Here is a 72,089-nt window from a genome sequence, read left to right as displayed (position 1 = left end):
GCCGATCCAACATCCTTCTGCAATCAACGGGCAGGGGGTAAAGCCTGCCAAAACCTCAGGTAGCAGCTACCCGGCACCATTTTGAGCAACATCCTGTGTTCACAGCTTTCCAGTTCAGCTCCAAATGCCAATTTTGGTTTGTGAAATTTTCCATGGCCTGCTGCTGGGCTGGTGTTTACATATCCCAGCCCATAGGCTGAGTGACCTTGGCCAGATTATACTCTTCTTACGCTGGGCCCCATCTCCAGTCTGTGCTTTGTGCCATTAGTACCTACACAGGACACATCTGATGTTGGCATGTGCTCTGACTTCTGAAGCATCCCAACAACCCCACTTGGGGGGCAGGGCATATATTAGGAACCCAGAGAGGTTTAAGTCATACAGTGTGACTGTGGTAGAACCAGTTTTGAAAACCGAGGCTTTCAGTCCATGGTCCCAGATGTCTTCATTAATAAAAATGCCAAATCAGGTCCGTGAGAGGCTTGCAGTTCTGCTACAATACACCCAGAGAGCCCACAGTTCTATATTTACAACAAAGCCCCGAATTTTCTGTGGAAGTAATTGGCCCAGAATTTTCCTTTAGCAAGTACCCACTATGTTGTCAGGCTCTGGGCTAAGCACTTGATGTATATTATCTACAATGTTCACAACTGCCTTGGTATTTACTATTAGCCCAACTTCACAATGGCTCCGAGCAGTTAAGTAATTTGTCTCAAATTCATACAGATAGTAGGTGCTAGAACCAAGAGGCAGGCCCAGCAGCCTGATTCCAGAGCCTCGTTTTTTCCACGGCACTTAAATTCATAACTGCCTCCCACAGGTGTTTTCTCTCTTCCTGTGATTTCTCCTTCTCCTCCTCCTCCTCCTCCTCCTCCTCCCCCTCCTCCTCCCCCTCCTCCTCCCCCTCCTCCTCCCCCTCCCCCTCCCTTCCCCTCCCCCTCCCCTCCCCCTCCCCCCCTTCTTTCTCTCTCTCTCCTCTCTCTCTCTCTCTCTCTCTCTCTCCCTAAAGACCTTTCTAGGAGTCTCCCTGTCCTTTGTTTTAGCAGCCTTGTTGACGTATAATTGACATACTACCAAATTCACCCATCATATGTGTACAGTTTGATCATTTAAATAACTTTATACAGTTGTACAATCACCGAAATTACCTTAATAATCCAGTTTTAGAACACTTCCATCTGTGGATATAAGAAATGTCCAAACTAATAGAGCATTTCTATAATGTCAACATAAGAAACGTCCAAACCTGTAAGAATTTTTATGAGTTTATTTGAGCCAAACTGATAACAATTGCTGGGAAGTAAAATCTTAACGAATTGAGAAAATGCTCCAGAGAATGGCAGATTTGCACCTTATTTTACTATATATTACAATCAAAGGAGGAGGCATAAGGGCATTACATAAAATCCATTGGTGATAGATTAGGAAGGTAGGAGAAAGCAAAGCAGAGAAATCTCTGGGATTGGATAAAAAGTAAAATGAATAGACACATACTTCTTGCACACAGGTAGGTTTAGGATAGTTAACAGTCAACAATGAGCCCCTAACAATAACAATGAGGGGACTGGTGGTTTCTGCTCTGGTTGTGCCCTGAAGGGTTGGGGGGGGGGGGGGGGGGACAGGAAAGAAAATACCCTGACTTTTTTTTGTTATCTTAGATGCAAAAGGACAATAGACAGGCTCAGATAAGATAAAGAATTGACCTTTGTCAGGGAAGATATTGGACGTGACTACCTGGCATGGCCTGCTTTCAGCCAGAAGGTTTTAACTTCAGCCCATCCTATGTGGTTGCTTTAGGTGTCTGAGTTTGTAAAGGCCACTGTGCAGGCCTCCCCTGAGCTTGTCAGGGTTAGGCTGTGTCCCCTTTTCCTCCATAATTTACACCTGCTACTTGAATCTCATCTCTGCCCCACATACCTTCTTTTCTGCCACACTTTCTCAACCCCTCCATTTTGTAAGTCCCGATATCATGCCAGTAAATTCTGTTTTGATTAAATTAGCTGTAGTCCATGTCTGTTTCAAAGAACAGACAGAGAACACAGCGGTGGCACCCTTGCTCGGGCAGTTTTCACAGATGCAGCGGGAGTAGAAAGAGCCCAACTTTAGCCCCCCCCCCCCCGCCCCCCCCCCCCACTCAGTAATCTGACTCCCGAACTTTCGAACCACCTGACCACAGACAGGCCAGTCACTAAATCCCCCTGAGCCTCAACCTCTTCTGTAAAAGGGAAATTATCTTACTTTGCAGAGCTATTAGGATTAAATGTATATATGCATTGGTTCATTCAATATTTACCCTGCAGCCATCATTTTCCAGGCGCTCTGTGAGGAGCCAGAATAGAGGAGTGAACAGACAGACGTGGTAAGCCCCTGTCCGCATGGAGCACACACTCTGATGGAAAGAGAGACATTGCACATCCATCTGTAGCCCCGCAATGCACTCTTACCAGCATTGGCTTGGATCACTGGTGATTTCAAGATGAGAGTGCGAGGTTCAGGGCGGTTTGTGACTTGTACTGTGTCACACAGCAGGTGCCAGGCAATGTCAGGCCTCAAAGCCCAGGAGGCTGTCCGTGTGCCCTTTGATTCCTTGTATTGGCCCGGGTCCCTTGTGCATGTACGACAGAAACGGACCCTCACCAGCTTAAGCACAAAAAGGGCTTTTTTGGAAGGAATGTGGGGCAGCTCAGCTAATTGAGGGAACTGAAGGACCAGATCCCCAGGTGAAGAGGGAACAAGGGTCACTTCAGCGATATGTCTTTGATCTTCCTTCAGCTCAAGGACTCAGCGCTAGCTCATCCCCTTAAAGTTGTAAATACCTGGAAGTGAAAATTTGAGCGCCCCTCCGGGTCAGGTGTAAGCCCTGGATCGATCAGGATCAGCCGTGGTGGGGTGGGTTTGGGAGGGGGCAGGGTAACAGAACGCTGATGTGATCGCTGAGGCCCACGCCTGTGTATTAGAGAGTTTCCCAAAGGAAAAAGAAACTGTTGAGATCTGGGCATACACCCCTACTTGAGTCTCCTGCAACCATCTTTCTAATATTTTAAATACTAAGTTCCCCAAATAAAACTGGGTTGGGGGAAAACAGCTCCAAAGCAACTTTAACATTTTAACAATTAGTCATTGAACACTTAGTCTGTGCTGGACGCTGGGCGGGGAAAGAGACACGGATGGGATGTGGAAATCAGCAAGACCTGGCTCCGGGTAGGAGAGGCCTATAAATCATGACGACGCAAGGCAGGGCAAAGAGGCGGGGCTCCTAAAGAGGTGCAGAGAGCTGTGAGGTCCTACAGTATGGAGAGATTTCCTACAATTTATCTCCCGAGGGGGACCAAGAAACTAAAGTCCAGATTTTCCTCCTTATTATCACTTCATCATTTGCTGGAGAAGCTACACGACACCACGCGGAGAGGAACACAATGTTCCTGTTTCCACCTGCTGCGGCCCCGCTGCCAGTTCCAGCATCTGCAGCCTGTAAATGTGCATTGCGGGAAGCGTCGCGTTCAGGGGGCTCCTGTGCCCCTGCCAGGCCTCCACTCAGATGGACTGTGAAAGCACAGCATCTGGGAAGGACACAGGGAATGGCCGAGGACTCCGGCGACATTTCAGATGCTTGCTCCCTCAGGGAGGCCTTCTGAAAAGCTGTGAGCACAGAAGGAGAAAGCCCTCTAGAATTCTGAGGGAGCCGGTTCAGGACAGAGCCCTTTGCTGATAACAAGCTGTACCAGGGGAGTTTGCTGCAACATTTCCTAACTCAAGAGCTGCAGGCCCAAGGCCTCGGTGTCGCAACAGATTTGGCTCCATCTCACACTGTGGTGGTGAGAGAGTGAGAAGAGTTTAAACATCTTGGTCCCATTGGGGTTATCAAAACAGCCTTACTTTATTGAGAGCTCCAGGTGCATCTCGTGACCCCGCCAGGTCAGGGAAGAGGAGCTGAGGAGCTGATATGGGGGTGGGAATGCAAGGGCTTCTTCACGTTCTGCCAGTCCTTTTGGCTTGTTTTCAGTGGGTGGTTACAGGAGGAGGCAGGGCAAAGGGGATCCAGAGGAAGGGAGGGAAGCAGGGAGCTGGGAGGAGAAGGAGGGAGGAGGGTGCATGTGTGGGAACAGGGAGGAAAGGAAAGACTGGAGTTGCTTAGCATGGGTTTCACTACTGAAGTGAGAAAGCGAAACAAAGCAGAATCAGTCTCACCCTTAGCAGAAGAGAGGGAGGAAGTGATTGAGGTGAAAACTGAGCCAGTCAATCATTTTTTCTATAGAGCAAGCCTGTCAAACTCAAAGGCTAACACGGGCCAAATAAACAAGCTTAAGTTTATGTGGGCGGCAAAAAAAAAAAAAAAAAGCTTTAATTTTCAGAGAAACGTAGGTTTATTTCGATAAAGACATGCTGAACACAAAGGGCTGAAATAAATGAGTAATCGTTAACATAAAATAATAGAACATTTTAATAAAAATTAATATTTTTCTTGAACATTAACTTACCAGACACTGAATAACTGTACAAATTAATAAGCGTAACACAAATAAACCTATTTTTATTCTTCTCCGAAAGCGAACTATTTCCTGTTGCGCACACCAAACAAGTCAGTACAAGACTGACGTGGCAATTGGCTGTTAAAACATTCGCTGCTAGTATTAGTGGAGAGAAATGGTGCTCCTGAGCATAAGGCTTGTAAGGGAAATGAATGCAACACGATTACAGTAATCAGTCATTAGCAAATGTTGTAGTTCGTTATTAATAATTATTATAACAAAATATTGTAAAAATTAAGTTACAATACTTTTATTAAAATGTTTTTACATACCGTTATATTGGCTGGGCCACAAAAAATGTTCATTGTGGGCCACATGCGGCCCGCGAGTCGCGAGTTTGACATGCTTGCTGTCGACCTGCTGTGAGTCAGGCATCGCTGCATTTTCTTTGACTTGGAAACTTAGGAACAGAGAAACCTCCGGTATTTGTACCTGAAGACTTACAAACAGATAGCAGACATCTCCTCACCCTTAATACCTTAGTAGGTTTTATCTCTAGAATGCAGCTTTCTCTAAGCCAGGTATCCAGCCTCCACCCTGGGTCTGAATGCTTAGAATGCTTTTGTTCAGAGGTTGGGAGTTCACACTCACACACAGATGAGACACCCTCAACCTTAGTCAGTATGAGGGGAGTCAAGGTGGGCTGGGGTCCCTTAGGTCAGTCCTCATAGTCATGACAAGGAAGGGCAGGGCCTCAGATTCAGACTTCTGACATTTATTTCCAGTTGAAGTTGTATTAGGCTGAATTACATAAAATAATTGTTTTTCTAGGTAAAAAAAAAATGATTGAATACTGACAATTCCATGTGGCTTAACTTGGTATATAATATACATTATAAATTATATGTATTAAGATGTTAATTCATTAGATGGAATATTTAAAAATTATCATGTTTGTAAACCTTTGTCATCTGTCATTCTTTTTAAAATAATATATTGGGATCTTTAAAAAATGAAGTGACCTAGGCCCTTCTTGACTCTGGCTAAAGTCGGGTTCTACCTTTATCTTGGGACCCTCACCCGGGAGGCCGATGACACATGTATATGAGCGCCATGTGCTGCTCAAGACCCAGAGCATGTCCTAGGAAGTGCTTCTCATGTTCAAGTGTGTCTTTTTCCTTTTCTGAATGTTGCATCTTAGCCTCGTCTCTCACAGCTAACTGTCTAAACCCACGTGGTTCTTCTCCTGTTGCATATATTCATATCACCATATCTGTTTGGTCACCAGATGATTGCTCACAAATATTTTCTTTGTCTCTTTAAATCTTCTGTGGCCTCCCAAATTCTTGCTCTGCAAACTATGTTTAATTGCCTACAAAGTTTGACGTTAATTCTAAATTCATTCAAAAATTCAGGCCAACATAAAACCTGTTTATTTAGTGCAGCTGCTATTAAAAGTCCACCTGGCTAACTCTGAATGTATAGATCAGTGATGGCGAAGCTTTTGAGCTCGGCGTGCCAGCATTTTGAAAAACCCTAACTTAACCCTGGTGCTGTGTCACATAGAAATTTTTTGATATTTGCAACCATAGTAAAACAAAGACTTATATTTTTGATATTGATTTTATATATTTAAATGCCATTTAACAAAGAAAAATCAACCCAAAAAATAGTTCGCGTGTCACCTCTGACACGCGTGTCATAAGTTCGCCATCTCTGGTATAGATGATATTATAGCAACAACAACAACAAAAAAGTCGAGTATAAGTCCCTGCTACCATTTCTCCTTGAATTCACTGAGCTCCTCAAAAACAACAAAGGAAACAAGATTATTTGCTGCACTGTAGTCTTGTTGTGTGTATGTGTCTATTACTATGTGTGCTCATTTTTAACTAATATTTGAGGCCTGATTATGTGTCAGACCCTGAAGATACAATGGTGGGTAAAATAGACATGATTCTTCTTATCACGAAGTTTCCAATCTAGTAGGTGACACAGATGAGGTATATGCATAGGAGACTGCAGAGTGCTTTGAGAATAGTCATTCTTTACCGTAGGGGTTTGAGTGCCTAGCACTGCTCTAGATTCTAGTCCAGTGGTTCTCAACCTTCCTAATGCCGCGACCCTTTAATACAGTTCCTCATGTTGTGGTGACCCCCAACCATAAAATTATTTCCATTGCTACTTCATAACTGTAATTTTGCTACTGTTATGAATCGTAATGTAAATATCTGATATGCAGGATATATTTTCATTGTTACAAATCAAAGCATAGTGATTAATCACAAGAACAATATGTAATTATGTATGTGTTTTCCGATGGTCTTAGGCGACCCCTGTGAAAGGGCCGTTTGACCCCCAAAGGGGTGGCGACCCACAGGTTGAGAACCGCTGTTCCAGATGAAGAGATGATAACAAATAAACCGGGAGGCCTGTTTGAGGAAGCAACATGTGAGCAGGGTACCGAATGGTGAGCAAGATTGGGGGATCTGGGAGGAAGGGTGTGGTGCATTGAACTCAAAATGAGCGGTCAAAGACGTCTTCCTAAAAGCAGTGATGTCTGAACTGAGCCCTGAAGGATGGACAGGAGTCATCCAGGTGACAGAGGCTGGGCTCGATGAAGAAGTGTCCTAGGCAATGGAAGCAGGATACGCAAAATCTCAGGGGCGAAGGAACAGGACGTATACGTTTGTGGCTGGAAAAGATGAGGGTGTGGTAGATGAGCACTAGCTTCCCCTTTGCCTGGTAAAATTGTTTTAGTTGTGTCAGGGCCAGGATTATTGTGTGCCTTCTTTTCTGTGTTAGTAGCCTTCTTTCCAATGTACCGGTCGAAACATGTAGACAGCTGACAGGACATGCCAAAGGAACTCCTGCCATCTGGTGGACAGACAGAGCTTCACAATGCATAGAAAATTAGCATTACTAGTATCAGGACCACAGCATCCCAGATTATGGCAATTTTCCACTCAGTGGTTTAAAAGCCCTAATGTGCTTTTAAAAAAAGAAAAGAAAGAGGTTAAAGAATAAGAACATTCTCCGGCAATACTTCCTTGTAGGGGGTAAATGAAGGGAAAGTAGGAGAAGAAAGGAAGAAAAACGTGTCCATGTTATACTTAGGGAGCATGTTCTCACTTATTTCTCAAGACAATGAGGCAGGCATACAAACCCCATCATACAGCTGAGCCTGACAAGGCTCACAGTACAGGGAAGAGCCCGACTTACGGGGTTTATGTTATGCTGCCTGTAGTCGGGGTTCATTTTTAATCAACAGAGGGCAAGTAAGGGGTGTTATTTCTCCTGTTGTTACATCTATACTTTCAAGTGTGAGAACCTCAACGAAAAGACTATGGCCCCATGCAGCTCAAAAGACACTGGAAGACTCTCCACTTTACTCAGTAATATACACATTAGCTGGTTCCCAAGCAGAGACAGCCTCCAGTGCCACTTTACAATGGACACATTCTCAAAGCTGAAAAACTGGAACCGATTTCTAACAATTTCACACTACTTCTGGCTGAGAGAGACATGCTTAGACATGCAACTTGGGTGCAGAAATGTTGAAATTCTCAGAACACAATGAGGACTGACATTTTGGGAATTAAAACTGTCTCAGAAAAAGTCAAGATGAATTGGGTCCTGCATGTCTGAAACTGAATCCCAGTAGCAAAGCATAATCAAGTGTGTATGAAATGCTTTCCCACAGTAATTTATAAACACTTATAAATCCTTAAAACAAGTTGATTTGATTTTTACGGTGCTTAGCACACAGTAGGAATTACAAACATGATTATAATAATTATGAAATTTTTGCTCACTTGCCTCTTATGCAAGGATGTGAAGGGTTATTACAGACAAAATTTTCACCAGCTGTTCTGTCTCCTGAGGCAAAGCATTGGAAAAAGAGTACGAGCAAATTGAAGCAGAGAGAAATTAGAACTGATATGGCTGGGATGGGGGTGGGGAGCTGGGAAATCTTAAAACAGACTACCAAGGGGAAACAGTATAATCCTGTAGATGTTTAAGAGTAAAAGGGGCTGTCCTTGGGCAAGGATTATTCTGGTGAGGTTTGGAAACTCCCCCTGGCTTTAGGTTCCTGGTCAAACTAAAGTCTTGACCAAGTACTTGAGTCTCTAATGTGGTGATAAGAAGTGTGTGTGTGTGTGTTGGGGGTGGGCATGAAAGTGTCTACCTTTCAGAAGTTTATAATCTGGGTATAGAAAATCAAGGACATAATCACTTCGGTTGGAATGATCAGGGATACACAGATTGGAGGGAAAGGCATTGTAGGCAATGGCTAAAGTCCAAACTAAAAGTCCAAAGAAAGACCCCCATTGGGGCTATTCTGAATCTAAAGCTTGGCATTAAAATTTTCCCTTCATTTAAGTTACATATTTATTGGGAGGAGGGGGGAGAAGGAGATGGTCTACTGGAAAGAGATTATATAAGGTTTTGGACATGATCCCTGGTAGGGGGCATGCAGGAGGCAGCAGATTCATGTTTCACTCTCCCCCTCTCCCTTCCTCTATTTCTAAAAATCAATAAACTATTCTTTTTTTAAAAAAAATAATGAGTTTTCTTTTTCATGAGGAGTATACATTTTTATGGACATCATTTATATGGAGTTTTAAAATAAGAAATTACAAGGACACTCAGAATACTAGGCATTCATATCACAAACCTTGGGGAAAAGTGTGAAGGAGCATTCTAATACTTGTCTAACGATTACTCACATACACACAAATATGGAGGGACTGGTTTGTTTTCAATCAGAACATTTGAGTGTAGGAAGACCAGCAACATGCCAGGAGAAATAAACTTCTACTGGGTAAAAACATTAAGAGGAGTGTCTAGAAAAATTCAGAGGTGGCTGGATTCCCCAGCCTCCTGCTCCCTTTGCTTATGGACAGAGTTAAAATAACAATGTGAGGCTACAGAGCCCTACATCTGTTTCTGATTTACTGTCTTGGTCTTGTCTTAGTTGGAGTAATTTCTAGGTCATATGCTACATCCTTCAGAGAAGTTACAGAGGGAATTTACACAACAGGCAAATACATAATTAAATAAACACACATAAAAACCCATCGAATGTAGATAAGAAACATATGCAAAAATTCTGATTACAAAGAAATTACTAAATGGCTCTTTTATTTTCTGATTTGTACTACTTACCCTCTCTCCCCAGCTGACAAAGCCCATCATCCCTGGTTCCCAAATAGAGTGAATGATATTGGCCTCCTCTAAATTTGCATCTAGAGGTAAATCTAGAACAGTGGTTCTCAACCTTGGCTGCACATTAGAATCCCCTGGGAATCTTTTTGAAATCCTGATTTCTAGGCCTCATCCTCCGGAAATTCTGTTTCTTTGTTATGGGGTGGGGCCTCAACATTAGTACAAAGAAACAGAATTTCCGGAGGATGAGGCCCAGAAATCAGGATTTCAAAAAGATTCCCAGGGGATTCTAATGTGCAGCCAAGGTTGAGAACCACTGATCTAGAAGCTATTTATTCTCAATTTGCCTTCATAAGATAGCGTTAAATTTTCTTGTGCTATGAACCTGTTATTCTCCTCAAAGAACTGCTTCAGTAGGGTCCAAGATGGAATCTGCTTAAGGGCTCGGACAGCATAATTCGTTAAATTTATTGTTTTAAAAGCTTTAAAAAATAGTTTTTATTGATTTCAGAGAGGGAGAGGGCGAGGAAGAGGGAGAGAGATAGAAACACCAATGATGAGAATCATTGTTCGGCTGCCTCCTGCACGCCCCCTACTGGGGATCAAGCCTGAAATCCAGGCATGTGCCCTGACTGGGAATGAAAACCATGACCTCCTGGTTCATGGATCAACACTCAACCACTGAGACACACTGGCCTGGACGTAATAATGTGTTAATTTAAAAGGACATTTAACACATGGTGCATGCTTAAATTACAATTCTAAACCACTGACATGTTTTCTAGTCATCTTTCTTGCCTTATAAAAGCTATGTACACACTTGCCAAATAAGTTTTTGCTTATCCTCTTGAATTCTTTTCCATATATTATTTTGTTAAAATTTTAAAGCATTCAAATTAGACATCAAAGACAGCATATTATTTTAGTTCACTTTCTTCTATTGAGGAAAAAAATGAGCATTTCAAACTGAGTTCAAACTATTTTGCAATTGCTTTTCTGAACTTCATCTTTATAATTTTCTCACCCAATTGCTTTCCTAAGATCATGCCTTTTAACTTTAGATATCTAAAACGTACTAAATACTTGCCTTAGCACTGACCTTTGTGGTTACTCTGTTGAAAATCTTGCTGTAATTTGACACAGCATTAACTACTTCTGATTACTTATCTGGTACATGGGTGATAATAACCACCTTTCAAGAAAGGCAGACAGTTCAAACACAATTTGACAAAATTACGAGGCAGCTACATCAGTTCTAAAAACATAGGAAACAATGTGAACAGAGTTGATGTTTCTGCCTAGGATTGGTGTTCTTTAGACCACAGACAGCACACACAGATGTAAGTGGAAACAATATATCTGCAGACACTGGCAGACAGCATTACCTGCCAAATTTGGCCACAGTTTAAAATACATAACTTTTCAGTGACAAGTAGGGCTGAAATTACATAAACAGCAGAAATTACGAAGATATGAGCCTATGAGTTTTGTAGGTTTCAAGATTTTATGTAATCGGTATGCTGACATCTGTAACACCATTTTATTCCCCAAATGAAGATGCCAGAAACATAAAAGATTAACATCACTTGATGACTTTTGTTCTTTTTTTTTTATGACTTTTGTTCTGATTTTGAAATAAACTAAGTTTATTTGGAATAACCATTCATGAGCCACATTTTTATTCAGGTCATTAAGACAACTATAATCAACTCCTTAAAAGGAAACGTTTCATTAAGAATGGAAAATGAGGAACTGGAAATATTGAGGGGAACACTATAAAAAGTATATGATTGTCTAACCACTAAGCTGTACACCCGAAACCAATTAATAATAATAATAGTTAATAAATAAGTGGGGGGAAAGCTAGAGCTGCAGTCCATTTTGAAAACCAATACCTGTTTTTTATTTTTTAAATATATTTTTATTGATTTCAGAGGGGGGAGGGAGATATAGAAATATCAGTGATGAGGATCATTGATCGGCAGCCTTCTGCACGCCCTACACTGAGGATCGAGCCCGCAACCTTGGGTATGTGCCTTGACTGGAATCGAACCATGACCTCCTAGTTCATAGGTCAAAGCTCAATCATTGAGCCACAGCAGCCAGGCTAAATGTCTAAGGTTTTTTAAATGAAAACACCCTTAATGGTTTTATCTTAAGTTTGAGCAATAAGAATTTTAAAAAGCTAAAAATGAAAAATAGCTGGATATTCTGGTAACTTCCATATTAGTAGGTAATGGCATTAACTACTTAGATTCTTAATCTTTCCCTAAAAATGGCTATTTTACCTAATCAAAATATTTTAGAGCAATCTCTGTCATTATTATAAAATGGTGTTCAAGAGGCTGAAAAAAACCTGAATAATATGCATATGGAAGCTCCTAATTTTTATCTATATAGCACCCCAAATTGAAGCAACATTCTCTAGTGAGACTGAAATTCCCCAAGAACCAATTTACAACACTGGATATCTTTTAAAGCACTAGATCCCTTTACCTCCCCTTGCACATGAACCAAGTTCTATTCTAAAAGTGAAATTAAAAAAAAGTTGAAACAACCCTGAATATTCAACTTTCTTAAAGAATGTCTCCATCCCTGCCCTTCTGGTAGTTAAATTTTTCTTGTTAATTTTCTGAGGATATGTTAACTTTAATCACATTAAGACTTTTTTTTAGCTAAGACTTCATTTTAGTTATTGAGATGCTTTACAACTTGTGACAAATCTATATATATAAAAGCCTGACACCGGGGAGCAGACGCTCAATGCAGGAGCTGCCCCCTGGTCAGGTCAGTGAGCTCCCACAGCCAACCTCCCGTGGCCGGCCAGTGGTGGCAGCCAGTGGCTGTTCCTTCCGCGCCTGGCCTGGCGACCATTGCCTCCTCTCCCAATCAGCCTGGGGCTTTCAGGCTCCGGGCTGGGATGGGGAACCGGGGGTGGGTGATGGCAAACATTGCCCCTTTCCCAGAGGGGCCGAGGGCTGGCTCCCTCCTTGGGGTCGGCAGCCAACCTCCTGCACCCTATCTCTCTCCCCACAGCTGGCAGGCCCTGATGATCGGCCCGCCACCCACCCACCGAGGGGAGGAGGGAAACTGTGTAGTGGTGGCGCACTGGCGTTGGCATGTTCCTTCCACTCCTGGCCCAGCAACTGTTGCCTCCTCTTCCAACTCCCTGGGGCCTTTTGGGCCCTGGGCTGGGATGGGGAACCGGGGGTAGGTGGTGGATACAGCCCCTTTCCCAGGGGGGCCCAGGACCCGCTCCCTCCTTGGGGCTAGCAGCCAATCTCCCATGCCCCATCCCTCCCCTCTGCTGGCAGACCTGATTGGCCCGGCCCCAATTGGCCCTAATCGACAGCTAGCTTAGAGACCCACCCGTGCACAAATTCATGCACTGGGCCTCTAGTATCCTAAAAATGAAGTCAATGATCACTTTTCTATTAAAGAAATAAACCCTCCTTCTATCTTTCATATAGTATTACTTGAGCCAGGGACTTTTTTTTTTTAATCTACTATTTACTATTGGCTGAAGAGAGAGCATTCATAGATCTCAGACAGAAAATACTCTCAGTGGTCAATACTGGGTTTTTTTTTAGGCATTTTTTCAAATGAGTAGATTGACATACAATTTGTAAAAGGATAACTTTATTAAACATACCAAAAAAAAACAAGTTTTTTTTTAAGATTACAGCGTAAGACAGAGCGGATCAATGATAATGGTTTATATACACACTATACTTACCAAATAGAGTAGGTAGATGTACTACTAACTTCAATGTTCAAAATAAAATGAATGTCATATGTCCCTAAGCTGGTTCTATACTCTGACTTCTAATGACGGGAAACTTCTTCTTAACACATCTGCATCCTGACTTATTTCCCATACAAAGTTTGATATACAGTCATTGATAGATATCAGTTTAGAATGTAATACATAAACCTCTCTCTTTGGCCCTTTTTTGCTTTGCCTACTGCATTATCTCTCTTCCCATCTGTCAAGAATCAGTAAGCAACCTTCTCTGAGCAGGACCAATTTAGTTAAAACAGGATATATAGATTGGGACGGATCTAGGCAGATGAAAAATTTCCATAATAGTCTCTGTGTTCACTCTTCCTTTTAGCACCTATCTAATTATACCTAAGATGGTGAAAAAGGGAACACTGAGAGAAAAAGAAAATACTTTTGCCTGAGGCAGGTGGCGGGTGTGGGCTAGAAGGGGAAGTTGGGGAAAAAAGGAGGACATATATAATACTTTCTACAATATTTAATTTAAAAAAAAGAAAAGCATGTTGGATTATCAGTCTTCACCTTGGTCCTGTAGCCTCCATTTATCAACCAGTATATGCATTATTTTAAGCTTCTAACTGTAAACATATACAATATTTAACAATGCACCCAGAAACTTTGTGGAAAGCACCATATAATTTTCAAGAAGAATGTGTAAGGTGGGTATAGAGAAGGCAAAAAAATCAAGGGAGAAAACTTTTTTTTAAAAGGCAATTCATACAATAAATGCTTCCACAGAATACTTTTTTAACAGATAAATTCAATTGTAAGTGATATCTCCCTTAAACATTTTCTCATTATTTCTTTTAGTGTTCATAAAAGGCATAATATATGCCTCGAGGAGGAAATTGTCTTAACCTACAGAATGGAGAGAGCACCAGTACCAGGTTGAGTTTTCCAAAAGGACACATAGCTCATAGTACGAAGAAGCCCATTTAATGCCTAACACACCCACCAATTTTCAGACTTGCACCTTGAACTGCCAAGTACTATGCTCCTTCAGCATATGTCAATGACAAGTAATTAGGGAAATTAAAAAACTGATTCTCCTGGGGGTAGATCCAACTCAAAGATCATGCTGTTTGTCAAAAAAAAGTACCCCAGGCACCTTAAAGAATCTTAATCCTTATTTTAGAATCTTCCAAGAGAGGAAATACTAAAATTTTTAAATAAATTATTTATCCTGCCCTGGTCTCTAATCAAGAACTTATGGCTCTACAAAGAACTCTTTTGCCCCCCTCCCCCCACCCTTACAATCCACAACAGCAAACAGTAAGTGAAGAACTAAGTAATCATAAACTCAGATCTTTAAAAAAAGGATGCAACAAAGCTTCTTCTGCTGTTATCCTTGAAGCTGGGTTTAGATCCAGAAGTCTATCAAGCAGGTCGTAAGCTTCATCAGGTACCGCGTCCCAGCCTTCTAGATCGGTAGTGTGCACATCCAAACACCCCCAACAGCCACTTCTGTTCCCTTTACACAACAAGTTCCCCGAGTGCTGTGCTTGAGGTGTTTGTATGAGGCGAGCAGCTTTATGGTCAGTCTTCTCTGAAAAAGCTGGGTCATGGGAAGCAGGCCCTTGTATATCACTTGCTAATTTGGGAGTGTTAGCCTCTGAGCTTCTGAGCTTCTCACAGAGTTTTCTCAAGTCTTGTGCTGGGACTTCTTTGCTACACAATATTGATTTGCCTGGAAGAGAAAAATGACACATATTTTATATTATCTGAGTAAACCAGAAGCCTCTCACAAGGAACATGCAGGTCCAACCATTGCTACGTGGATATATTTACACTGAGCATGACCCAGAGTGTAATTCCTTGTCATTGGCATTTTTAAGTTGTGTTTTGCACTACAGAGCTGAAGGTGAAATCATAAAGTGGGGGATCGTAAGTAGAAAGCAGTGACTTACTAAGCTAAGGACTCACTTGACTCTGCCAACATCTCCAGCTTCATCGTATCCTTCTGTAATCGTTAATCAGCTGCAGCACCTATATGAACTTGACTATGTGGTCCTGTCTTGGCCAGGATGCCCTGCACTCCCCTACATGCCCAGATAGTCCATTCAGCTCAAGAATTACCTCTGCGAAGCCTGACACTCTCAGAGTTGATCATTCTAAACTCTTATAGCATCCTGTGAAGATTTCTACTATTACTTTGCTATCTTGTGCTGTAACTGATAAAATATGTATATCTTACCTATCAGATAAGCTCGTTGAAAATAGGGACTATCTTATTTATCTGAATTCCCCAAATTCTAGACAATGTTTGGTACATACCAGATTCTCAATTAATAACTGCTGGACTGGACAAAAGGCATTATTCAGCCTTTCATATCACTGTTCCTTACAGAGGCTGTCCTTGACCAACAGACCTAAAACAGCTGAGCCCTCTTTACTCCCCTTCCCCTTTTACCTTTCTCAATACTACTGACCTGTATGGCAGAATATATTTATTTTGTCTTCCCCTCTAGAATTTAAACTCTATGAGAACAGAGACTCAACAATAGTAGCTGGCACACATAAAGTAGCAATAAATGTTCCTGAATGAATGAATGATCTTGTTGGTGATCTCAGTTTTTAAAAATATGTCTTTAAAACAAATTCCCAAAAGGATTATTATCAGCAAGGCCTGCACCCTCTCGCAGTCTGGGACCCCTTGGGGGATGTCTGCCTGCCAACTTAGGCTCGATCTGGCAGTCAGACATCCCTCTTGCAATCCAGGGCTCTCACAGTCCAGGACCCCTCGCTCCTTGCCGCCTACAGAAGAGGCAGGAGAGGTTCCCGCCACCGCCACAGCATTTGCCGTGAGCCCAGCTTCAGGGAGCACACTGACCACCAGGGGGCAGCTCCTGCATTGAGCGTCTGCCCCCTGGTGGTCAGTGTGCATCAGAGTGACCAGTTGTTCTGCTGTTCAGTCGATTTGCATATTATGCTTTTATTATATAGAACAGGCAAAAAAAAATTAAGCCTACAAATGGGCAATAATTTATTCTTTTTGCTTTATAGTTCCTTATTAAATAGAAATGCGATTAAACAATGAGTAGCACAGTATATAGATTGCTTTCTGGGGTATTTGTTAACAATGTAGATTACTAAAGCAATTAATTAATCTAGCTTTGGATAATACAAAGTTATTTTTACATATTCTGATCTAACCTAGTCAGGAAAAAAGTAGGGTTGGCATGGCAGACAGGGAGAAGAAAAAGAAAACAAATTACTAAAAGCTAAGTTGGTTGAGAATACCACATGCCAATCTCTTTTTACTTTTAATTCTATTTTATCACTCCTATTCTCTCTAGAAAATTATAGCCAGATGAGAATAGTCATATAATTTTATTCCTTAATCTACAGGCTACTCTGAAGTTACGAAATAATGCTATGTGCTACAGCATCTCCCCAAGCTACACAAAATGCCTAAATTATTTATATATACATATCCAAAGAGAGGACTCATTATTCAGATAAAATAATGTAAACTGATACATTCAGTAAGAAAATATTTTGTTGCTCTAGCTGTTTTATCTCAGTGGATAGAGCACTGGCCCACGGACTGAAGTGTCCCAGGTTCGATTCCAGTCAAGGGCATGTACCTAAGTTGCAAGCTCAATCCCTGGCCATGGTCGGGTGTGTGCAAGAGGCAACCAACTCTTTCACATAGATGTTTGTCTCTCTGTGTCTCCCCCTCCCTCCCACTCTTTCTAAAATATCAATGGAAAAGTATCCTCGGGTGAAGATTAACAAAATAATTTTTTTTTGTCTTTTGAATTTATTTGACACAACTCAACAGGTACTTAAATGAAAACTTATCATGGGGCCTGATCTAATGGTTGAGGACAGTGGGGCAGGTTACACACAAGGCAAGAGAATTAGAAGTATTCTCACTGATAATCTTAGGAAAGTCATTTCTTCGAATCATAAAGAATAACACAGCCATGGCTGCTTAAGTTTTGAGTACTGTATTCAAGTTACAGTAAGATTTGACTGACATATCTATAGAACTCATATTAACAAAACTGAGACAAGTGCTATCTATATAACACTATTTTTTTAGTAGTAAAATAAGCATTACAATAATAAACCTCTAAAAGCTCTTGCCTGCTATATGACATTTGCCCTGGAATGTTTTTGTGTCAGATGTTGTATTTCCATTGTTGGGCCTCATTATAACTGCAATTACAGATGGGGGAGATTTAACTCTTCAACAAAATGTTTTGGTTTTCTCTGATAAACACCATGTTCAAAAACTTCTCATAAAGTTGTTCAATAGTAGATAAAGTTTTCTTAATCAGTTGAGAATAAACATACTTATGTAAGAATACAATTTTCAAGATATCAACCTTGTTTTCCATTCATGGTCACTCTTCCCTCGTATGTATGTATTACGTCACCCTATTTTCCTTAGATAAAATTTTCTTTAACAATCCAATTAAAAAATGAACAGACACTTCTCCAAAGAAGATATACAGAGAACCCTGGCTGGTGTGGCTAAGTGGTTGGAGGATCAGCCCAAGCACCAAAGGTTCTCGGGTTTAATTCCTGGTCAAGGGCATATACCTTGGTTACAGTTTCCATCTTCGGTGGGGGCACGTGCGGGAGGCAACCAATCGATGTATCTCTCACACATTGATGTTTCTCTTCTCTCTCCTTCCCTCCTACTCTAAAAATCAATGAGAAAAAATATCTTCGAGTGAGGATTAACCAGCAAAAATAAGATATACAGAAGGCCAACAGACATATGAAAAGATGCTCAACATCACAATCATCAGAGAAATGCAAATTAAAGCCACGAGATATCACCTCACACTTGTCAGAATGGCTATCATCAATAAATCAACAAACAATAAGTCTTGGTGAGAACGTGGAGAAAAGGAAACCCTCATGCACTGTTGGTGGCTGTATATTGGTGCAGCCACTGTGAAAAGCAGTATGGAGTCACCTCAAAAAGTAAAAATCGAACAGCAATTCTACTTCTGGTATATATCCAAAGAAAACTGAAATGCTAATCCAAAAGAATATATGCATTTCTATTTCATTGCACCATTATTTACACAAGAGCCAAGATTTGGAAGCAGCCCAAGTGTCCATCAGTAGGTGAGTACATAAAAAGGCTGTGGTACATTCACACAATGGAATACTACTTAAAAAAGGAAATCTATCCTTTGCAACAGCATGGATGAACCTGGATAGTAGTATGCTAAGTGAAATAAGCCAGTCAGAGAAAGACAAGTACCATATGATTTCACTCATATGTGGAATGTAATGACCAAAATAAACTAAAAAACAAAATAGAAACCAACTCATAGATACAGAGAACAGACTGACAACTGTCAGAGGGGAGGGAGTTGAGGAGCTGGGTAAAAAAGGTGAAGGGACTAAAAACAAAACAAAACAAAACTCATAGACAACAATATGGTGATACTAGAGGGAAAAGGGGGTAGGGGAAGATAGAAGAGGAAAGAGGAAAATATTTTTTTATTTTGATAGATGCAAGAAAGGTACACATTGTGGATTGGATGGACTTTGCTACAAAAAACAATGTTGATAAGCCTCTATTATGAGGCTTTCTTTATAACCACCACCAAGTTTTTCTGGTGAATCAGACCATGGCACTGGTGCCTAAGCAAGGGACAATTATTTTCTTAAAAAGAAGTAGGTCTTGGTCCAAATTACTTGTTGTTGTTGTTTTTAACTAACAAGCCTGGACCCTTCCTATGAATATTTATCTGAATCATACTTTCCAGGAAGGGATGGGGTGAGATAAGCATATGTATTTCTTGAAGTTCCTCAGATAATTCTGATTGCACCCCTGATTAAGACCCAATTTATAAATTGCTCTTTAATGAAAATAAAGTGGCAGTTTATTAAAATTCTGGTGTATTTTCATAGTAGCCATTGATAGATGTGACGAATATTAATAGATGTGGTTGAAATAAAAGTCTTCAGAGACATATCTGAGATACTATAGACAACTCATCACTGATTGAATAAAATTACTGTACATCCATGTTTACTAAATAATTAGCTTCCATTCTGAAAACCAAAACAGTGCAACTTTCAGATAATTATATCAGAAGAACAGGAATACTTCTTGAATGTCTGTCATGTGTATTTTGACAAATGGTCACATAGTGGGCTTGTCATGCTTTATTTAGGCTATGTTTGAACTTATTATTTTCATTAATAAAGCTGAATGAATTTGAATGCCCAAAACAAAACAAAAACCCCCCAAAAACAAAAGACCCATTGACCCTTGGGCTGGGCACAAGGCAGCTAAGTGATTCTTCTTCTTTTTTTTTTTTTTTTAAATATATTTTTATTGATTTCAGAGAGAAAGGGAGAATGAGAGATAGAAACATCAATGAGAGAGAATCATTGATTGGCTGCCTCCTGCACGCCCCCTACTGGGGATTGAGCCCACAACCCGGGCATGTGCCCTTGGCTGGAATCGAACCCGGGACCCTTCAGTCTACAGGCTGACCCTCTATCCACTGAGCCAAACCAGCTAGAGCAGCTAAGTGATTCTTGAAGTAGTCTGACTGAAATTCTGTCACAAAGGGGTGTTTCATTGTGTGGTAATAAACAGACTCAATCACACCCACCCACTTTGGAAAGTACTAACATAATTGTGCATGAAGAGCAAACACAAAGTAGGCATTGAGTTTGTGTTTGGCCAGAGCAAAGCTGAGATAATTCTCAGGTGGCGTATGATGTACAGTGTATCTCCCAGTCTAGAACTACAAGAACTAAGAACTTTGTGTAGCTAAAGAGATGATTTCCCATGTCCAATATATGCTTACAATAATACTACATCAGTAAAGGTGTTTGTTCATTTTCTTCTCTGCTACAATAACCCTAAAAAACTTGACAATACACATTCTATTCTCGTCCCTTCTGTTGTCCTTATTATCCCGTATTATAATTAAATGATTACCTGTTAGTATAGACTAAGACAGGGGTCCTCAAACTACGGCCTGCGGGCCACATGCAAATACAAATATTGTATTTGTACCCGTTTTGTTTTTTTACTTCAAAATAAGATGTGCAGTGTGCATAGGAATTTGTTCATAGTTTTTTTTTAAACTATAGTCCGGCCCTCCAATGGTCTGAGGGACAGTGAACTGGCCCCCTGTTTAAAAAGTTTGAGGACCCCTGGACTAAGATCGTTTAAAGAAGACCCAAATGCACAATAAACAAAATTTTTAAATATTATTAAAAATATTTATGAAATAAAGTCAAACCACAACTATAGGGAATTCAATTTTGTTCCTTATTCTTTTGTTTAATATTATAGAGTTAAACTTTAAATATTGGAGAAGTGTAGCATTTTGTGCTTGACAAGATTAAATAATATGTATAGAAGAGAAGTGATGAAACTTTTTCTTATACAATGCAATTAATTTTTAAGCATCTGAGAATATTTCTAACATGAGAGAACTTTATGAATACAGAATGTTTATATGCAAAGAGAATTTCATAATAATTTATAGAGTAATTTGTGGAAGAAAATCAAAGGCATTTGTTTTGTTCTATAACATAAAACTGCTTACCAAAAGTTTTAGCAGCCTGGATAGTTTCTCTGGATCCACGAATTGTCATAATTTGAGCCAAAGCAGTTAAATCATCACTTGCTTTATAAAATGGATATCGTCCACTGAGCAAAGAAATAAATATGACACCTGCAGACCACATGTCAATAGCTGTAACAGAAAACAAACGTTAAAAAAAAATTCCCAAATCAATAATTTTATCATCTACACCAGTAATTCTCAACCTTTACTTACATTTAAATCATCTTGAGAGCTTTAAACATTCTGATGCCCAGGCCCAATCCCTCAGATATCCTGATTTAATTGTTCTGGAGTAGGGCTCACGCATCAATGTTTTTAAATGGTCCCCAGATGCTTTTAATGTAATTTCAGATTGAGAATCTTTTGTCTAATATCTTTAATACACAATGCAATGTTATTTTTTTCTTTAGCAGCATTCTTGGTAAATTTAAAAGGAATTTCAACATTAGAAAACACTAAGTAAATGCACATTTTAGGTCAAAATAAATCCAAAAATAGCTGTGTGGGGAAAAAATCTAGATGTTCCTCAAAAATTATACACCACCGTAGTAAAAGTGGTCCACTTTAGTGAAAAGTATCGAACAGCCAGGTGCTAACCCTAACTTTCATTATAGAAACTTTATTCTCCAGAATTCTGGCAGTTAAAATTAAGACAAGCTCAGCCTCATGTCCAGAAACTTTTTTTTCTTTTAGGGACATCTCCTAATTGTTGACCCCTTAGTATCACCAAATTAGTTCTCTATTCCCTTGGCCGCTGTATCATCTGCCTTTCTTGGTTCCCTTTGTACCTCTGCCTACTCCATCAGTTTTCTCCAAGCCCTAAGTGCTAAGGTTCCCCACAGCTCCAACCACTTCCCCGTTACACTTTCCCTTATTGGCCCATCCATTTCATGATTTCAACTACCATTTATATAACAATGACACGCAACTGAATTTCCGAACCAGACTTCCCCGAGCTTAAGGATGTACTTTTATTCTGTTAGCCATTTCTACCTGAATGTCCTAAAAATATCTCAAACCAATTAACACCCTTAACCTTATCCTTCCCTGTAAATCAGCTTCTTCATTCTCCACCTTGGTTACTGGTGCCCATCCAAATCCCCCAAGCTAGGAATCTGATAAACATCTTAGAGGCCTTCTCCACTTATCCACCAAGCTTTGCCTTTCCAATCCTTCACTTTTCCTTTCATGCCTATTACTAATGCCCTCATTCAGGTTTTCATCCTCTCTCACTTGTAGGCCACCACACTCCAAAATTTATCTTTTCTGCACACATGCCAGAATATTTATCTAGAAAAAAATTAATACCATCTCTCTCTTCATAACTTTCTAATACCTACAGTCCAAGTTATTTAACAAGTGTGATCTGACCTTGTCCCTCTTCACATGTTGATTTCTCATCACTCCTCAGCTTCCATCTTATATTCCAGCTACACTATATTTTTGTTCCCTGTACGACTAGATGATGCTGTTTGTTGAGCTCCTCTGTTCATGCCTCAATGTCAACCCTCACTCCAATTTACGATAAACCCTCTTAGAAGTTTTCTCTTCATAAAATTTCTTCTAAAATCCCTTCATGTAGGATAGTTTGGTATCCCTAAAATACCTTGTATAAAGTTTTATAACCATACTTACTGGGTTATTTTGTAATTATTTGAGAGTGTGTCCTAACTGGAGTATAAGCAAATAGTTTCATTTCTTTTTTGTATCATTAGCAAGCACAGAATACACACAATAAAAGAATGCATTTAACATGCATAATCCAAGTGTATGGCAGGATTCATCTATTCAAAAAGATGTTTCCAGGTTCTAGCTCCATAACAAGTTTCTTATTTCTCAAAAAATCTTTTTAATGCTATTACATTGTTTTCGCAATAACAAAATATAATATTAATGAAACACTCACATGTGCATCACAGAAACCTTTTGAGGTGTTCGGCAAACAGATAAAATTCTGCAAGTCTTAAGTTACCAAAGACTACTAAGCACAATTTATTCCCCACAAAGATGATGTTAACAAAATTCCTGGCAGACCACCTGCAATCACAGGTGAAAAAATAAGCAAAATGTGATCTATTAAAAAAAATTGTGTATCAGCCAGTATGGCTCAGTGGTTGAGCATTGAGCATCAACCTATGAACCAGGAGGTCATAGTTTGATTCCCAGTCAGGGCACATGCCCAGGTTGTGGGCTCAATCCCTAGTGCGGGAGGTAGCCGATCAATGATTCTCATCATTGATGTTTCTCTCTCTCTCTCTCCCTTTCTCAAATCAATTTTTAAAAAAAATGGGAATACCACACTGCTAGAACTATTTACATAATTTAATTAAAAGCAAGAGCTCAAAAAGAGTCAGAAATAGATAAGATCACAAAATAAAAGATACCCGGGATGAATTTTTAATTGGGTTCTATATTTCTAGTGCAACATACCTGTAGTTTGATTGGGGCACTTTGTCAAGACCTCTGGCGCTCTGAATCCTGGTGTACCTGCCCTAGGGGCAACCTGTTGCCGCCTTATGATGACAAAATAAGATTTTTCTAGTTAAAGTTTAATTACTGAAGACCAAAAAAATAACACTTATCAATTTAGTGCACAATAAATTCCACCTTGACATCTATATAAATAAAAGTCATTATAAAGCAAATGATAATCCAATTGATGAAAATTCTAAATTTACTTCTATAGATCCTTCTCCACCATCTCTACTAGTTCCCAGGCCTTATTCCAGAAAGGTTTTAGGGTAACTTCCAGGTATAAAAAGAGGTAGTAGATGATAAGAGCCATAACAGAAAAATAGAATTCAATATGAATTCCTTATTCCAAATTTCCTTATTCACTAATAAATTAATTATTTGATTCTGGTTATTCTACATTGGCAAGAATAAAGAACGAACACAAAAGATTAAATCAGCAAGCAAAAGGTGCAATTCTAAGATTCTGGAAAGGCTATTCCCCCACCAAAATTATTTGCAAATAAGAGCAAGTGTGTTTTCCAAAGTGCACATGATGTCAAATGAACAATATATGACAATAGTTATCATTTGCTCTTCAAGATGTCACTCTGCATCAGTGCCCATGTAGTTCACAGAACTGTGTTGCTCTCTTTCGCTCACTAAATCAATTGACTCACAGAATTGATGCAATTTCTAATCTTGTCTAGCAGCATGCTGGTGATTTTATAACACTGTCAAAACACATTACCTTGAAAGGCAAATACTGCAAACTTTATCTGTTGCATAACAGTCACAGGTCAGGCTAACTGGGCAAGAACTGGTAGTTTTCTTCATCACACCACTATTCATAACTTTGGCAGAAACAGCCTTCTTTTTTGGTGCTAACTTTCTGTAGAATACATCCACAGCCTTTGACTGCTTCACAGGCTGTAAAAGAAAAGTCAAACTTTCTATTTTCATGACATTTAACATGATGCTTCAAATGCTAGTATGGCAAAATGCATAACTTTTAAAACTGCTGAATGTACTACTGGATTATAAGCAAATAGTTGTCTATTAAAACATGTAAGGTCTTTTAGATTTTTCTGTTGAATAAACTTATTAAAATTTACTAATTAGTCCTAGTTTGGTAAATAGTTAACTTCTACTTTATTTGAACTTTTTCTGATGTTACAAAAATATAAAAGGTATGTTCTAGTGTCTAACTCCATTTCAGAACTGTAAACTGCACCATTACACTGGCTAAAATCAGAGTTTTAATTTGTTGCTCACTCTAGCTAGCTGTGGCAGGATAGCTTAAGTCACTTTAAAACCTTTTAACATTGGTGACAGTTTATAAACTTTACAAACATCTTTACGTTATCAACTGTGTCAGAAATGTGTTAGCTGCTGCAAGCTCACATTCTAGCCAGAGAGAGAAAAGGTCTTAATGATCCAAATGTTCCTTTAGAGAAAGAACAGTCAGCTAATGAAAAATTCCACCAGAAAAGTTCAGAAAAAAAATGGAAAAAATAAAAGTGCTGACAAGATACTCAAAGTAATACCTTCTGCCAAAGCAAAATTCTGCTTTTAAAAAGTTCCTGACAATAAATGCTAATCTAACCATTCCCTAAATTCTCTTCAATGTACGACTGATTGCACTAATAAGCTACATTACTTACTTTCACTGTAGGGCTCTCATGTGAAATGGAGCTGTGTATATTGAAATTTCTTTCTCCAAAAACAGAGCGCTGGACAGAAAGGCCTACAGAGCCATCCTACAATACCAACAAAAACAAGGAAAACAAGGATTATATCTGTAACACTTTCTGCCAGCTGTCCTCTGCCATAGTTTTGAAAGAGTTAAGTGACATGAAACAAAAACAGCTGCATCCAAGTCATTCTCAGGCACCAAAACACTTCTGTGAAAGGAGAAAATAGTCTAGACAGAACTCTGAACACCCATACAATGTTATCATAGTCCACAAATATACGTAACAAAAAATTCAAAAACCACCTGCATGGTTGTTACATTTGGCATTGCAGCTAAAATGGAGATAGACACTTCAGAATTTTCCTCCTGTAACTAATGCTTTCTTGTAAAAAGGCTAATTAATCTGAACTTTAAAACATGCAGGAAAAATTTATTATTTTCCATTTTTGTTATATAGTGTAATTGTAATGACAGACACCGTAAGTCTACCACATAAACTTCAGTTTCAAAATGGGAAAACAAGTCATTACAAATCTTAGTAAAAATCTAATCAATTTGATATATAACAACTGTAAAAATTATTTTAAATTGCAAGTTATTATTCTAGTACTATATCTCCCTCTGTTGGATGAAGAAATACATTTCTAAAACTGTGTTAGTACTTAAGAAATAAAAGAGGTAGAACCTTTCCATCTTTTCCTTGTTTAATCTGAACCTGCGCATGTGTGTAGGGCCTTTTAACAGAAGTTTTTGTGGTAGGCTGCTGATCCAGCTCCCTAGGTGCTGCGGAGCCACCTAATGAAATCTTGTTTCCGGTGATTACATGGACTTTATTTTCTGAATGGCTTTCCTGCTGAGCTTCAGACTGGACAAATTTGAGAAGTTCTATTTTTGTATCATGGGTTCCTTGGGCCAAACCAAAGTCTACCAAGGCATACCTAAGAAACAAAAGCAGGTTTTTAGTTCTCTGTAACAATTAAAGCTCATTAACATCATAACTATAGTCATACAGAAACTGCAATTCTTTTGGTGACAAATTAAGAATTTATAACATTCTTGAAAAAAGAAACACAAGTTTTACAGACAAGGCAAGGATTTAATAGCTAACTAGGATTGAAAACTAAGGAAAGATGTATCACACACACACCCCCACACACAAATCTTTTATCCTCTTTTCCCAATGGCTTATACTGGCAAGAAAGACTAGGAATAAAGTGTATAAAAACAATTCTTTCTTCTCTAATGGTACCAGAAATGTCATAGCAAATAATTTTGTTGCTGTTGTTAACCCTCACCCAAGAATATTTTTTCCACTGATTCTTTGAGAGAGTGGAAGAGAGGGAGGGAGGGAGGAAAAGAAGAAGAGGAGAGAGGAGGAGAGAGGAGAGAGAGAAATATTCATGTGAGAGAGACACATCAATTGGTTGCCTCCTGCATATGCCCTGACCAGGGCTGGGGATCTAACCTACAACCCAGCTACATGCCCTTGACTAGGAATTGAACCCACGATCCTTCTGTGCTTGGGCTGACACTCTAACCCAGCCGTGGGCAAACTACAGCCCGCGGGCCAGATCCGGCCCATTTGAAATGAATAAAACTAAAAAAAAAAAGACCGTGCCCTTTTATGTAATGATGTTTACTTTGAATTTATATTAGTTCACACAAACACTCCATCCATGCTTTTGTTCCGGCCCTCCGGTCCAGATTAAGAACCCATTGTGGCCCTCGAGTCAAAAAGTTTGCCCACCCCTGCTCTAACCACTGGGAAACCCTGGCCAGGGCAGCAAATAATTTTTAATTGAACAAATTTAAAAGATAAAAGTCACAGTTCTATTCTTACCACACTTAATATGATCCATTGAATGAAGAGTAATATTTAAGTTTCAATGTCTCTATGTATACATATAATGAGCATAAAATTATAACACAATACTTAGTGTTGGAACAGGAAATGGCTATCATGTGGTCCAATCCCCTTATTTACTAGAAAAGAAAAATGAAGCTCAGAGATAAAAAGAAATGTGTTAAGGTCAAAAAGGACGAGACCCTTTCTAAGTTTTTTAGCTGAGTGCCATTTCCACTGAGCCATGAAACAGCTAATGATGCACATTGCTATACTAATACAAATTTACCTTCTTCACTATATTTCCCTTCTCTGATCATAATGAAAATCTGAAACAGGCAAAATCTGTGCATGGCTGTTGTAGTATGTTCTAAGTTCTAGGAGATAAGATCCCATAGCACAAATTCATTCAAGTGTAAATCTTTTCTGGTAACTTTCCATACTTACTTTTTCAGGCGCCTATTATATAAAAAATTGCTGGGCTTAACATCACGGTGAACAATACCAAACTGATGAATGCGTTTCAAAGCTTTGAACAGATTGAACATATATTCCCGTACTTCTTGAAAGGAAAGGGAATTCAAGATATCCTAAAATAAAGTTATAAATAAGGTCATAACATTTTTTAAATTAAACATTTAGTTAATAAAAATTCAAGAAATATTAAAACCTACCAAAAAGGATTCATGCTCCAGATATGGCATAGCAATAACCACATGATCATTTTTCCTAAAGCAGTATTTAACTCCCATGACATTGTCTTGCCCCCTAGTGGAAAAATGCACATTGAACTTTAGAGGAAAGGTCAAATAAACTGAAACTTTATGCCTATTTTTTTAATGCAATTTTAGTAATGCATAAATAATGCTAGAAAACTATCTTAAAACTATCATCATATAGGATAATATACACATTTAACTGACTTGTACAAGATAAAGTTTTTTTAAAAAACAAAAATAGCACCAGTTATAAAATTACTATAATTCAAACATGAGATAATTATAGTTTTAATTGGATGGCAGAATGAAAAGAAAAAGATGAATAAGAATGAATTAACAAGATTAGTAGCAGATAAGATAATAGTAATAAATAAATTAAAAATAAATAAATTCAAAATAGCTAACATTTATTCACTATATGCCAAGCTCTGATCTAAGCACTTCACAACTATTAACAAATTCACTTAATGTCCACAACCCTATGAGGACGGTGATTTTATTTCCTCCCCCTTTTCTACAGGTAAGGAAACTGAGGCACAGAGAGGTTAAGGAACTTCCCCATTAAACTAGTATGTCATGGGGCCAGGATTTGATTCCAGGCAGTCTGTCCTGATCTATGCTCTTAACCACTATGCTACCCTGCATCTCATAAAAGGGTAAAGATGATTTCCATGGCTTTGAATCTAAGTGAGTAAAACAGCATAGATGCCAATAAAATACAAACAGAAATCAGGAAAAGAAGCTTTCAAACCAAGACCTTATTATGTTGATAAAGATAATGAGATATAGGACTAAATCTTAAGTGAAAGGTCAGTAAGAGTTCTTGCAGAGAAATGATACAGACAGCAGTGAAAATTATTAGAGAGAAAAGTAAAGTTTGGAAAATTCTCAAGTTGGAGGTCAAAATAAGGAGGAAGGGGCAGAAAGCCCAGACAGAAATATCACCCAAGGGAGGAGCTTTGAAAGAAGGGGTGATCAGCACAGAGGTCAAAGAGAATAAGAACAGAGGGAAGGCTTTTAGTTTGGCAAAGAGGAATTAACTGGTAATTTTTCAGAGAGCAATTTAAATAGAGAGGAAGAGGTAAAACAGGATTTAGGGAAGGAAAATGGATGGAATTAGAACATAAAGACAATTTGCCTGAAATATATGGCAAAGAAAAGAAAAACCAGTGTGGGAAGCTAGAAGGGAACCAAGATCAGGTACTTTTTTAGCATGACTTTTGAAGTACAGGGAAAGAAAAGAAATTATCTTATTCAAGGAATAAGAATGCATATAATAAAAAAACAAAAAACAAACAAAAAGAATGTATATCATCATGCCTTGGAGAGGCCATTTCATCCTCTTATCTACACTAATAAAAGAGAAACATGGTAATTGGCGTACGACCGCTACCCTTCCCATTGGCTAATCAGCATATCCTTATGCAAATTAACTGTCACCCAAGATGGCGGCCGGCAGCCATGCACTGAAGCGAACGGGGAGGCTTGCTTCCTCCAGGAACTGCAGACTCCAACGTTCCCCGCCTCACTTGCCGGACTCTCAACTGCAACTCTAAGCAACTATTACTATGTTGCAAATAAGAAGCTAAACAAAACCGGCTGTCAGTCAGCCCCGGACTGCAACATTGTATCCATGTTTTCAGCAGCGAGGCCTCAGAGCTAAAGCTGGCCCAGAATAAAAAAATAAAACAAGGAGCTGTTGGGAGCTTTTAGTCAACTGCCAGCGGGAAAACAGCCCTCAGCCCCTCAGCCAGCCTGGCCAGGCACCCCAGTGGGGACCCCCACCCTGATCCAGGACACCCTTCAGGGCAAACCAGCCGGCCCCTACCCGTGCACCAGGCCTCTATCCTATATAGTAAAAGGGTAATATGCCTCCCGGCACTGGGATCAGCATGACAGGGGGCAGCGCCCAAACCCCCTGATCAGCCCTGCTCTGTGCCTGATAGGGGGGGAGCTCCCCTATCCCCCGATTGCCCTGAGGCTCTGTGTGTGACAGGGTGCGGCGCCCCAACTCCCCCCCCCCCCCCCACACGGGCCCTGCTCTGTGTGTGACAGGGTAGAACCATAACCTCTCCATCGGCCCTGCCCTGAGTGTGACAGTGGCGGTGCCCCAACCCCCTGATCGGCCCTGCTCTGTGGGTGATAGAGGGTGGCGCCCCAACCCCCCTCCATGGGCCTTGCTCTGTGTGTGACAGGGTAGAGCCATAACCTCCCCATTGGCCCTGCCCTGAGTGTGACAGGGTGCAGCGCCCCAACCTCCTGATCTGCCCTGCTCTGTGTGTGACAGGGGGCGGTGCCCCAACTCCCCTATCGGCCCTACTCTGTGAGTGACAGGGGGGAGCTCCTCAACCCCCTGATGGGCCCTGCTCTGTGAGTGACAGGGGGCAGTGCCCCAACCCCCCTGATCGGCCCTGCTCTGTGAGTGACAGGGGGCAGCGCCCCAACCCCCTAATTGGCCCTGCTCTGTGAGTGACAGGGGGCAGCGCCCCAACCCCCTGATCGGCCCTGCTCTGTGCATGACGGGGGTGGCACCGCAACCTCCCCATCGACCCTGCCTTGAGTGTAACAGGGGGCGGTGCCCCAACCCCCCAATCAGTCTACCCTGAGCGTGACTGAGGGTGGCATTGCAACCTCCCGATCCGCCCTGCTCTGTGCATGACGGGGCGGCACCCCAACTCCCCAATCGGCCCTGCTCTGAGCCCGACCAGGGGCTGCACTTAGGGATTGGGCCTGCCCTCTGCCACCTGGGAGCAGGCCTAAGCCAGCAGGTCGTTATCTCCCGAGGGGTCCCAGACTGTGAGAGGGCACAGGCCGGGCTGAGGGACCCCCACCCCCACCCCGAGTGCACAAATTTTTGTGCACCGGGCCTCTAGTCTTCTATAATAAACAGAAGAAGGACGAAACAAAGAAATAAGCTTGTTCATTCATTCTATAAATATTTAGTAGGCACTGTTATTTGCTAGACACTATGTTAGACGTTAGGGATGCAATGGTGAATTAAAGTTAACACCACTTCTGCCCTCATGGAGTTTATTATCAGATAATAAACAAGGTAATGCCGAAACCGGTTTGGCTCAGTGGACAGAGCGTCGGCCTGCGGACTGGAAGGTCCCAGGTTCGATTCCGGTCAAGGGCATGTACCTGGGTTGCGGGCACATCCCCAGTGGGAGATGTGCAGGAGGCGGCTGATCGATGTTTCTCTCTCATCAAGGTTTCTGACTCTCTATCTCTTTCCCTTCCTCTCTGTAAAAAATCAATAAAATATATTAAGAAATAAAAAATAAAAAAAATAAAAAAATAAACAAGGTAACAAATAGTGACAGATTATGAGTTTTTAAAGAGATAAAAGGAGCTGTGACAATAGTAAGAGAATCTAATTTAATTCAGGGAAGAATTTGAAGTGGTGCCCCTCTTGCTGAGAGGAGGAGTCAGCACTGTGAGGAGTCTCACTGAAGGAGCAAACACTATGGGTAGTGGCCCTGGTGAGGTAAGAAAGCTCTTGAGACAAATTTGAGGAACTAAAAAAACCGGAGCACAGTGAGGGAGGTGGGAAGATTGGCATGAGACAACGCTAGATTTTTTTTCAAAGTACCCTGGGAAACCACTGAAGGACTTTAAGTGGTAAAGTAACAGTACCCAATTTATAACACACACATACATATTTTTATATTTTAAAGATTACTCTGGCTGTTTTGCAACCATGGGATTAAAAGGGAAGGAGGACCGAAGTAGTGGTTGAGAAAACAGAAAGATGTTGGATGAGTTTTTAGATATATTTTGGAGGCAAAATGGCCAAGACTTGGTGATGACTGTGGTTCAGAAGAAAAATGGAGAAACTGTGGATGAGTACTAAGTTTCTGGCTTAAGCAACTGGATAGAGATGGTGGTACCATTCACTGCGATTGGTAGAGGAAAACCAGTTGTTGCAATATGATTTTTGTTTTTTGGTAGGCAAAGATGGATTAAAATTTAGTTTTTGGCATATTACGTTTGAGATGTTTATTAGGTACCCAAGTGGAAAATAAATGAATGGGGCTATATAAAACTGAGCAGCTTCTGTACAGCAAAAGAAACGGACAACAAAACAGACAGCCAACCAGATGGGAGATATTTGCAAACAGTAGCTCCGACAAAGATTTAATTTCCAAAATATGTGAACAACTCATAAAACTCAACACCAAACAAACAAATAATCCAATCAATTAGTGGACAGAGGACCTGAAAATACACCTCTCCCAAGAAGACATACAAACAGCCAATAGATATATGAAAAGATATTCAACCTCACTAGCAATTAAGGAAATGCAAATTAAAACTACAATGAGACACTACCTTACACCTATTAGAGTGGCCATTATCAACAAGACAAGCAATAACAAGTGTTGGAGAGGCTGTGGAAAAAAAGGGAACCCTCATTCAGTACTGGTGGGAATGTAGACTGGTACAACCACTATGCTAAGCGAGCGCTCTACCATTTGAGCTAATTCCCCACCCTGGTACAACCACTATGGAAAGGAGTCTGACGATTCCTCAAAAAGTTAAGAATAGAGCTACCATATGACCCAGCAACCCTACTCCTGGGGATATACCCAAAAAACTCGAAATCATTTATTCACAAAGATATATGCACCCCTATGTTCATTGCAACCAAAGTGTCCTGCTATAGAGGACCGGATAAAGAAGGTGTGGTACATATACACAATGGAATACTACTCAGCCATAAGAAAGGATGAAATAGCGTCATTTGCAACAACACAGATGGACCTTGAGAACACTATGCTAAGTAAAATAAATCAGACAGAAAAAGCTAAGAACCATATTTCACTCATATGTGGGGTATAAAACTGAAACTTAAGAACACAAACAGCAGTGTGGTGGTTGCCTAAGGGAAGAGGGGAGAGAAGGGAGTCCTTATATGAGGTGACAGAAGTGACTTTGGGTGGTGGGTACATGGTGCTATATACAGAGTTTGTAACTTAGAAATCCACACGTGAAACCTCTATGTTCATGCTGACCAATGTCACCCCAATAAAATGTAATAAAAAAAGAAAAGAAAATTACAAATAGGCAGGTGGATATATACCAATCTGCAGTTAAGAGGTCTGAGGCTAGATATATACTTAAGGAAATCATTACAATGTATTAAAGCCCAAGATCAAGCACTGAGGAACTCCACCACATGGGGTCAGGTAGAAGAGGAAGAGCTGGCAATGGACATTGAAACCGAAAGGCCAAATAAGCAGGAAGAAAAAAAGAAATATGTAGCAGTAGAGAAGTCAGAATATAGATTCAAATCAATTATGTTAAACACTGCCTAGAGTTCATGTGAACAGAAACAGGAATTGGCAAAATGAAGTCATGGGTGACTCATCTAAAGGAGTTCAGTTTAGCATAAAGAGCAGCCACACTTTATGTGTAGTGAATGGGGGTGTGGAAGTGAAAATAGCACATGTAGATTAATTTTGGGGAAGTCTGACTATGAAGGGGAGCAAAGAAATGATGGAGCAGCTAGAAGTGAGATGGCAGTACAGGGGGGATAAGTGATACTATATCACGTCCATATGCTGATATGAATAACCTAGCATAGAGAGAGAGATCAATGAGAGAGACATGCCAGGTGATTCTGTTGCTCAAAATAAAATATGAGATGAGGCTGTCTATAGCAGGGGAGATGTGAAATATAGGTTCCCCACATTTCAAAAAATATCTAGACCCTGGATGCCAAGCTTTATGATTTGGCAAGAAGGTGAGAAAAAATGTGGTAAAAGAACTGGAAGTGAAGCTTACCTCAGGGAAATCCACTGCAAAAATTAGTATAAATGTAACTAACCATTCCAAGGTTAGAGGAAAAGTACTAGCAAATTGCAAACACCTGACTGAAGAATATGTTTACTAGTAATTAATGGACAATCTCACTATCCCCATTACACAGCTACTTAGAAATCTTAAAAATTTATATAGCCAGTTCAATTAAAATGTCTTTAAACTGCCTACCCAGCCACCGTTAGGCACTGAAGTTCAGCTGCAATTCTTATAGGATGACTTGTTGGAATTAAGTGTTTTAGAGCAATTTTCTCTTCAGGTCCTACTTGTAACTGTGCTGTGGCCAAATAAACAGTGCTGAAGGTGCCTGTAAAACAATTTATTAGATTTTTCAATATTTGGTTTTTAAAAGTGTTAATAAAGCAATGCTAAAATACATCATAAAACTACTTAGAATTATCATACTCATTAATTTTTTATATTTTATTGATTTTTTACAGAGAGGAAGGGGAGGGATAGAGAGTTAGAAACATCGATGAAAGAGAACCATCGATCAGCTGCCTCCTGCACACTCCTTACTGGGGATGTGCCCGCAACCAAGGTACATGCCCTTGACCGGAATCGAACCTGGGACCCTTGAGTCCGCAGGCCAACGCTCTATCTGCTGAGCCAAACCAGTTAGGGCCTCATTAATATTTTAATAACAATGAACACAAAGAGCAGACACATCTGTGAACACAACTTATTTTCAATTTTTAATAAATTCTTAACGGTCCTCAGTTTTTTAGGGAATGCTATATTAACTTTTAGGGGACACTATAGTAAATCTGATTGACTGGGTTCACATAATGCCATAATCTATTCTAATAAGTATTTTTCTATAATACTGTCATTTTAAACTACTTTCTTAAGGCTTGGATACTGGTCTGTTAGAAGTAGAAATTATAATCATCTTAGGGAAAAAAAACACACCTGGGCTTTTAAATTTAGCATTAAACTAAAGAGAGAAAAAAAATTGGTGGCCAATTAATCTTGAGAAATACTGAGTTAAAACAAATTGATAGATTTTTTTACTAAAATGTTTTCCAGAGCTGTTAATGTATTCATCATGAACAATCAAAAGGGAACTATATACACTATATCTCTCAAACTTATTTAGTAGAAACAGCTATCAATCTGTGAGGACACTGTTGTTTTCCAGAACAAAGTTTTTGCACGCTAAGCCAGTTTTCAAAAAAGACAAGGAAAAAGATGTAAAGATCTTACATCCCAAATCATCTCATCTTCTAATTTCTCTGCCCCCAATGACCCAGACTTTTCTCTTCTGACATTTTTCCTTGTGAAAAGCAAGCAAGGAAATAGATGGAAGATTTTTAATGTTTAGGGACTTCTCTACATAATCACCAAAAAACTCCATTATCTTTTTATCCTCTCATTCCTCAATCTGTCTGCCAAATTCACCCTTCATTAAATCAAAATAATGTCAGTTTTTCCTTTTTTTAAATTTTTTATTTAATCCTCACCTGAGGATATGGTTTTCATTGATTCTAGAGAGAGAAACATCGATCCGTTGTCTCCTGTACATGCCCCGACTAGGGATCAAACCTGCAACCTGGTATATGCCCTGACCAGAAACTGAACTTGAGACCCTTCAGTGCATGGGATGATGCTCCAACCAACTGAGCCACACTGGCCAGGGCAACTGTCAGTCTTTCAATATTTATGTTAATACTGACCATCCTATAAATATTGTATCACATTATTTTCATTATTTTGCCATCTTATGTTTCATGTATGTTTCAATGTACAATTCTACCTAACTGCAATTGAGAAAGAGCATAAAGATTTGGCTTTTTGTATCAAATATCTCCATTTGAATATTAAATTTTTCATTTTTAGTAATTATCACTAGTAATATATTACTAATATAGCAATATTTTTAATAGCATTAAAGTTTTATAAAGATTAAAATAGGGCTGTTCATTTTACTGTAAATACTTATTTATTCTGTCATTCTTTCAAGGGAAAAAAGAAAAGCTGTTACCTTTATATTACTACAAATAACATATTAATATAAACATGGTCTTAATATTTTTTAAAGGAGTGTTTTTCAATAAGAGATAATAATGAACATCAAGATTAAACGAGAAAACAGAAGAGGGTAAAAAAACTTAAAAAAATAAGTATATCCCCAAATTACCTTCTCCAATTTTGTCCTTTATTTTAAACACATTACGGAGCTGTGGTACAGCTTCATAAAGCTTCTCAATATCTTTTTTAACACCTATCAAGAAAAAAACAATTTACAGTTAAGATTAATGAGAGTATATTTTACACTTCCTTTTTTGTTTTTTAAAATATGTCTTTATTATTTTCAGAGAAAGGACGGGAGAGGGAGAGAGAGAGAGAAACATCAATGATGAGAATCATCCATCAGCTGCCTCCTGCACATCCCCTACTGGGGATTGAGCCCACAACCGGGGCATGTGCCCTGAGCAGGAATCGAGCTGTGACCTCCTAGTTCACGGGTCAACACTACCACTGAGTCACACCAACTGGGCATACACTTTCTTAAGTTAAAAAACTCAAAATTCTAAAACATGAATTAAGTTATAAGTATAATAAGCCTTACAAATCATAAAAATAATTATAACCCCATCCAGTTGTTGTAAATCACATACAACTCATTAAGCTATGGTAGCTCACATACATCTCTTGAACAGACAAAATTGATAAGCCCCAAAATCACACACACAGAGTTTCTACTATTCTGGAATTACTACATACTAACAAATACATTGTCTCTGCCTACAGTACAACACAATGAAGAAGCTAAATTTAAAAAATAACAATTTTTTCTATGATCACTAGATGGCATGACAAGGATATAATGCAATCTCCTTGGAAACTACTTCCTTCCCCCAAAGATACAAAATCTTACAGACTTGGGAAAGTTTTGTGTATTGTATATTCACAGTATTGCCTTAGAGAGAAAGTCTACTAAGGCTCTGGGGAATGTTAAAAAATATTTTTTTTAAATTATCCCATTAACAACGGTATCCTCTATCCTTAACAGCAGATAAATTGTTACTTTTAAATAAATACAAGTTCTTTACAAAAATATACATGATTAAAATAAGAGAAGCTATGATACAAAATAAGATAAACTACTGGATACAAAAGAGAACTACGTACTTGAGTCATCAGATTTTATTCCAGTATCTACCAGTGATGGCAAACCTTTTGAGCTCGGCGTGTCAGCATTTTGAAAAACCCTAACTTAACTCTGGTGCCGTGTCACATATAGAAATTTTTTGATATTTGCAACCATAGTAAAACAAAGATTTATATTTTTGATATTTATTTTATATATTTAAATGCCATTTAACAAAGAAAAGTCAACCAAAAAAATGAGTTCGAGTGTCACCTCTGACAGGCGTGTCATAGGTTCGCTATCACTGAATTCTAGGCTAACCATAGGCTACTTTTTAAGTTATCATATTAATCCACAAAGTCTAACAGTTTAAGGCATTCCAAAGCACTTTCACATGTATTATCTTTTCAGATCTTCACAATAGCCTTGTGATATTGGCAGAACAGGAATTATTTATAACCCTGACTTTTCAGGTAAAGAAATGCTATTCAGGGAAGTTAAATTATATGCCCAATTTCACAGAGGTATTGCTAATAAGTCTCTAGACTCATTCATTTAACAAACACTGTGTTTTAACAAATGCTCAGCAATGGCTATATTTTTAAAAATGAACAAATTTGGTGCAGTCCATTCTCTAAGAACTTAATCCAGTGTAAGAGACAGATGTTAAAAACTCAATCTCAATACAAGATGATAATTGTAATAACAGAAGAATGCATATATTACTAAGTAGAAGGGGGGGAATAAATACTTCAGGAAGCTTAAGATGTATTTTGAATTACTTACCAAGTAGCAAAAGTGGAAGAAGGTGTTTTAGGAAGAAGGAACTACGTATGCAAAGATATGGAAAAGGAAAAAGACATAAATTATTAAAGGGGGAGGAGTAGGGTGGGGAGATAATTAAATTAAATGTGGCCCAGGGAGGGAAAGGCAGAGAGTGCAAATGAAAGACATACAGTTTTTAAGGAGGAAGCTGACAAGTGGGTAATTTGAAGGGGAGGAAGAACAATAAGAGCTGGAGAATAAATAAGAGGTTAGTTCAGCATTCTTTCCACTATATCAACCCATTTAAGGAAATAGGAAACTTACTTAAATCACCCTCACCTTCCCATCTACTTCAGTGCAATGGAGAAGCTTCATAGTTCAATACAAGAGGCAGTAGTTAAGAGTACCAGTTTTGGAGATGGGAGGTCTAAGTTAAAATCCTGGCCCCACTATTTACCAGCTGGTATGACCTTCCTTGAGCACACAGCTTATCTCTGAGCCTTAGTTTCCCCATCTATAAAAAAGGGGAGAACAACAGTACCCATGCCATTGAGATACTGTGAGGGTTAAATAAAATAGCATACATAATGTAAGAGAAGCTTTTAACACAATGCCTGGCACATAGTAAGTAAATGATAGTGGTAATTCTTATGTGTAGTTGTTATTAACATTACTTCTTTAGGGCTTTTGCTCTTATTTTATTCCTTCTGCTTGAAATCCTCTTCCCTTATAACTTCATCTGGCTGGCTCAATTGTCAGTCTCCTCAGATATCTATTTAAATTAGCACCCCTCCATTATTCACACTATCCTGTTTACTGTCTACTGTAAAATTATCCTGTTTATTATTTGTTTGCTATCTGCCTCCTCCCACTAGAATATGAGTTCCACCAATACAAGTTCCCTGTCTGTATAATTCACCACAGCACACTCAGCTCTCAGTACAGTGCCTGGCATGGTTGTTCAATGAATGAATTATTACCATCATTAGGGCCATTCAGAGGTAGCTGTAAACAAAACAAAACAAAACAAAACAAAAAGGTTTAGAAGTTACAAAAGAATGAAACCAAAGACAGAAGCAGCTACCTCACCATCAGCTACCACTCACTCTAGAAACCAAAACCAAGGCCCAGGTGGGAAGAACAGGCTTTGTAAGTCTTGTTTGCCACAGTCCATTAGAATCTTTCCTGATGAGTATCAATTCCAACCAGCTTCAAATTCGTGTCACAGGCAATTTGATAGTACATTTCTTTGATTCTAAGACATATTTTAACAACTTTGAAATTAGTATGCAACTCATGGCTTCCCATTAGTTCCACATTTTGGAATTTCCCTTTGCATAAGCATGAGCTGGCAATAAGTAGTAGAGATGCTGGTCAATTGATAGAAATCACCAGGAAGAAAATAGATATAATAAGAAAACATTGTAATGCACAAGCCATGTGAATGACTATGTAAGCTTAATGTACTTCCGTACCACTACTCACTATGAACTTACCTACCATTACAAAACTCTAAATATGTTTATATTAAGGTTTCCTGTCACAACAGAACAAATTTGACATTTTCAAACAATAGTAAAACTTCCTGACAACCAAAGTGAATGCATAATCCTCAAATTCTGAAGGGGATGAGAGCAGGCAGCAGAAGAGAATGTTCATCTCACGTTAGAAAATACTAGTAAAGGTAGAGACCTTGTTATATATAATTACATATTTACTTTGAGGATTGGGGGAAGACCCTGAAAAGTCCACAAGCTAAGAAAGTTATTTAAATGTCCGTATTTTATAATGAAGATCTCAGCTTGTTTTTCTGCCTCATAATATATCCAAGTTGGCTTTAATACAACAGCCCCCTTAACTGTACTCCCTGCTTTCACCCTTATTGGCCTATACTTGCTCTAAATAAAACCCCGAGAACTACCTCCTCTCATACTTCACTTGCATCACCCTCCCACTTCCAGTCAAAATAACCTCCTTGCTATTCCTAAAAGCTAGGCACATTCCCATCGGAGGGTCTTCCAGTTTGCTGTTTCCTCTGCCAGGAATGCTCTTGGATTATGACAAAGTTTCTTACCTAAATTGCCTTTTACTTTTTTTCTATCCTCCAGTGCATCTAATACACTGCTACTAAAATAGTCTTACAATGCCACTTCCATCCAGTTTCATGGATGCTGTCCCTCATCTTTTTCATTCTGTTGCAATTACCTGTTTTTCATGGTCCAGCTTTCCCTTGTGTCATTGGACACATAATACAGTAATGCAATTATTGTATTATTTTTCTTATAGTTTAACACTCTGTATTTTGCCTCTTCAATTACACTATGAGCTCCTTGAAGGCAGTATCTCGTATAGCTCCAAATATAGGGTGTACATTGAGTCATGAGACAGTTATATGTGTGGAACCCATCAGCTTTACTTTCCTTACTGAAGTTATATTTTTGATATAACCTTAGCCTTTATTCAGGGTCATAAAAAAAAGAACCACATGAAAAACATTTCAACATGCCCTATAAATTACCAAAGGCACTGTTTATAATGTTCAAAGTTCTGTTACATAAAAGCCACAAAACTTTAAATATTTAGAATAAAATTCGCCCTACTCTTTATTTCCCAGATTTCCAGAAGATTAAAAGATTAGCTTTCACCTGAACATAATGCTAGAACCTGGTAGTTTAAAATTCTGCTCATAATTTTTACATCCATTCTGCCTTATGTATACCATATATTATGTCACACATTCTTTAAAAAGATAAGCCCAGCCAGCGTGGCTCAGTGGTTGAGCATCAACCTATGAACCAAGTGGTCACAGTTCAATTCTTCGTCAGGGCACATGCCCAGACTGTGGGCTCGATCCCCAGTGTGGGGCACGCAGGAGGCAGCTGATCAATGATTCTCCCTCATCACTGATGTTTCTATCTCTCTATCCCTCTCCCTTCCTCTCTGAAATAAATAAAAAAAAATCTTAAAAAAAAAAAGGTAAAATATGCCCTAGCCAGTTTAGCTCAGCAGCTAGAGCTTTGGACTGCAGACTGAAGGGTCCCAGGTTCGATTCCGGTCAAGGGCACATACCTCGGTTGCAGGCTCCTCCCTGGCCAGGCCCTGGTCAGGGCACATGCAGGAGGCAACCAATCGATGTGTCTCTCTCACATAGATGTTTCTCTCTGTCTTTCCCTCTCTCTTCCACTCTCCCTAAAAATCAATGGAAAAATATCCTTGGGTGAGGATTAACAACAACAAAAAAAGGTAAAATAAAGTTGGGTGACTGGATATGGAAAGCAAATACAAAGCCTAATTTGAAGACAACTCTAAAGTTTTAAGCATAAATATATGAGATAATAGTGGCTTTTATCACCAAAAATAGGGACATCAGGAAGGGTACTCATTTTGACAGGGGAGTTTAGTTTGGGTCAGAAATTAACAGCATGGGGGGGTCCTCAAGATGGCGGCATAGGTAAACACCGGAGTTTGCTGCCTCGAACAACCACTTCAAAAATACAACTAAAAGACGGAACGGACATCACCCAGAACCACAGGAAGGCTGGCTGAGGAGAGACTCTTCAACTAGAAGGAAAAACAACAGCATTACGAGGCTTAGAGGAGGCGCAGTGTGGAAAATTTAAAGGTACGGTGGTGCGGCGGTGCGCGCGCAAAGCGGGCTGGTGGCTGAGGGCAAGGTTGTCGTTTTCAATCAGGAGTGAGTCTCAGACTCTGGGCTACAGATCAGGGCGAGTCTCTAGGGACCCAGACTCAAACGGGAGAAGCGGGACTGTCTGGCTACGGTCCCTCCGAGGTTTGCAGCGGTTGCGGGGAGAGAGAGGCAGAGCCCCTGGAGACGGACTGAGAGCAGCCATAGCTGCTCCCTCCCCCTGCCCTGTTGAGCCCGCCCCGCCCAAACCCTGCGCACAGCCATTTGCCGATCGCCTCAGGCAAAGGCTGGACTAGCACCTCCCCAGAGGACTGAAGTTTTCCACACAGCTGATTCCTACAGCCAGTCGGCCTGGTGGTCAAATCCCTCTAGTGTTAACTACAACAATTAAGGCTTGGCTAGAACAAGACTGCGCACAAAGACCACAAGGGGGTGCACCAAGAAAGCATAAAAGATGCGGAGACAAAAAAACATGACAGAAATGGAGGATATGGAGCTAAAAATCGCAATTTTGAGGGTTTGCTATAAACTTGAGCAGAGCCTCACGAAAACTAATGAGACCCTCGGTGCTACAATAAAGAAATTAGAAAGTAAGCATACACGGACTGAAATAAAGAATATTATACCCAATAGCAGACCAGAGGAGCACAAGAATCAAACCAAAGATTTGACAAAAAACACCCAACTGGAAAAGCAAAATGAAAAAAGAATCCGAAAGTGTGAAGATAGTGTAAGGAGCCTCTGGGACAGCTTTAAGCGGACTAATATCAGAGTCATTGGAGTGCCAGAAGATGAGAGACAGCAAGATATTGAAAACCTATTTGAAGAAATAATGGCAGAAAACTTCCCCCACCTGGAGAAAGAAATGGACTTACAGGTCCAAGAAGCGCAGAGAACCCCAAACAAAAGGAATCCAAAGAGGACCACACCAAGACACATCATAATTAAAATGCCAAGAGCAAAAGACAAAGAGAGAATCTTAAAAGCAGCAAGAGAAAGAGACTCAATTACCTACAAGGGTATACCCATACGACTGTCAGCTGATTTCTCAACAGAAACTTTGCAGGCCAGAAGGGAATGGCAAGAAATATTCAAAGTGCTGAATACCAAGAACCTACAACCAAGATTACTTTATCCAGCAAAGCTATCATTCAGAATTGAAGGTCAGATAAAGAGCTTCACAGACAAGGAAAAGCTAAAGGAGTTCATCACCACTAAACCAGTATTATACGAAATACTGAAAGGTATCCTTTAAGAAGAGGAAGAAGAAAAAGGTAAAGATACAAATAGTGAACAACAAACATGCATCTATCAACAAGTGAATCTAAGAATCAAGTGAATAAATAATCTGATGTACAGAATGAACTGGTGATTATAATGAATCAGGGACATAGAAAGGGAATGGACTGACTATTCTTGGGGGGGAAAGGGGAATGGGAGATTCGGGAAGAGACTGGACAAAAATCGTGCACCTATGGATGAGGACAGTGGGTGGGGAGTGAGGGCGGAGGGTGGGGCGGGAACTGGGAGGGGAGTTATGGGGGGTGGGGGAAGAGGAACAAATGTAATCTGAACAATAAAAATTTAATAAAAAAAAAAAAATAAATTAAAAAAAAAAAAAAAAGAAATTAACAGCATGTGATGTCAGCCCTGGCAGGTGGCTCAGTTGATTAGAGTGTCCTCCCAATATGCCAAGGTTGCAGGTTCTATCTCCAGTCAGGGTACATAAAAGAAGCAACCAATGAATGTATAAGTTAAAGAACAAATCGATGTTTCTCTCTCAAAATTAATAAATATATAAAATATTTTTAATTGCCCTATTTTAAATTTCTTATTTTGTTTTGTTTTTTAAAGCATGTGATGGCCCTATCTGGTTTGGGTCAGTGGATAGAGTGTTGGCCTGTGAACTGAAGGGTACCAGGTTCAATTCCAGTCAAGGGCACATGCCCGGGTATCGGGCTCAATCCCTAGTAGGGGGTGTGCAGGTGGCAGCCGATCAATGGTTCTCTCTCACCGTTGATGTTTCTCTTTTTTAATATTTCTTTTTTCCCCCCTCATTGATGTTTCTATCTCTCACTCCCTCTCCTTTCCTCTCTGAAATCAATAAAAATATATATATTTTTAAAAAGCATGTGATGACATTTTTCTAGGATGGGGTTAAAGTCTACTTTGTAGTATGTAAGTGTATATCATGGATGAATAGTCAAAACTAATATCTTTTGGACAAGTACTAAATTGCTTAAGACAAAGAAGGAAAAGAAGATTTAGCTACCTTTTAGGGAAAAAAATACAGTCCACTGGTACTCCTCTATTTAGCAAGTATTTACTAAATGTCTACTATGACCCAAGCACTGTGCTAGAGCAGGAATGAAGGTGTGCATTTGTACAAGATCAGGAATCGTTAGACCCCTCTCCTCACTTCAAGGTCTGGCTTAGGGTCAAATAACGTTTCATGATGTACACTGAGATATAGTGCTTTATTTCTGCTACAAACATTTCACTGATTTTTATCACTGAATACTAATTTTTAATACTTAACTGAAAATCCCTCCCCTGCCAATTCTGAAATCCAAGTTTAATGTAATATGGTCAGTAGACCTAAGAACACAGGCCTAGGAGAAGAGAACTTCCAGTTTGGGTATCAACAAACTTTATGTTCTTAGACAATCACTAATATTTAGAAGCAACTTCATGTGTAAAATGACACTGTTGGGACTACAGTCCTCCTTCTAAACCGCAATTCAGTCCTAAATCTAGATTTTGGGAAACTTTACTGATTCGTAAAAATGTTTTCATTTATACATATAACTCACTTTAAGATTCAAGAAGTTGTGTGTGTGTGTGTTTATAAATAATTGAAATTACAGAACGGTTGCCTGTACATCTTTAGAATTACACACATACCTGGTAGTTTAAAATTCTCCTCACATTTTTTTAAAGAGCCGTCCACCTGTAACCGGTCCCGCAGGGGAGAGAAAGCCATAGGCTCGTCCACCTGAATCCCCAAAGACGCCTCCATCACAAAACAACTGGGGTGCAAAACGCCAGCTAAGGGGTCATGTCCACAGGGGGAGCCCAGCAGCTGTGAAAAATTAGAATCCCGGAGAAGACACAAGTTTAAATTACGCACTAAAAAATGACAAAGGGACAAACGTGTACAAAACGAATCATGTGTTAACATCCCCGAAGGAAGAAAACCGTGGGCCATTTCTAAGGATCCCGTTTGCTTCTCTTTCCCTTTCCCGAAATACTGGCAGGGGGCCCGAGGGAAGTTTCCAGTCGGGAGAGCCTTGGGGCGGGGGGGGGGGGGGGGGGGGGGAGGGGGGAGGGGGGCCCACCCTGAGGGTGCTGGCCAGGCCCGCCCCGGCCCGGCTCCAGGACCCCGGCGCATAGGGGTGGGGGAGGCATCAGCGGGGGCAGCGGTTTGACCCAAGAGGACAGGAGGAGGAGGAAGAGGACAGAGGAAGTCGCTCCACTACTGAAAGGGAGCGCCAGGAACTCGGCCACGGCCCCAAGCTAGTTGGCGGAGAAATGATACCACCCCGGGCACGAGCGTCGGCAGGAGCAGGGGAAAGGGAAAGAATGGATCCCCCTGGGGGCACGGACCGCGAGCTCAGCCAGGAAGGACCTTCCTCCCTCGGCCCCGAGACCGCACGGGATGCTTGGTGCGCAGGCGCACGACTTCCCGCCGCGGGCCCGCGGGACCCCGGGGCGAGTCGGGGGTGTTGCTGCTGCGGCCGGACCGAAGTCACTTCCCGAAATTCGTTTCTAATCCTTCACAACCCCGCGCCGTGGAACAAACCGTTGGAAACTCACAGTTTAAGGGAATACGACTTCCGTGGCTCCCCAGATGCCTGGGTCGCCGTCTCCGAGAGCGCACGTCCTAGCGACTCTGCCAAACGCGCCTGCGCAACACTTCCCACTTCGGCGCTTCCAGGCGCTCCTAGTCGCGCATGCGCAATGCAAAGCCCTGGGCGCCGCGGATTCGGCTCTTGGGCGCTTGCGCGAAGGGGCTGGGTTACTGCCCCAGGCGCCGGCTGGCCCACGGCGGTTACAGAAATAAAACTCGGGAATAATCCTTTCATTAAAAAAATAGAGTGCACCATAAAGATAAGTATCCTGCACAATTTTCAGGAAGAAGATAATTCACGGGCAGAAAAGTCTCAGGCTCTGGAGTCTTAATATATCCCAATTTATTGTGGTCACACAAGACATCGGGCACTATAGACAAGACTCATTTTGGGGGGGGGGAAAAGGATACTTATGTAATACCCTTTGTAATACTTTAAGAGGAAAATAAAAAAAAAAAAAAAAAAAAAAAAAGAATTTAAAAAAAAAAAAAAAAATAAAAAAAAAAAAAAAATAAAAAAAAAAAAAAAAAAAAAAAAAAAAAAAAAAGACTCATTTTGACTCCCTGATTTTACTTCTTTTTTCGAACTGCCCTACTGTTGTAATGTACCCCGAGAATCACAGAAGGACGCCTCAAGAAGTTGAATTAAGAGTCACATTTATTGCAATCCGGGACTATGAGGGGACATTCCCAAATCTCATAGTAGCCATTTGGTCACAGTTCCAGGATTATATAGGCAAAAAATCACAAAAGTATTGATTACATCTCAGGGTTTGGAATGAGGCACCTGGCTCGAAAAAAAGCAGATTACAGAAGCAGAATTAAGCATGTTAATTACAGTTTCGGGTCTTGGGGTCACTGAATTGACAGAAATACATTATCTAGAGCCCTCGGGTCTTGAACCACTGAGTTGGCAGGAACTCATTATCTAGAGCCATCGAGGTAATTTAGAGTAATTGTGCTGTCCTGGTCTTAGGACCACTGAGTCAACTGGAACGCACTACCTGTGGCCACTAAAACAATTTAGGGTAATTGTGCTGTCCTGTTTCCCAGGTACAGAAGAATGTGCTTCAATAACCAGTAAGATAACAATCAATGGGATAGTCATTCAATCGAATGGGATGATTTATACAATTCAGAAAATCAAAGTAACTTTTCTATTGTTAAGCCAAACAGCAGGGTTAGAGTTAAACTACAGTTTCTACCTGATGGTTGCTACCATACTTCATTACTACTCCATAAGAAAACACAAAAAGTGCAACTGCTGGTGGGTTATGGTTGTATTACCAGAAAACAGCCCAGTGGCGTTCAGTCACAGTGCATTTATTGAGCCTGTGGACAAATAAGGGCCACATGCTAGCCCATAGGAGGCCTTCATAGCAGCCTTGCAAACTCAGAGACCTAAAGTAACCACAAAAGATGGTCTGAAATGAAAACTTTTAAAATTAAAATCAGTTTATGGCAGGTAGTCATGTCTTAGGCCAGGATCTTCCCTGGCAAATGTCAATTTTTACCTTAACTGAGCCTGTCTTTCGTCTCTTTGCATCAATAACAACATACTTGGAATGTCAAAGTAAATTTTCTTTTTCCAGACCCCTTAAAGCACAGGCATTGCTCTGCAGATACCACAAATGCCCTCATTGTCACTGAGTTAATTGTTGACTGTTAACTATCCTGCACCCATCTAAGTAAAAGAAGTATTTGTCTATCATTTTACTTTTTATCCAATCTCAGAGGCTTCCTGGCTTTGCTTTCTCCCACCTCCCTAATCTATCACCAGTGGATTTCACATAACCCACTTGCGTTATCTCTTTTGATTATAATGTATAAAATAAGGTGCAAAACCGCCATTCTCCAGAGCATTGTCTCAATCCGTTGAGATTTTGCTTCCTGGCAATTGTCATCAGTTTTGGCTCAAATAAACTCACAAAAATTTGTCACAGGTTTGAATGTTTCTTACGTTGACAAGCACTTGACTATGAGGTGAGTTTCTAGAGAGGCTGAGGTTACAGCAATGACCATGAGAGAAAAAATACTTTATGATTTTAAATTCCAGTGAGTCGGTGACAATAAACCAATGAATGAATGGACAGCATTCTTTCAGATATTGATTAGTGCGCCAAAGAAGGGTTGTGATAGCGAGTAGGAAGGAGGCATCATGATCAAAGCCAGGTAAAGAGATTACCAGGTAAAGAATAGAGAAAGTGCAGAGTGAGGAATGAACTTAGTATGTTTGAGGGGGACAAATTTTCATAGAACATCAACATCAGACAAGGCCACTCTGTGACCATGATGGATCAAGACAGACATGAGATCACTTTGTAATCATGTATGAACATAGATAGACAAACATTGCCCAAGCCTCCCCAAAATGAACAAACATTTCCCTGTCCTGGCTAATATGAGTGACTGCTGTGTCTTCATCAATTATAGTTTTAACCTCAGTCCTTCTAGATAATACGTATTAAAATACCAAATTATAGCCCTGGCCTGAGTGGCTCAGTTGGTTGAGCATCTCCCATGCACCAAAAGGTCTTGGGTTTAATTACTGGTTAGAGCACATGCCCAGGTTGAGGTTCCATCCCCACCATAGGGGTGCATAGGAGAGGTAATTGATTGATTTTTCTCGCTCCCTCTTTCTCACTCCCTTTACCTCTTCATCTCTCTCTCAAAAAAAATGAATAAAAAATATTTTAAAAATATTATAGGATTACCCCTGCCTCCTTACAGCTTCCAACACAGAGAAAAATCCCTCTTCCTTGAACCTTCCCCTAAATCGTCTAACACAAACCCAAATTTTTTTTAATATATATTTTTATTGATTTTAGAGAGGAAGGGAGAGGGAGAGAGAGATGGAAACATCAATGATGAGAGAGAATCATTGATCGGCTGCCTCCTGCACGCCCCCCCACGGGGGATCAAGCCTGCAACCCAGGCATGTGCCCTTGACTGGAATCGAACCCGGGATCCGTCAGTCCACAGGCCGATGCTCTATCCACTGAGCCAAGCCAGCCAGGGCATAAACCCAAATTTTTAACACCTCTTACTGAGGTGCCCCATGGTTCTCCATAGTGTGCATTCTTACTGAAACAAGTCGTAAACCCAACTTGTTCAACTATAGTTGTTTTCCTAGTGGTCTCTAACTAGAGAGCATTGACAATAATTAAGTCTGAGATGCCTATTACATACCCAAGTGCTAATGTCAAGTAAACAGATGAATATATTGGTCTGAAATGGAGTTTAGGCTGGAGACATAAATTTAGCACTTATGAATTTATACATGAAACTTAAAACCTTGGGACTATGTTAGGTCAGAGAGAGCCCAGGATCGGATACATGTAGACGTGTGATGAGATAATGGATCCTCCCTGGCATTTCTAACAGATCAGCCTGCCAGACACAGATACTGGCTTCTCCCTGAATCAACACGACCCCACACAGATACTGACTCCTTCCTGAATACCCCTGCTGGCCCCCTGCAGCGGAAACTTCCTCAGCTGAATACCTCAGCTCATGTCCTCGCCTCTCATCCAACCACAGTATAAAAAAAGCGCCCCCCTCCCTGTTGGCGCAGTAGCACAGGCCCTGTCTTTGGGGTTCCTGGGTCACCCTGGGACTCAGAATAAAGACTTTTCCTTTTCTTTCTTTTCTGATTCACTCAACTCTTTATTTCTTACGCCACCTTCTGAGCCACTAACATAACAATGGTAAAATTGTGGGGAAATATAATGGACTACTTTTTTTCTTTAATGCCTTTAAAATGGAAGAATAATAAGGTATTATGGGGTCATTAATGTAGCAATATACACCAAATATTTAACAAAAGTTGTACAGAGGAAGGAGGGAAATAAATGAACAGATACTGAAAGGGCGAGGGCTATGCCCTCCATCTTGCCCCAGGGCGAGGGCTACTGCTGGGGTCCATCCCCAGCAGGTCCAGGGGTCCCCAAAGGTGTGGACGGAGTCGGCGAAGAAGGGATGACACGGAGGCAGCGTTCAGGTGATCATCATAGCCAGGTTCCTCTGGCCAGGTTCTAGCCAAGTTCTGGTCAGGATCTCCAGCCAGGTTCTGGTCAGGATCTCAAGCAAAGTTCTGGTCAGGTTCTCTTGCCATGTTCTCTTGCTAGGTTCTCCAGGCAGGTTCGGTCGCCAGGTTCTAGTCAGGTTCTCTTGCCAGGTTCTATCCAGGATCTCCAGCCACGTTCTGTCGCCAGGTTCTGTCCAGGATCTTTTGCCATGTTCTCTCCCTAGGTTCTCTCTCTAGGTTCTGTGTCTAGGTTCTGTGTTCTGTTGTCTTGTTACATCTGTATTTATACCAGTTGATTTTAATCCTATCAATTTCTATTCCAAAGGTTAGGGTGTTTCTTATCTCCATTCCAGGGAGTAAAGATTATGTAGCTCAAGGGTGATTGTTTGTAGTTAAAGTGATTAACTACCCGCCTTAGTTAAGGAGTTACTGATTTATTCCCTTCCTTAGTCCTGTTAATCCCTAACTCCAGGGAAAAATCCCCACCTGGGGAAACAACCTTTCTCGGAGAGGCGACCTTGGTTAAAACACATAGCGCCAAGAAGGGGAGCAAACATATTAAGAACAGTATGCCATATACGCCAGGTCCCTTGAAACATATGCTGTGCAGATGTTTCTTCCCTGCATCGACTGTGTCAGGCAGCAAGGATGGACCGGCTTCCGGCAGGCTACGCCCTCCATCTTGCCCCGAATCCTCCATTTTGGGCAGCAGCCATGTGCTCAGCAAGGAGCTTCTTCCCGGAAGCCCAAACCTCTGCTAGCCACACCTAGGATTTCTTTAAACTAACCAATGATAATCAAGGGAAGTGTGCGCCATAGATACGACCACATCCTGTGTAACAAGACACCAACTTGCGCCTGGCCAATCGGCAGGGCCCACAGTCCTCTCTCCTCCCGTTACTCCAACCCCCCTATAAAACCCCTCTACCCACAAAGCTCCGTCTCTCTCTCTCTCTCTCTCTCTCTCTCTATCTTGTCTCGCCGCTGCGTCGGTAAGGAGGCTGGGGGAGCCAAGCCCGGGCTTGAATAAAGACTCTTATGCTTTTGCATCGGACACGGCTGGCTCCCTGGTGTGGTTTCTTGGGGATCCAGAAATCTGGGCATAACAATACTATTCTAAGGGTCTCACACTAAATGTGAACTAGTATGATATCAGGTTATAAAAGACTGTGAGAGGTTAGAATACATATTGTAAGGCCTTGGGCAACTACTAAAAAATAAATGAATAAAACAAATGGGCTGGCTTATTTCACTTAGCCTGATACTCTCCAAGTCCCTTCATGCTGTCTCAAAGGGTAAGAGATTATTCTTTTTTACTGCTGCATAGTATTCCATGGTATAAATGTACCACAGCTTTTTTAGCCACTCATCTACTGACGGGCACTTAAGGCCAAGGTGCTTTGTAAATACCAGGAACAGGCACTTGGCAAGTCCTGGGGCTTCACAGGATGCTTCCTGACCAAGATCATGGGCCATTAGTAGGTGAGGCCCAGAACAATGGTAGAGGTTTGGGTGGTGAGTGGAGTGGGAGAGCTGTGTAAACAGATAGAACAGCATGGGAAAAGGCTGGGAGATAGTGTAACAGGGCAACCAAAGGGTCTGGGCTGCCTGTCACTACTTGAGCCACTTCAGCAGAGACAGTGTTGAATCATATATGAGAGTTTATTCCTATAATGCCAGCAGTATGGGAGAGCAACAGGTCATCCACAAAAATCTGCTTTGCAGCCTCTATAAGCCAGCTGCTTATCTGTGGTAAAACAAAGATTACCTAGGGAAGTAGGGATTACAGGCATGGAGAAGTAGAAGGCTGGGGTGGGACTCCATTGTTTGGGCAACAAAGTTGTTCATCTTTCCATGATAATAGGCTGTTCTTGAATGAGAATGGACCACATTCCAAGGCTAACTCCCTGGTCCAAGACTGACTCCCAGGTCCCAGGGGTTTACAACTCTTAACCAGGTCAGAATGTCCTTTCTTGAACCAACACAAGGCAATCATGGTTAACAGAGCACAATTAATATTTTCCATAACCATAACTAATCCCCCAATATTCTATTCCCCCCCCCCCTCTAACCATAGCAGCAGCCTCTGTCTCTTCTTTGATCTATTGACCTGCCTTTGACCTTCCTACACAGATTTCTTCCTAGGGCAGTGGTGTCCCTGGCTCTCTCAATCCTGGGAGAGAAAAGATGATTGGATCTCTTCACTAACCGATCAAGCCCTCCTAGAGCCATACACCAGCTGCACTCACATTCCTAGGTTCTCCTTGACCCACCAGACACACATGTACCCTTGGAGACTGTCCCTCAAAACCCCATCAATACAGGATCCTAAAAGAAGAGTCTTTACACTCATTACCCGGTTACATACCAATAATAATATAGGGCTATTCTTCAAAGGAGGGATTGGGAAATTTTAGTGTTTAAATGATCGAAGTCAGTGTCTGTGGCAGATGGAATTTATACCCATCTATCAAATAAACTACCCTAAGTGTCTATTCCTGACAAAAGGCAAATCAAATTCCTCCCAGGGCACTAAGAGGACCCTCCAAAGGTGAGAGTGTTTCTCTGGTAGGAATCAACAAAAGTGGAGAGAAGGGATCTAGCTGCTCTCAACATGAGAATGGAAGGCTGTCTGAATGGGCAGTGCCAGTTCACTCAATTTTCCCATAGGAAAATTATGTTCATAGTGGGCAGACCCTGTGAACTTTTTTTTTTTTTTTTTTTTTGAGGGCATCCATTCACCCAAGGAACTAGCAAGGTTAGTCACTTGAAAGTGAAGAACTGAGGTCAACTGAAAGTGAAGAACTCGAGTCCATCCTTGCTCACATGTAGGAGCCCATTCCTAGCAGGGGCCTGAGAGATTTGGCAGAGGCTGGGTGAAGGCTGAGCATAGAAGAGATTTCCCTTATGGAGTTCAAGGTCAAGTCATCCTACAGTCAATAACTCTGCTCTAAACTATAATAAAATACCGCTCAACACTCCATAGGATGGCTATAATATATGTTTTACAAAAGCATTCATGAGAATGTTTAAAAATTGGACCCCTCGTACAATGCTGGTGGAAATGTAACATAGTGGGGCCACGTTGGAAAACGTTTTTGGCAGTTCCTCAACATGCTAAGCATAGAGTTACCAGATGACCCGGAAGTTCCACTTCTAGGTACATACCCAAAAGAAATGGAAACATGTTCACACAAAAAACTTGTACACAATGTTCATAGCGGCGTTATTCAAAAGAGCCTCAAACTGTAAACAACCCAAATATTCATCAACTGATGAATGGGTAAACAAAAAGTGGTATAGCCATATACTAGAATATAGCATACATAAAACTTTAAAATGCTATGCTCAGTGAAAGAAGCCAGTCACAAAAGACCAGATATTCTGACTGCATTTATATGAAATGTCCCCCCCCTCGCCCCCCATAGGCATATCCCTGGAGGCATATCCATACAGAATGCAGATTAGTGACTGCCTGGGGCTAGGGTGGGAGCACAGGGAGGGGGCACTGGGAAAGGGAGGAGACTGTTACTGGGTGTGGGTTTCTTTTGAAAGTGTTGCTAAGGTCCTACAATTGGCTCCTCTAAGGGGGCGTGGCTAGGCCCTGGGAGGTGTGAATCTCCGGGGCGGGACCAGCTAGCTTAAAGCCCTGCTGAGGTGCAGGGGCCCACACTGTGGTGGCTGTTACTCCTGGAGGCATGGAGGAGTGCTCTTGCCTCTGTGTCGTGGGCTCTTCGCGGGGATGTCGGTGTCGTCAGAAGCGCCAGCGCCCAGTTGAGATGGCAGCGCCCAATGGCAAGCGGTGTCGTCAGGAGTGCCAGGGCAGAGCTGAGAAGGCAGCAGCTGAAGGCAAGTGGGCCCCGGCCACCGCAGAAAAGCACATCGAGGTGGATGCGGCAGCGGGGTGTTTTGCAGGTAGTGGAGGAATCGCGAGTTCCATGCAGCTCCCGCACTGCTCACTGCAGGACCTGCCAGTGGAGGTGCTGGTGGAGATCTTCGCCTCGCTCCCCGGCACCGATCTGCCCAGCCTGGCCCTGACCTGCACCAAATTCCACCGCATCCTGCACATCGACAGCATCTGGAGACGGCGCTTCCGCGAGGAGTTTGGCGTTGGTGAAAACTTGCAGAATCTGGAGACGATAGGTCTGTCTTTTCGAGAAGTCTATGCGAAGCTGCTCCACCCATACAGACACATTTTGGGATTGTGGCAGCTAGATACTGAGGGCTGTAGAACACTGCTGAATGTCGTGGTGGACGGCTTATGCATTACTGGTTGGACGTACGGGCCTTGGCTTAACACCCATGTGGATGGCCCAATGCAATTCAAGCCCGCATTCAGAATTCACCTGTCGGAGAGGACATCAGTGACGGTGGAGTGCATGGAAGGCTGCTACAGCAGGCCCCACAACCGCCACATACAGATTCAGAAGGACAGGTTCGCCACCCAGTGCAAGAAGACAGACCACCTTAAGGATGTACCGACCCGGCTTAGGGACGAATGGGGGCGGGTGCTGGTGCAGGAGGACAGACATCAGTATGACTGCCTGACCTACCGCCGCCTCTACCTCCCGCCGAGCCACCCGGAAGACCTCATAAGGCCAGGCCTCTTCCAAGCCAACTGCAATGTCTACGGCCTATCGATTGCCATGCTCAGCTTCCATGGGAAGTATGCCAGGGTCACGAAGGTCACGGGAGACTCCAACCCAAGTTTAGAGATCCACCTCATGCACCGCATCCAGCTGCCAGATGGTGAGTTCTTCCGCAACTCCAACGAGCTCTCCCGCTTGGTCCAGGAGATTGACGAGCAGGTGATCCTGGAGCAGCAGCAGCAGCAGCAAGAAGACAGGACTGAGGAAAGCGAGGGCCATGGCTGGCAGAGCCCTGCCCAGCCCAGCGCCAGAGAGTCCGGGGCTGCAGCTTCGGAGGAGCAGCCTGTTCCGTTTGTTCTGCCTGTGGGCGTGCGCTCAAGAGACCAGAACTACCCCCGAACCTGCAGGATGTGTTTCTATGGCGTGGACACTGTTACTTTTACTGTTACCTTAAATGGCTTCGCCCACACGGGACGCGAACCTGGAGTCTTCATCCTATTTGATGAGAACCACTTTGGGTTCCTCTGGGTGGAGCTGAAATACTTCATCCTGTTTGGCAGAGTCCAGAACACCTTCCAGAATGTGGAGGCACCATCCCCGCAGGCCTTCCTGGAGATGCTCAAGAACATTCAGTCCAGACCCCCTGGGAGGAGCAGCTTGCACTTTGAAGATTTGACCTTCTGACCAGGTTACCCACCTTGGTTTGTGTTTTTAATCCTCACCCAAGGATATTTTCCCATTGATGTTTAGAGAGAGTGAGGGAGAGAGGGAAAGACAGAAATATGGATGTGAGAGAAACAGATCAGTTGGTTGTGTTATACCCAGATTTCAAGATCCCCAAAAAACCACCAGGGAGCCGAGTCTGATGCAAAAGCATAGAGCCTTTATTCAAGCTCGAGCTCAGTCCCTCCGCTCCAACGACACAGGGGCAGCATTGGAAGAGCCCCGAGCTCCAAGAGGACAAAGATTTTATAGGGCTAATCATTTGGGTGGACTTAGGTGGGTGAGGTGGGCGACAGTGATTGGTCGGTTCCGGATCAGGGTTTTATTCCAGGGTTTTACAGCAGGGATTTACAGCACAAAAGGCAGGGAATGATTAACCCATTCCTGGGCCTGAGCTATGCCCCGCTACCTCCTGATTGGTCAAGGGTGGCGCACACGGAGCATTCTACTGTGTAGCCTAATTTGGACCTTAGCTGCATTCTTGGGGCTTCATTGGTCTGCTCGGGTGGCGGTTGGGGAACCGGGACATTTCTAGCATTCTTGCAGTGTTTTCTGGAAGGGAGGTCAGGTCAGGGACACAGCTTTACAAGATGGAGGATAGTCAGTCCCGCTTTGTCCTGTCAGTTGCCTCCTGCCCAAGTCGGGACCAGGGCCAGGCTGGGTAGGAGCCAGCAACTGAGGTAGGAATAAACCTTAGACCAGGGGTCTCAACCTTCCTAATGCTGCGACCCTTTAATACAGTTCCTGATGTTGTGGTGACCCCCAATTTCATTGTTACAAATTGAACATAATTAAAGCATAGTGATTAATCACAAAAACAATATGTAATTATTTATGTGTTTTCCAGTGTTCTTAGGGGACCCCTGTGAAAGGGTAGTTTGACACCCCCTAAAGGGGTCGTGACCCACAGGTTGAGAACCGCTACCTTAGACCTTTCCATCCACAGGTCCAGACTCTATCCACGGAGCCAAACCAGCTAGGGTTGAGCATGTCTTTTTAAAAAGAAAGAAAGAAAAAGGAAACATCCTAAAATTAGATAGTGGAAATTGTTAGATTGTACAACTCTGAATATAAAAACCACTGAATTGTACATTTAAAAATGGTGGGTTTTATGGTATGTGAATTGTATCTCAGTAAAGCTGTGATTAAAAAAAATTTAAAAAAAAATGGGCTAACAAAAGTAGAGAAAACAAAATGGGACATTAAAAATACTGATTATTCTAAAATAGGCTAGAAACATAGGAACAAAGAACATTGAAAACAAATAGAAAATAAATAGCAAAATGGTAGATTTAAACTCTGCACTATGAATAATTGCATTAAATATAAATGTGTACATACAATAATTAAAAAACATGGATTTAAAAAACTAAACAAAAAAAACCCATGGATTTTTAAACTGGATAAAAGGGGGGAAATAGAACTATAAAAGACACAGGTAAATATAAAGATAAAGGTAGTGGAAGGGGAAAGGACTAAAGAACATATACCATGCAAATGTAAACATGCAAAAGCTTGTTTGGCTATATTAGTATCAGACAAAATGAAATTTAAAGCAAAGATATTACAGGAAATTAGAAAAAGATGTTTGATAATGATAAATGTGTCCATTCATTAAAAGACGTAGCAAAAGTTAACAAGTATGTACCTAACAACAGAGCTTCAAATATATGGAGTCAAACCTGATCCAACTAGACGGAAAAATGGAGAAATTCAGGCTCTGAGCTCCAGTTCCGGGCGAGTCTCTTAAGGACCCACACTCATACGGGAGAAGCGGGACTGTCTGGCATCGATCAGAACCCTAAGGCAGCTTTCTCTCCGTGGGGCTTGCAGCGACTACTGGGACACTGAGAAGCAGAGCCTCTGAGGGCAAGACTGAGAGCAGCCATAATTGCTAACCCCGCCCTGTTGATCCCGTGGGACCCGCCCTGCCCAAGCCCTGTAGGGAGGCTTTTGCTGGATAGCCTCAGGCAAAGGCTAGATTAGCACCTCCCTAGAGATCCAGGAGCCAGGAAGCCCAGAGGTCAGAGTGGGACTATCCAGTTTGCAGCTCTGTGGAACCATAAAAGACACACTCAAGGGGCAGACTCAGTGAGCACCAAAGCCCCATCGAAGCAAGTCTAGCCCTAGAGGGGTGTCTCCAGCACAGAAGTTCTCCCACCGTAGACACAGCTGATTCTCACAGCCAATTGGCATGGAGGTCAATTCCTCACAGTGATAACTACAACAATCAAGGCTTAACCACAACAAGACTGTGCACAAAGCCCACAAGGGGGTGCACCAAGAGTGTCTACCTCAGGTAATTGGGACACTTAGCACAGAAAGGCACTCTATCGACACAGCGAAGCATAAAAAATGCCGAGACAAAGAAACAGGACACAAACGACAGAATTGGAGGAAAGCAAACTGTTGTATACAGAGTTCAAAACAACACTTTTAAGGTCTTTAAAGAGCTGTTGAGAAGCCACCGATAAATTGAGTAAGGCGCTCGAAAAGACTGGTGAGACCGCCGATAAATGTAGTGAGATCCTCAAGAAATCTAATGAGACCCTCAATGTTGTGATAAAGGAACAACTAGAAATTAAGCATACACTGACTGAAATTAAGAATATTATACAGACTCCCAACAGCAGACCAGAGGGTCACAAGGATCAAGTCAAAGATTTGAAATATGAAGAAGCAAAAAACACCCAACCGGAAAAGCAAAATGAAAAAAGAATACGAAAATATGAAGATAGTGTAAGGAGCCTCTGGGACAGCTTCAAGCGTACCAACATCCGAATTATAGGGGTGCCAGAAGATGAGAGAGAGCAAGATATTGAAAACCTATTTGAAGAAATAATGACAGAAAACTTCCCCTACCTGGTGAAAGGAATAGACTTCCAAGTTCAGGAAGCGCAGAGAACCCCAAACAAAAGGAATCCAAAGAGGACCACACCAAGACACATCATAATTAAAATGCCGAGAGCAAAAGACAAAGAATCCTAAAAGCAGCAAGAGAAAGAAAATCAGTTACCTACAAGGGAGTACCCATATGACTGTCAGCTGATTTCTCAACAGAAACTTTGCAGGCCAGAAGGGAGTGGCAAGAAATATTCAAAGTGATGAATAGCAAGAACCTACAACCAAGACTACTTTATCCAGCAAAGCTATCATTCAGAAGTGAAGGCCAGATAAAGAGCTTCACAGATAAGAAAAAGCTAAAGGAGTTCATCACCACCAAACCAGTATTATATGAAATGCTGAAAGGTATCCTGTAAGAAGAGGAAGAAGAAGAAAAAGGTAAAGATACAAATTATGAACAACAATTACACATCTATCAACAAGTGAATCTAAAAATCAAGTGAATAAATAATCTGATGAACTGGTGATTGTAATAGAATCAGGGACATAGAAAGGGAATGGACTGACTATTCTTGGTGCGGGGGGGCGGGAGAAAAGGGTGTGGGGGTGAGTGAAGAGATTAGACAACAATCGTGCACCTATGGATGAGGACAGTGGGTGGGGAGTGAGGGCAGAGGGTGGGGTTGGAACTGGGTGGAGGGGAGTTATGGTGGTAAAAAAGAGTAACTAATGTAATAATCTGAACAATAAAGATTTAAAAAAAATAACTCTAACTTGTCCTGAAGCAATTATCAGCAGTACTTTTCACCCCCTCTCCCCCTTAACACAGCACCCTCAAAAAACTTTCTACACCCGATTGCTAAGTAAAGCAGAAATTTCCATTCAACAAAGAATTATTTATTGCAGCCCTCCAAGGTGAGCAAGAGTGAATTCTACAGTGGTAGAGTCACATGGTCTGGGTAAAAGAATAAACTTTATTAGGGAAAGTTATTAACTAAGGGTTAGCAAGAGAAGCCACAGACCTGTTGTTGCCAATGAGATTGTGGGTCTGTGCTGCAGCCAAGGTTTTCCTGCCCTCCTATTGTTCTCCTTTCTTATAGGGAACAATCTATGAGTGGGCTCCAGACTACTTTTGGGCACCAGACAATCTGTAATTAGATGCCAAGTGATTATAGACAACTCATCTGGGGAAAACCAGGTGTCTAGCAAATGGAGACTTCGGGGCTGTGGAAATTTGAGTTGGGTAGAGCTCAGAGAAGACTCCTAACATTTTAATTAATGTATTCATTCAATAAATACCTTCTCACACTCGCAATAGGATAGGTTCTGTCTATGGACATAACTAAGAAGAAGTCTCCTCTCTCAAGTAGCTTGGAAGTTTAAGGGTTGAAATGGACAGTTTCTAGGCTCATCCTTCACAGCCCAGGTTTAAGTGCATCTTTCTCAGGGAGGCCTCACCAGTTGAGTAGGTTAGGTCTCCAGATGCATGCTTTCATAGCATCCTTTATGCCTTCTTTTATCACATCTACATATATAAAACCCTAATATATAAATAGACTGAACGGGGGAACAACCTAAAAATTGCGCTGACCACCAGGGGGCATGCGCGGAACATGGCAGGCATCAGCAGCAGGTGGCAGAGTGTGGAACATGGCGGACCTCGGCCACTGTGGGATGGTGGAGCAGCTGAGCAGGTGCACCAGACCAAGGCGGGGCACCGGTCACTGTCATCAGGCCGAGCCTCTGGTGGTTACTGAAAATTCTTTGCTTCCATGTGCCACGGTCCCACCTGGCGCTCACACCTGCTGCTGGTGCCAGCCCCACTTGCACCTGCTGCTGGCACTGGCCCCAATCGCTCCACGCTGTCAGCCAGTGAGAGTGGGGCGGTGCCCGCTGTCAGCGTGGCAGTGGGAGTGGGGCTGCTGGCAGACAGGGGACTGGGGGCCACTGGAAGAGGTGCCGGGCAAAGGCACGGAGGATTGGCCGAGACCGCCCCTGTGCCCACCGCAGCCTCGTGGCCCAAAAGTGCTTTCACAGTTCCCCTAGTTTTGTTATAATTGCTTGTTAATGTCAATCTTCCTCATTAGACTTGTTATTTCTACTATGATATGAATGAGGTCTGTATTGGGCATGCTTTTTAAAGCTGGACTGCCAGGGTGACCATGGGCAATTTAATCTTTCTGGATTCAATTGCTTCATTTATATAAGGGCGATAGTAAGAGTATTGACTTTTTAGAGTTGTTGCTCAGGTCAATGAATTAATAAATGTCTATTATTTAGAACAGTTTCTGGAACCTAGGAGGAGCACTAGCCAGGATGACAACAGTGATGATGAGATTCCCTAACATAGCACTTGCTCTATATTAAGTTGGTCAGTAAATATTTGTTGAATGTTATTGAATTTGTCAAATACATGAATGAGTAAAATGGGAATAAGTGCACAAAAGAGGGAGTTCACCCTGAGTTAGGGAACATTTTCTGGGGAAATTGAAGTCCACGCAGGGTTTTGAAAAACTAATAGGACTTCACCAGGTGAAGAGGGGAAGGCAGAGGCATCCTCTTAGGCATAGGCAGACAATGAGGACTGAAACAGACAAATCTGTTCAGGCAGCTGTAAGTTATTTGGTATTATTTCAGCACAAACAGAGAAAGTTTGGTAGGAATTGAGCTAGAGCAGTGGTTCTCAACCTTCCTAATGCTGCGACCCTTTAATACAGTTCCTCATGTTGTGGTGACCCCCAACCATAAAATTATTTTCGTTGCTACTTCATAACTGTAATTTTGCTACTGTTATGAATCGTAATGTAAATATCTGATATGCAGGATGTATTTTCATTGTTACAAATTGAACATAATTAAAGCATAGTGATTAATCACAAAAACAATATGTAATTATATAGGTGTTTTCCAATGGTCTTAGGCGACCCCTGTGAAAGGGTCGTTCGACTCCCAAAAGGGTCGCTACCCAGAGGTTGAGAACCGCTGAGCTAGAGAGTACACAGGGACCTCATCATGAATCTTATTGTGTGACATTCTAAAATGAGCATGATAGAGAGCTAATAAAGGGAATTAAGTGGGGGAAGAGAGAGAAATAAACTTGAGTTTTATTAAGATCACTTTGAGGAGAGTGTAGAAAATAAACTGTAGGAGGAAGAGGCTATAAGCTGGGTGAGCTATTCAATAAATGTTTAGAAAGAGGGCAAGAGCGAGAACTTGAAATAGGTGACCTGAAATGTCTCTTTGGAAAAGCTTCCATTGGTGAGTTTACTCCTACATGAGGCTTGACACTGCCTGCAAGGCATTTCTACTTTGTTTGTGTTTCTCTTTGAGAAATGTTGAAAGGAGAGCAAGCTTCTAGTTTGTTTATGAACTAAAAGATTTACAAGAAAGCTAAAGTAGCAACCCTGTTCATATCGCTGATGTGACCACAAGAATGTTGTTTCTAGTGTTGCCAAGTGTGGTCTCCTTTGCAAAAGAAAACAGTTGGGGCACTAATAACTAGGTCAGTGATTCTAAAGAGTGGATGTAGAAACAAATTAGCCAATGAAAACTGCATCCCTTCTTCTGATGTAGCCATTATGGGGAGAGGTGCATTAGTGAGCAGTGGGGTCCCTGTTAGGGGTGGGGGTCGGGGAGAGGACAGCCTGAACCTTGGACACAGGAACTTCCTATGTGTATCTTGCTTGTCTGGGTGATGGATTGAGACTTGATTCTGTCTTTTTTGGCTTTCCTCCCGAGGACGAGAATCAGTAGTAGTCAAAGTCGTGGTCCGAGAAGGGTCACTAACATGGCACTTTGCTCCAGACACACCCCAACACAAGACAGTATGCTGCTCTGGGTCAATGTGGGGAGAATACGAACAAACAGAACAGGGACTCTCTGTATACAAGGTGTGGACTCACATCTAGAGTCTGACAGCTGGTGGCACTACTTGCTTTTTGGCCTTTTGCTCCTCGAAAAAATGGGCCTGTTTGCTTTTAAGAATGTGGTGGACAGTTGAGACAGAATTGGAATGAGTGGTTCCAACTTCCACCCTTTTCCTCAGGGTTCTGCTGTAGGTGAAGTAGGTAGATGATATGTAAGCCTGGTCTTGCATTAGAATAGTGGGGGAAATGGGCATTTATAGGCGAAAGAGCATAGTACTGGCATTGAGGGGCATACATTCCAGCAACTAAACTAGGGGACTTCCTTCCCTTCCTAGCATGCTGAACAGAAATTAGGGAAGTTCAATAGCAGAGCTATAAGGGAAAGCCTCCAAGAATTCCCTCTCAATCCCATTTTATCTATATATGAATTAATGGTGTAATGAGAGGAAGAGAAGGGGATATATTTAATGGGCACTGTCATAGGCATTGGCTCATAGTAAGATCTTAATGTGTTATCTCATTAATTCTTTTCTTTATTGGATCAATTTTATGGACCGGGAAAATGAGCTTTAGAAAAGGATAAATTGCTGACAATGTTTGAGCCCAGGACTCTTTGATTGCAAAAGTCTTGATGTATATTAGACCTGAGCTACATTAAAAATTTTTTTTTATTGTGGTAAAGTACATGTAATCTTAAATAACTTAACCATTTTTAAGTGTTCATTTTAGTGGTATTAAGTATATTCATATTGTCGTGTAGCAGTCACCACCATCCATCTCCAGAACTCTTTTCACTTTGCAAAACTGAAACTCTACCCTTACTAAACAGTAACTCCCCTCCCTGCTTCTCCCAACTCCTTACAACCATCATTTTTTTCTCTCTGTTTCTATGAATTTGACTCTAGGGACTACATATAAGTGGAATCATACAGTATTTGTTTCTAGTGTTTGGCTTATTTCATTTACATAATGACCTCAAGGTTCATTCATATTGGACAATCAGAATTTCCTTCCTTTTTGAGGCTGAATAATACAGTAGTCGCCCTTATTCATGGGAGATATGTTCCAAGTTCCCCAGTGGGTACCTAAAACTGCATAGCACCAACCCCTATATACACTAATAGTATGCGGTGTTTTTGTACATACATATACTTTATGGCTTCTCTCTGGTATATCTGAATTGCCAGTGTCACTACTCTTGCGCTTTGGGGCCATTATTTATTTATTTATTTTTTAAAATATATTTTATTGATTTCTTACAGAGAGGAAGGGAGAGGGATAGAGAGTTAGAAACATCGATGAGAGAGAAACATCGATCAGCTGCCTCCTGCACATCTACTGGGGATGTGCCCGCAACCCAGGTACATGCCCCTGACCGGAATCGAACCTGGGACCTTTCAGTCCGCAGGCTGACGCTCTATCCACTGAGCCAAACCGGTTTCGGCATTAAGTAAAATAAGGGTTATTTAAATACAAGCACTGTGATACCACAGCAGTTAATCTGATAACCTAGGTGGCTACTAAGAGACTAATGGTCAGGTAGCATGTACACTGTGGAGATGCTGGACAAAGGAATGATTCACATCCTGAGTGGGACGGTGCAGGATGGTATGAGACTTCATCCTGCTACTCAGAAAGGCACACACTTTATTTATTTATTTTTAACTAATTTTTACTTATTAGCTTTAGAGAAAGAGGGAGGAAGGGAGAGAGAGAAACAACTGATTTGTTGTTCCACTTGTTTATGCATTCATTGGTTGATTCTTGTATGTGCCCAGACTGGGGACTGAACCTGAAACCTTGGCATACGGGGAGGATGCTCTAACCAGCTGAGCTACCTGGCCAGGGCTAGAAAGGCACCCACTTTAAAATATATACTTGTTTATTTCTGAAAATTTCCATTCAATATTTTCAGGCTGCTATTGACCAAGTGTAACTGAAACCATGGAAATTGAAACTGCAGATAACGAGGTACTACTGTATTTCATTGTATACATACACCACATTTTTAAATTTTATTTTAGAGGACATTTATTAAAGCTTGGGATAGTGAAACAAGGAATGCTTAGGTTGACAGGAGAAAGACTAGGTGGGAAAAATAAGCCTCGGTGGGCTGCTTTAGCTCACTAAGAAATCAGAGAAAAGGGGGCCATGGGGACAGGTTCAAGGGGTTTGCCTGGGGCGAACTGCCACTGCCATTGCTGCCCTGGGGGGAAAGGAGGGGTGGGGAAGGTAGGGGCATGCTTCTGGGAGGGAGAGCATATCCATATACCACATTTTGATTATCCATTCATCCATCATGGAACCTTAGGTTGCTTTTCACATTTTAGCTATTTTGAATAATGCTGCTATGAACATGGGTGTACAACTATATCTTCAATAACTTGCTTTCAGTTCTTTGGGGGTAGATACTCAGAAGTGGAAGTGCCAGATCATAGTGTAATTCTATTTTTACCTTTTTGAGAAGTCACTATACAGTTTTCTTCAGAAACTGTACCATTTCACACCCCCACCAACAGTGCACAAGTGTTCTAATTTCCCCACACCCTTGCCAACACTTGTTATTTTCTTTTTGTTTGTTTTGACAGAAGCCATCATAATGGGAGTAAGGTTGTACCTCATTGTAGTTTTGATTTGCATTTCCTAAATGATTTTTAATGTTGAGCATCTTTTCAAGTACGGGTTGGTCATTCGTATGTCTTCTTTCAAGAAATGTCTATTCAAGCCCTTTGCCCACTTTTTCATTAGATTTTGTTGCTGAGTTTTAGGAGTTCTCCATATATTGTGGATATTGATCCCTTATCAGATATATGATTTGCAAGTATTTTCTTCTATTCTATAGCTGTCTTTTTACTCTGTTGAGAGTGTCTTTTGATGCATGAAAGTTTTTCCTTTTCATGAAATCCAGTTTGTCTATTTTTTTCTTTTGTTGTCTGTGCCTTTGGTGTTGAATTCAAGAAATTATTGCCAAATCTAATGTGGTGAAACTTTGCCCTTTGTTTTCTTTTAAGAGATACGTATTATTTGCAATGTTTCCTATGCAAAAGGGAATCCAGCCACCTCTGCCATGTAGTAGTTTGTTGAGAGAGAGAGAGAGAGAGAGAGAGAGAGAGAGATGTATATAGTTTTAGCTCATATGTTTAGGTTTTTTAAGTTATTTTGAGTTAATTTTTATAAATGATGTTAGGTAAGCATCCAACTTTACTTTTTTGCATGTGGAAATCCAGCTTTTTCAATAGACCTCAGCCATATATATATATATCCTATATAATAAAAGGGTAATATGCAAATTGACCCTAACAGCAGAATCACTGGGAATGACTGGTCACTATGACACACATTGACCACCACGGGGCAGATGCTCAATGCAGGAGCTGCCCCCTGGTGGTCAGTGCACTCCCACAGGGGGAGCTCTGCCCAGCCACAAGCCAGGCTGACGGCTGCCAGCACAGCCTCCTCAGCAGTGCTAAGGATGTCTGACTGCAGCTTAGGTCTGCTCCCCACTGGCAGGTGGACATCCCCTGAGGACTCCCGGGCTGCCAGAGGATTGTCTGACTGCCAGCTTAGGCCCGATCCCCCAGGGAGTGGGCCTAAGCCAGAAGGTGGACATCCCCCAAGGGGTCCCAGACTGCGAGAGGGCACAGGCTGGGCTGAGGGACCCCCTCCCCCCCCCCCCCCCCCGAGTGCACATATTTTTGTGCACCGGGCCTCTAGTGTGTGTGTGTGTGTGTGTGTGTGTGTGTGTGTATATATATATATATATATATATATATATATATATATATAGTTTTATTCAACATAACTAGCAAATACATGGCTCAGATTACATTAAATTTGAAATTCATTTTGAAACTATAAGTAATCGTATGCTCTTTTATTGGAAAAAAGATACTGATTTTGTGTTATTGCTTTGTAGCATAGTTTAAAGAGATAAAAATCTCACAGGATTAGATAACAACAAACAAACAAATACATACAGATTTCAAGCACTCTGGAATAAACCCTGATATTATTACTAAAATTTAGAGACACTCATAGAACTAAATTCATACCTTAAAATTTTAAACACAAACTTACGAAAGCTGAGATATTCTTTACATGAACTGGGCTCCAATATAAAGTAAAATACTGTTAAGACTGGGAGGTCAAGGAGCAAGCACTGTGATGCGTCAAGTTTCAACTCCAGAAACTGAAACTTGCTCGCATCTGGTACCACTCTGAAATGGGCTGACAAGTCCAGTTCAGCCATTAATGGGAAAATATCCATTACAATGACGTTATAATGATTTGACTTTCAATTCTTGTTATCGTTAAAGAAGATGATTTAAGGTTTTGAAAAATCCCTAGAAATTTTAGGTTCAGGGCCTTTGTCTTAGTGCCCTTTTTCTGGAAAAGAAAAATGCTGGAGAGTGCATTTTTAAAGTGACATATCAATATTGTATGAAACCTTTAGCATTCCTGTATGTTTTAACATTCCAAGGTAAGATTATAAATAGTCAAATATTTTAAAATATATTTTTATTGATTTCAGAGAGGAAGGGAGAAGGAGAGAGAGATAGAAACATCAATGATGAGAGAGAATCATTGATCAGTTGCCTCCTACACGCCCACTACTGGGGATCGAGCCCGCAACCAGGCATGTGCCCTTGACCAGAATCCAACCTGGGACCCTTCAGTCCACAGGCCAACACTCTATCCACTGAGCCAAACCAGCCAGGGCTAAATAGTCAAACTTTATTTTAAAAACTTTAAAATGTAAATGCCCGTTATTTTAAAGACAGTTTATCAAGATACATTTTAATACAGCAATATAACTTATGTTTAGTGCTAGTGGTTTTTCATATTTAGAACAGTTGTCTTCTCTGTTTTACGTTTTAAATACCAAATCTTGTCTTAAAGAAGAATTGTACAATTAGGTTGTAAATCCCTGCCCCTCCACCCACCAAATACTAAAATAGAATTTAAGATGGAGGCACAGGCACAATTTATTCTGAAGTTTTAAACACAATGGTAAACTTAACTCTCAAAAATTTGATATTGGAGCATCAGGGGACTGTGAAATAGTCTGTGAGCCAAATCTACCTTGCTGCCTGTTTTTGTATACATGGCAAGCTAAGAATAAATTTTACATTTTTAAATTATTGGAAAAAAATTAATAATATTTTGTGACACATGAAAACCAAATTTCAGTGTCCACAAAGAAAGATTTATTGGAACACAGCTATGCTCATTTGTCTATGTATTGTCTATGGATGCTTTTGCTGTACAATGACAGGGTTGAGTAGTTGCCATAGGGATGTGTAGCCCGAAAGTCTACAATATTTACTATTGGGCCCTTTATGGAAAAAGTTTGCCAACCTCTGGAGGATCACCAAAGCAACTTGCATTGTGGTATGACCATACAAATTAAATGTCATTAAGGGGTGCAGAAGAAATCTCTACCATGCACAAATCAGCTAGTTAAGAGGAGAAAGAAAGGACACAAATACTTACTGTAGCTTTATCTATATATATAAAATCTATATATATAAAAGGCTAATATGCAAAGTGTCCCCTCGGGAGCTCTACCGAAAGACCAGGAGTTCAATCGCTCACTATGACATGCACTGATCACCAGGGGGTGGCACAGAACATGGCGGGCGACCAGTGGTGGCAGCAGGGCACTGAGGGAGCAAGGGAAGGAGGAGGTGGGAGGCAGGGAGGCAGGGAGGCAGGGAGGCAGGGAGGTGAGGGAACCTGATCAGCCCTGATCTTCGGCTATGCATAGGGACCCTACCCATGCACGAATTTCATGCACCGGGCCTCTAGTTAATTATAACAGTAAACAATTTTGACTAGTACTTTGTAATGGAAGTTTTTTTTCCCCCTTGACAGAAGAGCTTCACCCTCTCCAGGTGAAAAACTACAGAAGGCAGAGATGGAGGGACTGTGGCACGAATCATATGCCGACATCTTTCTGACAATAGATGAACTGCCTTTGGTGTTTAATTTTGACATAAGGAGGGAGAAGTCAGCAAATATGCAGCACCTCTTTAAAATGAAAGCAAAGATGCAGTGAGTCTTTCCTTCCTATGCTCTTATAGGGGGAATGGGTTGTGGTAAAGCCAGTAAAATTACCTGGACATTCTTCAATAACAATGATTCTAATCTTTCTTAATGGCTTAAGTCCTACTTATGTGTTACTCATACATTCTAAAACTTTCTCACTAACCCCATGAAATGGATAGAATAATTTTATAATTGGAGCAAATTTTAAAAAGATACATCATAAACTTTTTTGGAGAATTTTATGACAGCTCTTTAGGAAGCTGGAAGCTTCTCTGGGTGTTCTGACACCACGGTTATATCCTCACTGTCTAAAATACCCACTGCAGTCTTCCTTCAAAATGAGGTAACTATGATTTCAGAATATGTTATAGGGAGCTAAAGAGCATCTATTACCTACTAGCCACCCCTGAAGATGGGGAGCTATATGCTTTGAAAATCTAGAGCCAACATCTCTTTTGGCCATTACATGGCTAAGAAAATGGCAGAAAGTGACAACCAAAAGCAAAAGAGAAGGGAAAACAGAGGCCCAGACATAAGGATGACTGATGCCTTCTAACATGTGCTATAATAAAGCATAACATCCCAAATAAACAGCAATGTTACACAAAAAATTAAGATAAAAAACTAATATATTCTAATTTTTAGATCACATATGTAGAAAATAATTGATTCTATAAACACTCCTTTTCTATATAGCAAGAAATCATACTCTGTGATCTATGCTAGGCTCCACTATCTCAATATTTCTGGGCAGATGAAGCACATCTGGAACTTGTCAAAGTAAATTAACTTTACAAGATAGTTCCCTGTAGCAAGACCCCTGGCAGATGCATTCTTTCCACCGTATTTCCACTGCAGTTTACCCATGGATAGTCACCATTAATATTGAAAATGAAGAATAATTTCCCTTAGACTTTACATTTTGCTTGAACACAGGGAGCACTTCATTGTAAAAATTGGTCTAACAACCAGTATTCCAATTTTCTTTTCCTATTTATTTATTTTTGGTAAATCTTGAGTAGGCAGTTATAGAAATGAATGTGTTCATGAGATATGCCCACTTCCCTCTTCCATACCATTTTGTAGTTGTCATTTTACACTTGCTCTTTTTCACTAGGAGGTTAGGAGGTCTGATGAAACACATTAACAGAGACTAACCATTCTATTTAAGGCCGCTGAAAAGCAGAGGTATTCTGTTGGAACCCAGGATGCCAGACTCTGCCATACACCTTAGTCCCAACACTGATGCAGTAATAACTCGTAATGTACAGTAAATATTCTATACATTAACTTATGGGAAAATAACATTTGTTAAAGCCAAGATGTATAAAATGGTGTCTTTGTCTGGGTTCTCCTTAGGCCAGTAACATTTATTAAACAGTATGACTCCAGGGAGCAGGCATACAAGGCAGGAAGGAGGAGAAGCCATGACAAGGATGTGTTAAGTGCTTGGTGATGCTATGGGTGGTTGGCCCATGATATCTTCTGAGGATGCTTTTGAAATGTTATAGACATCAACTAATTTTTTTGCCAAAAAATTAGGTTTTAAAAGCACAGCAAGTATTTATCCATTGCTAAATACTGTTCCCCATTGGTCAACTCCCAGTACCATTCCAGGTGGCACCTATCAGTGCTGATGAGGTCTTATGGGTGTTCCACAGGTAAGTGTCAGAGTCACTAGAGCAGATGCTTAGTGACACTTCATAGGTTGAAGCAAAGGTAATATCCAATTACTTCAGCACATGCTCTGGCTGGGTGGCTCAATGGGTTGAAGCGTCCTTCCGTACACCAAAGGGTTGTGGGTTCGATTCCTGGTCAGGGCACATGAGTTGTGGGGGTGGGGGGAGAGCAACCCATTGGTGTTTCTCACATCAGTGTTTCCCTCTCTCTTTAAAATCAATAAACATATCCTCAGGTGAGGATTAAAAAAATTGCTTTGGCAAAAAAATTAGTTGAGGTCTGCTTGGAACAAGTTGCAAAAGCAGGAAAGAAAAGAGAAAATAATTTAAAAACTTCCTATGAGTGATAAAAAGAGGGTGTTTTTTTTGTTTGTTTGTTTGTTTTTTTGTACACAGGGGCATTGAGCAGGGAAGCAAATAATATGAAAAAGAAGAAAGAAAACTATGCCTAGCATGAACCAGGCAGGCGTTGTGTTCTTTTTCACAGAAAGTTTTTACCGTAATTGTCCAATAGTCCTGCTAGGCAGGTAGTAAAGTAGGTGTTTTTTTTTTTCCAAACATAGTGTGATGGTTAATTTTATGTGTCAACTTGACTGAGCTAAGGGATGGCCAGATAGCTGGTAAAACATTATTTCTGGTATGTTTGTGAAGGTGTTTCCAGAAAAGATTAGCATTTGAATCAGTAGACCGAGTAAAGATCACCCTCACCAAATTTGGTGGGCACGATTCAATCCATTGAACAAGAAATGAGTAGAACAAAAAGGTGGAAGAAGGTGAATTTGCATTCTCTGCTTGAGCTGGGACGTCCATCTTCTCCTGCGCTTGGACACCAGTGCTCCTGGTCCTCTTCCTCCTACTTTCTACATCACACATCTGGTACCAGCTTGGACTCTAAGTTTGCAGTCTGGTCGTATAGCCTTGCTGTTCAATATGTGCTCTGGGAACCAGCTGCATCAGCATCACACGGGAACTGGTTAGAGAGGCGGGTTCTCAGGCCCCATCCCAGACCTACTGAATCAGAATCCACATTTTAAAAAAGATGATCCCTGTGCACATCGAGGTTTGAGAAATGCTGCCTCCAGGGCCCTCATTTAATAGGATTGGCCCAAGTGATTTGCAGACTCACCCACACAAGTCTGATCAGCAAAAAAAAGCCACTGCTTAGACTGTGCTCCCTGGTTCTCCAATTAAAAAAACAAAAACATAACTTTATAATATTACCAAACCTTGGAAACTAAAGGCAGAAATTTCTGTTTTATAATAGAAAAGAAGTCACTATGTTTTCTCACTTGCTTTCCCATTTCCTAATCACTTTTTCATCCAGTGGCACCTCCCAAATGTTTACATTTTTATGACAAATTTGGAGGGGTGCTGTTTTATATTTTTATCCATTTAGAACTGTCCTGCTTATAAATTTGGGGAGAGACAAGAAACATAGGAAAGAGGTCATCTGGGCTTTCTTTGGACTTAAGGTGGCTTGAGCCTTTGGAGCTGGCGAGACACCCCTTTAGAAAGCCATCCCCCATTTGTGCTGCCGGATGCCCAGTTGCCCTGCCTTTCACAGAACTGCAGTTGTGGTTGGACAGCATCAAACGTATTTGGCAAACTGTGTGGGGCAGGTGAGGACAGGAGGCTGTTTTCCAGCAGGGCATGGCAGCCCCTCATTCATCACCTCCCAGCAGGATTTTAAGAAAGGAAAATACAAATGTTTAAACAGTAGCTCTGTGGATGAAAACTGAGCAATAAGTATTGGGCTGGATGTTCTCTTCCTTCCACATCTACTACCCACCCTTCTTCGCTCTGCTCTGTGCCCTGGGAGGCTGCTCTCTGCTGACTGGACCACATCACCCAGACGCCCTGGCCCTCCAGACCCTGGGCAAGGTGGGTTGACAGGCAGGGGAGAGGCGAGGAGGAGAGGGAGGTTGGCGTTTTATTTCCCCAGGTCCCTCCCTGCTGGGCTGTGTTCCTAAGGCCACAGGTTTCTCAAAGAGCTCCTCTCTCGCAGTTTTCATTCTTACCAGGTTCCAGGAACAGCTCCTTCATTCACCCTTCTCATCTAGAAAATGGAAAAGGTACCCTGTCCCCTCATCCCACCCCTCCTGCTGTTGTTAGTCACCCAGCAGGTTCATTAGCCCTTAATTCTCATCACAGTCCAACGGATACAGACACTGGGGGATGAGGGCATGAGTGGGGGATGGGGGACAATAGGGAGGTAAGGACACATTTGTAATGTCTTAATCAATAAAGGAAAAAAAGATTTCCCCAAACACCCTTTCAAGTATGCTTTTGTCCCCTGCTCCCCCCACCCCCAACCCCACCCAGGACATTAAGCCTTAAAAATGTTTGGTACTTTTTCTTTTTGAAGTAATTCTACCTCTAAGACTCTCACAATAATCAGAGTTACAAAGATTTATGACTTCACCTCTAGAGGTGCTCCCCACCCCCATCCTTCACTGTATTATGTTCTGGTCATAGTGATTGTTGCAAAAGTAGCCACACGACTTAAGCATATGCAATCATGATGAATTTCAGGTCTCAGGCTTATTGCTTGGAAATCCCCTGTCAATGAGGGGGATGCTCTCTGTCTTCCAAATCAGGAGGCACAATGGAGAAAGGGAAAGAAATCGCATCTCTGATGACAGTCACTGGCTTCATTGAAGCCCATTCCCGTCTACCCCCCGGCCCCTTTTAAGACAGCTTTATTTTTTTTATTTTTTATTTTTTTTAACTTTATTTTTATTTTTATTTTTATTTTTTTATTTTTCGCTTAAAGTATTACAAAGGGTATTACATAAGTGTCCTTTTTCCCCCCCCACCCTTGACAAACCCCTACCCTCCCTTACCCCCCAGTGTCTTATGTCCATTTGTTATGCTTATATGCATGCATACAAGTCCTTCGGTTGATCTCTTACTCCCCTCCCTCCTGCCCACCAACTCTCTCTGGCCTTCCCACTGCAGTTTGACAATCAGTTTGAGGCAGCTCTGCCTCTGTATCTATTATTGTTCAAAAGTTTGTAATGGTCTTTATTATCCATGAATGAGTGAGATCATGTGGTATTTTTCCTTCATTGACTGGCTTATTTCACTTAGCATAATGCTCTCCAGTTCCATCCATGATGTTGCAAATGGTAGGAGTTCCTTCTTTTTAACAGCAGCATAGTATTCCATCGTGTAGATGTACCACTGTTTTCTAATCCATTCATCTACTGATGGGCACTTAGGCTGTTTCCAGATCTTAGCTATGGTGAATTGTGCTGCTATGAACATCTGGGTGCATATATCCTTTCTGATTGGTGTTTCTGGTTTCTTGGGATATATTCCTAGAAGTGGGATCACAGGGTCAAATGGGAGTTCCATTTCCAATTTTTTGAGGAACCTCCATACTGCCTTCCATAGTGGCTGCACCAGTCTGCATTCCCACCAGCAGTGCACAAGTGTTCCT

The 72,089-nt window shown here is 41.3% G+C and overlaps 1 protein-coding gene and 1 pseudogene across 3 annotated transcripts; one reads left to right on the top strand and one right to left on the bottom strand.

The window, feature by feature from the left end:
• Nucleotides 1-13,285: 13,285 nt before the first annotated feature.
• On the bottom strand, nt 13,286-44,916 carry CDC7 (cell division cycle 7). Of its 3 annotated transcripts, XM_070405580.1 has the most exons (12): nt 44,838-44,916; nt 43,926-44,103; nt 35,657-35,740; nt 33,688-33,823; nt 27,649-27,742; nt 27,422-27,564; nt 25,817-26,069; nt 25,100-25,195; nt 24,187-24,365; nt 23,415-23,497; nt 20,964-21,113; nt 13,286-15,106 (listed from the first exon to the last, which is right to left on the bottom strand). In XM_070405580.1, exons 2-12 carry the CDS (start codon nt 44,038-44,040, stop codon nt 14,712-14,714), a joined length of 1,728 nt encoding a protein of 575 aa, XP_070261681.1. In that variant the 5' UTR covers nt 44,041-44,103; nt 44,838-44,916; the 3' UTR covers nt 13,286-14,711. The 3 variants fall into 3 exon arrangements, with proteins under 3 accessions (XP_070261681.1, XP_070261683.1, XP_070261682.1); XM_070405582.1 differs by lacking the exon at nt 25,100-25,195; XM_070405581.1 differs by lacking the exons at nt 43,926-44,103; nt 44,838-44,916 and adding an exon at nt 40,040-40,390.
• A 7,680-nt stretch (nt 44,917-52,596) lies between these two features.
• LOC139002441 (F-box only protein 31 pseudogene) lies at nt 52,597-54,171 on the top strand (annotated as a pseudogene).
• The last annotated feature ends 17,918 nt before the right edge of the window (nt 54,172-72,089 follow it).

This window comes from Myotis yumanensis, unplaced genomic scaffold, assembly GCF_028538775.1.
Source record: "Myotis yumanensis isolate MYYU_CA2020_CCGP unplaced genomic scaffold, mMyoYum1.0.hap1 SCAF_2, whole genome shotgun sequence".
Classification (NCBI taxonomy): Eukaryota; Metazoa; Chordata; class Mammalia; order Chiroptera; family Vespertilionidae; genus Myotis; species Myotis yumanensis.
This window is presented reverse-complemented; position numbering and strand designations above follow the sequence as displayed.

Bases quoted from the DNA above. Each gene is read 5' to 3' on its own strand.
- CDC7 (XM_070405580.1), bottom strand. From the start codon at position 44,040: ATGGAGGCGTCTTTGGGGATTCAGGTGGACGAGCCTATGGCTTTCTCT. The intron at 25,196-25,816 runs GTTCTACCTCTT...TTGGTATTGTAG, and splicing joins AACAAGGAAAAGATGGAAAG to GATGGCTCTGTAGGCCTTTC. The intron at 24,366-25,099 runs GTAAGTAATGTA...TTTCTTTTACAG, and splicing joins ATGAGAGCCCTACAGTGAAA to CCTGTGAAGCAGTCAAAGGC.